The sequence below is a fragment of the Ylistrum balloti genome, unplaced genomic scaffold (assembly GCF_031769215.1).
Source record: "Ylistrum balloti isolate Yb309-2 unplaced genomic scaffold, AGI_CSIRO_Ybal_v1 Utg371360, whole genome shotgun sequence".
NCBI lineage: Eukaryota > Metazoa > Mollusca > Bivalvia > Pectinida > Pectinidae > Ylistrum > Ylistrum balloti.
In genome coordinates this window covers 834,522-906,610 of record NW_026782721.1, presented here as the reverse complement: position 1 = coordinate 906,610, position 72,089 = coordinate 834,522, and the positions used below count along the sequence as shown (strand labels likewise).

The 72,089-nt window shown below is 34.8% G+C and overlaps 2 protein-coding genes across 2 annotated transcripts in view; one reads left to right on the top strand and one right to left on the bottom strand.

Moving 5' to 3' along the window:
* Positions 1-21,093: 21,093 nt before the first annotated feature.
* Positions 21,094-64,124, bottom strand: LOC132562179 (ETS homologous factor-like). The gene is made up of 7 exons (XM_060226911.1): positions 63,961-64,124; positions 47,038-47,083; positions 42,197-42,368; positions 26,886-27,092; positions 24,317-24,616; positions 23,868-24,066; positions 21,094-22,930 (listed from the first exon to the last, which is right to left on the bottom strand). Exons 1-7 carry the CDS (start codon positions 64,005-64,007, stop codon positions 22,819-22,821), a joined length of 1,083 nt encoding a protein of 360 aa, XP_060082894.1. The 5' UTR covers positions 64,008-64,124; the 3' UTR covers positions 21,094-22,818.
* A 7,892-nt stretch (positions 64,125-72,016) lies between these two features.
* Positions 72,017-72,089, top strand: part of LOC132562205 (uncharacterized) — a 2,751-nt gene continuing 2,678 nt past the window's right edge. Inside the window, exon 1 of the mRNA XM_060226935.1 lies at positions 72,017-72,089. This exon is cut by the window's right edge and continues 2,678 nt beyond it. Within this exon, the coding sequence (XP_060082918.1) occupies positions 72,017-72,089 (73 nt within the window).

The window sequence follows — 72,089 nt, the reverse complement described above, 5'->3', positions numbered from 1 at the left end:
GATTATTACAGAAAGTATGACTGTATAATGGTGATTATTACAGAAAGTGTGGTTATATAATGGTGATTATTACAGAAAGTATGACTGTATAATGGTGATTATTACAGAAAGTGTGGCTGTATAATGGTGATTATTACAGAAAGTGTGGTTGGGGATTATTACAGAAAGTGTGGTGTATAATGGTGATTATTACAGAAAGTGGTTGTATAATGGTGATTATTACAGAAAGTATGGCTGTATAATGGTGATTATTACAGAAAGTGTGGCTGTATAATAATGGTGATTATTATTACAAAAGTATGGCACTGTATAATGGTGATTATTACAGAAAGTGTGGTTGTATAATGGTGATTATTACAGAAAGTATGGCTGTATAATGGTGATTATTACAGAAAGTGTGGTATAATGGTGATTAAAAAGTGTGGTGTATAATGGTGATTATTACAGAAAGTATGATGTATAATGGTGATTATTACATATTTTGATTATTACGAAAGTTTTGTATAATGGTGATTATTACAGAAAGTATGTTATACATGGTGATATTATCAGAAAGTGTTTGTAATTTAATGTTGTTAATGGATTATTACAGAAAGTGTGGTTATATAATGGTGAAACCTACAAAGATGTTAGTGAAAACGTGTTCCTGTTAACCACACACAAATTTTAACTATACTGAGAGGTTAAAAAAACCGCAAAAAAGCAGAAAGTTAATATTGAAAATTAAATCTTTGACGTACACCCTTGAAACGTGATAAATGTGTGCATTTGAATTAGGTCCCTATGATACCCTATCAAAATCACTGATGCATAACTAAACTGCGCACGCCGCTTGTACAAAAGAATAAGAGACAAAAGTACGATACCTCGAACCCAGTAGAAAGGATTGGTTCAAAATCTATGTGTGCGAATCTTCAGACACATCCGTCTTGATTTCCAAAATTTAAACATAAACAGTTCACCGTAAAAATGCCACGACTGTCCGGAGTTGACAGGGGTCGTGCCATTGTACTTCTTATACAAGGTACCCTGCAAATTCAGGTCGCTAATCAATTTGGAGTCCATCCATCGAACATTTGCCGTCTCATCCAAAGACTGCATACCACCGGAAGGGTTGCAGACCGTCCGCGAAGCGGTCGCCCTTGTGTGACGACGCGTCGACAGGATAGGGCAATGCGACTTTCGCACCTACATATTATATAATTATATTATATAATATTGATATAACAATACCATCATCACAGTAACATCACATACTGTGACACTCCAGGAGGGACAGTGTCAGTGATATTACATTATCATCATCACAGTAACAACACATACTGTGACACTCCAGGAGGGACTGTGTCAGTGATATTACATTATCATCATCACAGTAACAACACATACTGTGACACTCCAAGAGGGACTGTGTCAGTGATATTACATTATCATCATCACAGTAACAAACAAGCTGTGACACTCCAAGAGGGACTGTGTCAGTGATATTACATTATCATCATCACAGTAACAACACATACTGTGACACTCCAGAAGGGACAGTGTCAGTGATATTACATTATCATCATCACAGTAACAACACATACTGTGACATTCCAAGAGGGACTGTGTCAGTGATATTACATTATCATCATCACAGTAACAAACAAGCTGTGATATTCCAAGAGGGACTATGTCAGTGATATTACATTATCATCATCACAGTAACAACATACACTGTGACACTCCAAGAGGGACTGTGTCAGTGATATTACATTATCATCATCACAGTAACAACACATACTCGGACACTCCAAGAGGGACTGTGTCAGTGATATTACATTATCATCATCACAGTAACAAACAAGCTGTGACACTCCAAGAGGGACTGTGTTAGTGATATTACATTATCATCATCACAGTAACAACACATACTGTGACACTCCAAGAGGGACAGTGTCAGTAATATTACATTATCATCATCACAGTAACAACACATACTGTGACACTCCAGGAGGGACTGTGTCAGTGATATTACATTATTATCATCACAGTAACAACACATACTGTGACACTCCAGGAGGGACAGTGTCAGTGATATTACATTATCATCATCACAGCAACAACACATACTGTGACACTCCAGGAGGGACAGTGTCAGTGATATTACATTATCATCATCACAGTAACAACACATACTGTGACACTCCAGGAGGGACAGTGTCAGTGATATTACATTATCATCATCACAGTAACAACACATACTGTGACACTCAAGGAGGGAGAGTGTCAGTTATATTACATTATCATCATCACAGTAACAACACATACTGTGACACTCCAAGAGGGACTGTGTCAGTGATATTACATTATCATCATCACAGTAACAACACATACTGTGACACTCCAAGAGGGACTGTGTCAGTGATATTACATTATCATCATCACAGTAACAACACATACTGTGACACTCCCAGAGGGACAGTGTCAGTGATATTACATTATCATCATCACAGTAACAAACAAGCTGTGACACTCCAAGAGGGACTGTGTTAGTGATATTACATTATCATCATCACAGTAACAACACATACTGTGACACTCCAAGAGGGACAGTGTCAGTAATATTACATTATCATCATCACAGTAACAACACATACTGTGACACTCCAGGAGGGACTGTGTCAGTGATATTACATTATTATCATCACAGTAACAACACATACTGTGACACTCCAGGAGGGACAGTGTCAGTGATATTACATTATCATCATCACAGCAACAACACATACTGTGACACTCCAGGAGGGACAGTGTCAGTGATATTACATTATCATCATCACAGTAACAACACATACTGTGACACTCCAGGTGGGACAGTGTCAGTGATATTACATTATCATCATCACAGTAACAACACATACTGTGACACTCCAGGTGGGACAGTGTCAGTGATATTACATTATCATCATCACAGTAACAACACATACTGTGACACTCCAAGAGGGACTGTGTCAGTGATATTACATTATCATCATCACAGTAACAAACAAGCTGTGACACTCCAAGAGGGACTGTGTCAGTGATATTACATTATCATCATCACAGTAACAAACAAGCTGTGACACTCCAAGAGGGACTGTGTCAGTGATATTACATTATCATCATCACAGTAACAACACATACTGTGACACTCCAGGCGGGACAGTGTCAGTGATATTACATTATCATCATCACAGTAACAACACATACTGTGACACTCCAGGAGGGACAGTGTCAGTGATATTACATTATCATCATCACAGTAACAAACAAGCTGTGACACTCAAGGAGGGACTGTGTCAGTGATATTACATTATCATCATCACAGTAACAAACAAGCTGTGACACTCCAAGAGGGACTGTGTCAGTGATATTACATTATCATCATCACAGTAACAACACATACTGTGACACTCCAGAAGGGACAGTGTCAGTGATATTACATTATCATCATCACCGTAACAACACATACTGTGACATTCCAAGAGGGACTGTGTCAGTGATATTACATTATCATCATCACAGTAACAAACAAGCTGTGATATTCCAAGAGGGACTATGTCAGTGATATTACATTATCATCATCACAGTAACAACATACACTGTGACACTCCAAGAGGGACTGTGTCAGTGATATTACATTATCATCATCACAGTAACAACACATACTCGGACACTCCAAGAGGGACTGTGTCAGTGATATTACATTATCATCATCACAGTAACAACACATACTGTGACACTCCAGGAGGGACAGTGTCAGTGATATTACATTATCATCATCACAGTAACAACACATACTGTGACACTCCAAGAGGGACAGTGTCAGTGATATTACATTATCATCATCACAGTAACAAACAAGCTGTGACACTCCAAGAGGGACTGTGTTAGTGATATTACATTATCATCATCACAGTAACAACACATACTGTGACACTCCAAGAGGGACAGTGTCAGTAATATTACATTATCATCATCACAGTAACAACACATACTGTGACACTCCAGGAGGGACTGTGTCAGTGATATTACATTATTATCATCACAGTAACAACACATACTGTGACACTCCAGGAGGGACAGTGTCAGTGATATTACATTATCATCATCACAGCAACAACACATACTGTGACACTCCAGGAGGGACAGTGTCAGTGATATTACATTATCATCATCACAGTAACAACACATACTGTGACATTCCAGGAGGGACAGTGTCAGTGATATTACATTATCATCATCACAGTAACAACACATACTGTGACACTCAAGGAGGGAGAGTGTCAGTTATATTACATTATCATCATCACAGTAACAACACATACTGTGACACTCCAAGAGGGACTGTGTCAGTGATATTACATTATCATCATCACAGTAACAACACATACTGTGACACTCCAAGAGGGACTGTGTCAGTGATATTACATTATCATCATCACAGTAACAACACATACTGTGACACTCCCAGAGGGACAGTGTCAGTGATATTACATTATCATCATCACAGTAACAAACAAGCTGTGACACTCCAAGAGGGACTGTGTCAGTGATATTACATTATCATCATTACAGTAACAACACATACTGTGACACTCCAAGAGGGACTGTGTCAGTGATATTACATTATCATCATCACAGTAACAACACATACTGTGACACTCCAGAAGGGACAGTGTCAGTGATATTACATTATCATTATCACAGTAACAACACATACTGTGACACTCCAGGAGGGACAGTGTCAGTGATATTACATTATCATCATCACAGTAACAACACATACTGTGACACTCCAAGAGGGACTGTGTCAGTGATATTACATTATCATCATCACAGTAACAACACATACTGTGACACTCCAGGTGGGACAGTGTCAGTGATATTACATTATCATCATCACAGTAACAACACATACTGTGACACTCCAGGTGGGACAGTGTCAGTGATATTACATTATCATCATCACAGTAACAACACATACTGTGACACTCCAAGAGGGACTGTGTCAGTGATATTACATTATCATCATCACAGTAACAAACAAGCTGTGACACTCCAAGAGGGACTGTGTCAGTGATATTACATTATCATCATCACAGTAACAAACAAGCTGTGACACTCCAAGAGGGACTGTGTCAGTGATATTACATTATCATCATCACAGTAACAACACATACTGTGACACTCCAGGCGGGACAGTGTCAGTGATATTACATTATCATCATCACAGTAACAACACATACTGTGACACTCCAGGAGGGACAGTGTCAGTGATATTACATTATCATCATCACAGTAACAAACAAGCTGTGACACTCAAGGAGGGACAGTGTCAGTGATATTACATTATCATCATCACAGTAACAACACATACTGTGACACTCCAGGAGGGACAGTGTCAGTGATATTACATTATCATCATCACAGTAACAAACAAGCTGTGACACTCCAAGAGGGACTGTGTCAGTGATATTACATTATCATCATCACAGTAACAACACATACTGTGACACTCCAGGTGGGACAGTGTCAGTGATATTACATTATCATCATCACAGTAACAACACATACTGTGACACTCCAGGTGGAACAGTGTCAATGATATTACATTATCATCATCACAGTAACAACACATACTCGGACACTCCAAGAGGGACTGTGTCAGTGATATTACATTATCATCATCACAGTAACAACACATACTGTGACACTCCAGGTGGGACAGTGTCAGTGATATTACATTATCATCATCACAGTAACAACACATACTGTGACACTCCAGAAGGGACAGTGTCAGTGATATTACATTATCATCATCACAGTAACAACACATACTGTGACACTCCAGGAGGGACAGTGTCAGTTATATTATATTATCATCATCACAGTAACAACACATACTGTGACACTCCAAGAGGGACTGTGTCAGTGATATTACATTATCATCATCACAGTAACAACACATACTGTGACACTCCAAGAGGGACTGTGTCAGTGATATTACATTATCATCATCACAGTAACAACACATACTGTGACACTCAAGGAGGGACAGTGTCAGTGATATTACATTATCATCATCACAGTAACAACACATACTGTGACACTCCAGGAGGGACTGTGTCAGTGATATTACATTATCATCATCACAGTAACAACACATACTGTGACACTCAAGGAGGGACAGTGTCAGTGATATTACATTATCATCATCACAGTAACAACACATACTGTGACACTCCAAGAGGGACAGTGTCAGTGATATTACATTATCATCATCACAGTAACAAACAAGCTGTGACACTCCAAGAGGGACTGTGTCAGCGATATTACATTATCATCATCACAGTAACAACACATACTGTGACACTCCAAGAGGGACTGTGTCAGTGATATTACATTATCATCATCACAGTAACAACACATACTGTGACACTCAAGGAGGGACAGTGTCAGTGATATTACATTATCATCATCACAGTAACAACACATACTGTGACACTTCAAGAGGGACTGTGTCAGTGATATTACATTGTCATCATCACAGTAACAACACATACTGTGACACTCCAGGAGGGACTGTGTCAGTGATATTACATTATCATCATCACAGTAACAACACATACTGTGACACTCCAAGAGGGACAGTGTCAGTGATATTACATTATCATCATCACAGCAACAACACATACTGTGACACTCCAGGAGGGACAGTGTCAGTGATATTACATTATCATCATCACAGTAACAACACATACTGTGACACTCCAGGAGTGACAGTGTCAGTGATATTACATTATCATCATCACAGTAACAACACATACTGTGACACTCCAAGAGGGACTGTGTCAGTGATATTACATTATCATCATCACAGTAACAACACATACTGTGACACTCCAGGAGGGACAGTGTCAGTGATATTACATTATCATCATCACAGTAGCAACACATACTGTGACACTCCAGGAGGGACTGTGTCAATGATATTACATTATCATCTTCACAGTAACAATACATACTGTGACACTCCAAGAGGGACTGTGTCAGTGATATTACATTATCATCATCACAGTAACAACACATACTGTGACACTCCAGGAGGGACAGTGTCAGTGATATTACATTATCATCATCACAGTAGCAACACATACTGTGACACTCCAAGAGGGACTGTGTCAATGATATTACATTATCATCATCACAGTAACAATACATACTGTGACACTCTAGGAGGGACAGTGTCAGTGATATTACATTATCATCATCATAGTAACAACACATACTGTGACACTCCAGGAGGGACAGTGTCAGTGATATTACATTATCATCATCACAGCAACAACACATACTGTGACACTCCAGGAGGGACAGTGTCAGTGATATTACATTATCATCATCACAGTAACAAACATACTGTGACACTCCAGGAGGGACAGTGTCAGTGATATTACATTATCATCATCACAGTAACAATACATACTGTGACACTCCAGGAGGGACAGTGTCAGTGATATTACATTATCATCATCACAGTAACAAACATACTGTGACACTCCAGGAGGGACAGTGTCAGTGATATTACATTATCATCATCACAGTAACAACACATACTGTGACACTCCAGAAGGGACAGTGTCAGTGATATTACATTATCATCATCACAGTAACAACACATACTGTGACACTCCAAGAGGGACTGTGTCAGTGATATTACATTATCATCATCACAGTAACAACACATACTGTGACACTCCAGAAGGGACAGTGTCAGTGATATTACATTATTATCATCACAGTAACAACACATACTGTGACACTCCAGAAGGGACAGTGTCAGTGATTTTCCAATATGATCATCACACTAACAAAACATATTTCAGCTTCAACGAAAAATGGCTTTAAATACTGGCACAATTATCCTACGAGCCGTGATACGATATTGTAAATCTATGGCATCGCGGAAAAACCCAATTACACGATATGTCACTGGAAACTACCATTGATGCACCTACACTCACCTCAGCACCGATTGTTGTTAATTGTATGTCTCATTGACCTTTCACAGCAATGAATAGTTACTGTGTTGACCACGGCGTGTCACGATCCACTTGTTACTGTCGGACATAACGCGTGATCCAGATACTGCACCTAACAGGTACATTCTAGTGATGAATTGACGACTTTCATAACACTTAGATCTACATGCACGTTATCATTTTTTTCCGTTTGAAAATAATAAAGCCTCATCAGCTTAAACGGATCAAAACAAGAAAATACCGATATGTCATCATCATCAGAATCCAAATTCTAGTTAATAAAACTACTGGCTCCTTAAAATGTACCAGGAGGAAAAGACCATATACTTCGGAGGAGTTAGCGTCTTCTGCTTCATCGACGACATCCGCCATGTAAACATTGGTCAATCTATTGCACATTTAGAATAATTAATATATTTGTGACACTATGTACGTAAATACACGCACTCATGAACGAATTATTTCCTACTACACAAAGGTAAGCTCGCCTAACCTCCCATTGTGACAACGGGTTTTCAGTATGCAGCTGTACAATTAAGTGGTAGAATATATCAAACCTCTAAATCCATGGTTTCAAAATCAGAAAACTTTAATTAATGTCGAAGTGATGTATAGCACCATCACTTCATTGTGAGATTGAAAAGTATTCTTAAGCGAAATAGACTCGGTCAAAGGGAGATAATTTCTGTGTGATACTGATTTTATGCTAAACAGGAAACGTTTGATTTTGCACTGACTGGATTTCTATAATAAATCGAGGGCTGTTAACGTGATAAAGTGTGAAGTTCAATTGTTGATTAACTTGGAAACAAGTATCCCATGACCTCTCGTTTTTTATTATATTTATCTTCTATTTCTCTTTGTTAAATTGGTGTACTTTTCATTTGTTAAATTGGCTTACTTTTCATCGGGCTCATAGCTTAATTAATCAAAGCAGACAATCGAATCATTCAGGTTTTTTCATGAATCAAAGTACAATACAAATGTGTGTTATAACTGTCGAAAACAACAAAAATATACCAACATGTAAACATAATCAAAATCCAAACTTCAATTCAATATAACTCGGGCATAAAATGAACAAAAGTACGATTTACACGAAGACTTTGAGAAAAATGGAGAACACGACCAGGTGTTCTGGAATGGTAAGCTTTTTTGCTGCATCTATGTTTTGATACTGACGAATTCTGAGTTATCTCGGTCCTTCCTAGCACTTAGATCCTTAACATCGCCTACAAGTTAGGATGTAATAGCTGTAGGATACTGTTTAGTTTACTGTTTTATCCTATTTTTATTAGAAGGATGGAATTCACTTGTTTGTACAACCTAATGTATGGCATGGACTCTGGTGGTGGACTTAACAATTAACACTTGTATGTACAACCCCAAAAATGGTATCGAAGCTGGTGGTGGACTTACATTCCCAATATAGTTAATAGTTCAAGACATACACATGTACTTGATGTACCCTAAAACCATTTATCATAAGACAGTATACAAATAGGGGAATAGCAGGAATATTGGACCTCCTGTGGATATTTGATCTGTATTTTGGCCAATTCCAATCTGATAAAACGTAGCTTTTCGCTCCGTTATTCTCAGCTGTAATGGAGCTAGAATTCGGATCGTATTTTAATCGTGTATATAGCCCTAACTGACACTATTTGAATTAAACGTACCACGCATGTATCCGCTCATCTCGAGGACTTCAAGTCCACCAGAAGTGTGATTGACCTGTTAGTTCGAACACTCTGAATTGAGACTGAATCGTGCTTTTCATTGGTGCATCTTTCGTACTAGACTTGTCACTCCATGTGTTTACATACTGACAAGAGTTATCTCTCTTTCATTCCTGTATTTAGAAATACATTTCAGCGTTAGAATTATCTTTTTGTTCTTATATCGTTTTAATTTTAGAACTTACAACATGAAAGATCTCTAATCAAAAGCGCTATAAAAACATTGGGTCCATTTTAAGGGCTGTTACATATTTATCAGGTGACATCGCTCTCTGTCATCCTACTTGGTATGCTACATGGAATAAAATCGGGAATGGTTTCTGTAATTTTTGAATTTTTTGGATTGATTGACGACCTCTAAATGCTCACCGTAACAAACTCATTGATATCTTTAATTTGCCATACAATAAAAAATTGTACAAGATGGACAAGTTAATAACAAAACGTAATGAGGATTAAATACCGCCCTGCCATTTAATGAATTTTAAGAACTGCAGCATTTTTTCCTGGTTCTCCTCAGTAACGCTTGAGGCCAAATCAGAAAAGATTGTTAAAACAAGACACTAACGAACAGCGCTATTTAAATTAGATCAGACACTGTAGAGCCAAACAATTACTTAAACGGCATAATACAACTGTTTCATCCTTCCGGGACTCGTCAGTTACATCATATAGCTGTTTCGTCCTTCTAGGACTCGTCAGTTATGCTACATCATATAGCTGTTTCGTCCTTCTAGGACTCGTCAGTGATGCTATACCATACAGCTGTTTCGTCCTTCTAGGACTCGTCAGTGATGCTACATCATATAGCTGTTTCGTCCTTCTAGGACTCGTCAGTGATGCTACATCATACAGTTGTTTCGTCATTCTAGGACTCGTCAGTGACGCTACATCACACAGCTGTTTCTTTCTTCTAGAACTCGTCAGTTATGTTACTTCATACAACTGTTTCGTCCTTCTAGGACTCGGCAGTGATGCTACATCATACAGCTGTTTCGTCCTTCTAGGACTCGTCAGTGGTATAAGAGCCTAAATGTTAGTCAGTGGAGGCGACTGAAATTTCTAAAACAATCGAAAGAAATGTTGAAGTTTAGGTGGAGAAGTGCACTAGAAGGAGATATAGGAAACAATCGGTGAGAATAATGTAGATAACACGTAAATCACATAAGTTTCATGCTTTTTGTTGTTGAATCAAATAGAATACCAAGTATATCTCTATATTTTGTCAAACTTTATCCAAAACATCAAAGCTCCATAAAGGAAATACGTCAATATATTTATGTATAATTATGTATTTATGTAACGGAAACAAAACCCACAAACTATTTAGACCGAAATGCAAATGTTTATTATTGAAACAAAACTTCAAATGCAAGTTTCAGTGAAAAAAAAAGATAAGATGACGAAAGTGGATACGATCATTGAAAAGACCAATATGTCAGTTAGAAGATAGAAATCAACTTACTCACAACCAGGGGCGTAGCTTCCATAGAAAGAAAAAGCCCGGGGTTACGTATAAAAAATTCCGTGCATAGAATATGTCGGACAAAATTACAAAACTAAGGTTGAAAATAAACATCTAATATTTTGATAAATAAAAAAATGTAAATAGAAAATTGTTGATTAACTAGGCCTAGTGCATTGCTTTCCGGAACTTTATACACGTCATACTATTCTACTTTTACTATCATTTCAATTATAATGTTGTTAAAGTGCAAATTTTCAAAATGAAGAAGGCTTCTGGATTACAGACGTCGATCGACAAGTTTTTAGAATAAAATAAAGTCTAATTGAGTGACCACACTAAAAGTGACACATCAAAGACCGAAGGTACATATAACCAAGATACGGAAATTGTTATGGATATTTTCGCGAATCAAAAGAACAGAAAGTTAGCTTTTATCTAGTCTGGAGTTGAAGTTTGTTGTTAAATAAATAAAAAAAACTGTCCTCAGAAAACGAATCAAAACAATCTTTGAAATCATGAAATTCATTTTCCGTCGGGGTTTAAGACAAATGTCAATGATTGATTGACCTAAGCTGCAACATGAAGTGGTTTTGTCCTTAAAGTAGTAAAGTATCATCATTTTCAATGTTGGCATCTAAGAGGCAAACTAAAGAATATCGGTCACAACAAAGGCTTCAACTGAGCAATGCATATAATATCACAATTAGATTAAATTGCCAATGTCGAGAGCTTTATTCTGAACCTTGGACATAATAATTTGTGTTATGATGTGACATGTTGAGCTAAAGAATGCACAAGTAGTAAAAACCACTTAACAGGGATGATCGGGGCCACAGACCCTCGCACATCTATGTCTAAGTGTTAAACAAAGAGTAGCCGAATTGAATACAGCTAATTGTGTATATTTCTGTCTATAATACGTTTACCATCTCGTCACACTGTTTTCGACCTCAGTGTACATAAGATTATAGTACAGCCGAAAAAATTGGTCGATTCCTTACCATCTCGTCACACCGTTTTCGACCTCAGTGTACATAAGATTATAGTACAGCCGAAAAAATTGGTCCATTCCTTACCATCTCGTGTGGACTCAGTTTCAATAGAACTTAAAAAATAACAAACCCCGCAATAGCTTTATAAAAACTAAAAGGTCGGTAACTTCTCGATCAAATTATCTAGGTCACCGTATACCACTCGGAAGAATCCCAGTTCTTTCTCAAATTCGCCATGTCCATTTATGCATTTATTGCCTGTTTAGCCGATAACTGTCCATCTGGTCACTTTGCCTGTGAACAGAGGATCCCTCAAATCTCAATACATCTCATTGTACTTGGCGGTAATAAGGTTATTCGGGTAAATCTTGCTGTTCTTTTTTCTATTACTTCATTAATATTCAGTAAGAATTATTATTTCGGCGACCTGAAACAAATATTGAATTTTCCGGTGGCAACAAAACCTAACACAATCAGGTTCATAAGGTCATATCCTCCTCATATACCTTCATATATCTCTGTGGAACGAGGTGACCTTGACACCAAAATCATGTTGGTATTGTCAAGTCAGGCACATCAACGCCATATTTTGACAAATATATTATAAATATAATGCTTTAGTTAAAACATATAAGGCAGATAGTGTGTAAGAATGATACCTGTTGCCCTTATTAAATGATCCTTGTATCTTTTCTTGCCATTCCCTTTCACACTGTCTCACTTTCCGGCCTTCAGCTGAGCGTTCGCCCTTGTGAAGGGGCTTTGGGTTGTGTCCCTTGGTCAAGACAAACCAGTGCTTATAAAAATGGTAGTAACTACTTCCTGCTAAATATTCAGCATAGACTAATTTGCCTGTTGTAAGTATACTGTGACCGGAAGTGACGTCCATCTAGGGGTATTCCCCATTATACACCAGTGTTGTAGCACTATGAAGTTGGCGTCAGATCAACACTATCACAAACAAGCTTACACGAGCATATCGCAGCCTCCCAAAAACAAACGCACGCAACACCTCGCCTCACAAACATGCGGGTGTTGATAGAATTCCAATCAATATAAACTAAACAGGTTAACTTCATTATACAAGATGGTACACTGACGATGTCATTCACTTGTAGATAACAAACACTAAGTGACATCATTATACAAGATGGTACACTGACGATGTCATTCACTTGTAGATAACAAACACTAAGTGACATCATTATACAAGATGGTACACTGACGATGTCATTCACTTGTAGATAACAAACACTAAGTGACATCATTATACAAGATGGTACACTGACGATGTCATTCACTTGTAGATAACAAACACTAAGTGACATCATTATACAAGATGGTACACTGACGATGTCATTCACTTGTAGATAACAAACACTAAGTGACATCATTATACAAGATGGTACACTGACGATGTCATTCACTTGTAGATAACAAACACTAAGTGACATCATTATACAAGATGGTACACTGACGATGTCATTCACTTGTAGATAACAAACACTAAGTGACATCATTATACAAGATGGTACACTGACGATGTCATTCACTTGTAGATAACAAACACTAAGTGACATCATTATACAAGATGGTACACTGACGATGTCATTCACTTGTAGATAACAAACACTAAGTGACATCATTATACAAGATGGTACACTGACGATGTCATTCACTTGTAGATAACAAACACTAAGTGACATCATTATACAAGATGGTACACTGACGATGTCATTCACTTGTAGATAACAAACACTAAGTGACATCATTATACAAGATGATGCACTAAACATGCTATTCACGTGTGGGTCTTTTGTACGGGGTCTTCCCCGAATACCAACTCTGCCCATAACAACATGTTTACATAGGAGGTCAGTTGTGATGATAGTGAGTTATAGTCTGGTGCAGAATAGTTGTACAGGTAACTTGTACAGGTAAATCAAGTTCTGATAACTGTTCAGAAAACTCATCATAACTTTAAAATAAAGGAATCAAATTTCTTTGTTAAAACTGTTCCAATCCCAAGCTGTTCAATGGGAAATGTATAAAAGCCCAGTACATTTTGGAAAATTATCATATTTCAATCTGCACTTTGAAGCATCAATTTCTCATTGCTCGATTTATTACTTAACTTTTGTCACACATATATATTAGGTAATCTTTTTTTTTTTTTTTTTTTTAGCACTCAGAATAGTATCAGCATGACGTTCAGCGTGACGTTCTTCGAATGTCTACGTTCATTCAGAATGTTATAAGCGTGACGTTCTTTAAATGTCTACGTTCATTCTAATATATTAGCATTAATTAACTCAAACTTTAACAGGACCAATATACAAAGTAAATACTGAGACAGATAGACAGCCATAAAGTCAAAGACACAGACAACACAAGGAGACAGAGAGACAGAAATGTAGGCAGTCAGACACACAGACAGACACACCCTGACACACCGACAATCAGAGAAACAGACAGACAGACATGCACACAATCATAAACATAGACAGCCACACTAGCAAACACATAACAGTCAAATAAACATACAGCCACACAGACAGACATCCTGACACACACACCCTAACATACACAGACAGACACATAGACTGACATACTCACAGACACACAGATAAATCACATACGGCCTTCCATGAAAAATGAAACGATAAACATGCGGACGACAGACAGATTGCGTTATCATCGGTTACAAGTCACAAATATTAAGATACACAAAAGAACGGTATACATAACAGATCCTAATCATAGACATATATGATATATGATAATTAGTCTAATTTTTTAACTACACAACAGAAGCATAAGAGAATTAACAAGTGTTATATTACATGTTTTGGAACTTCTCAAATCACGTCACATCAACTCTTTTTTTTCTCTCTTCATCACAGTGCTCGTTTTATACTTTTAATTGTAATCCTGTTCTTTACAAATGAGTTGTTTATTCAATATATATGTTTAAACATAGCTTGACATTTAACTTGTAATAAAAGAATGCCTCTTTCATTGATCTAGTATCTTATTAAGTATATTTTGTGCATATTCAATAGGCAATGTTTTCTTTTTATTGGACTTTACATATAAAATTAGATTGCTAACTATTACTGATTGAACTTTCTTCTGCATTTGATTGATACTATATTTAATACTATTATGTTTTATATCATTTCTACATTTCCACATTGTCCATTTGAATGCAATTAGCGCACTATTAAATAAAATAGAAAAGATACCTTTTTCCAGATAGCCCAGAGCTAATATTTCTGGAGTCAAAAGTTCATTCCTAAAACTTGGGAACTTCACAAATATTTTATTTCTGCATTGAATAAGGACAGATTTTACAACGTTACACGAGAAGAAAAGATGTAAAATATCCTCTAATTCTGTCTTACAAAAATGACATTTTCCGTCTGAATTACTAAATTTACTTATTTTTACTTCAGTATAAATGACGTTGTGTATACATTTCCATTGCAATTCCTTCATCTGTGTTGTCGTAAATGTTAATTCTATGTTATCCCAAACCAGTTCCCAGTCAAATTGTTTTTGAAAAGTTTGTTCCCATTTCAATTTGCAATTCGGTGTCAGATTTTTATTCAGTGTATTCATGATGATTTTAGGTTTTAATTTTCTCATAGTGATATATTAGGTAATCTTGTACTTTTTCAGTTTAGTGTAAATTATCATAACTTTTGTCATATATATTAGTTAAGCTTGTACTTTTTCAGCTTAGTGTAAGGTGTGTTTAATTTGAGTGATATTATTACGTATCTTTGTGGTTTGATACAAGTAAAGGATGGCTAACCCTCAGATCAACGTTAAGTTCATCACCAACAGAAGAGGCGGACATAATGGATCCATCTACAGACAGATTCGAAGGAACGGCAACAGGACATTCTGGAGACTGAAGAAGGAATTGCATTCCCACCCCCAACATCTACACCATCATCCAGTCGCTTAAGGACATACAGAGCATGAATGACATCAGCCAGATTCCGAGAGATGCAAGAGGCACCATTCAACCCCGGAACAAGAAATACACCAACATTTACAGACGCCTGGCCACCTTTAAGGAACGTTATCAGACTGGAACGATCGACCTGATGAGCTATGCTGATTCAGCATCCGAGCTTTTCCAACCTGGATAGGGTGTTTTGTGTTTTCTAGTAGAGACTTTTCAAGTACTTGACTATCAAAAGTTGCAAATGGAAATAATATCTCGATAAAGTGGATAATGTATTGCCATAGATAACGAGTCAGTTTTAATTCAGCTTCATTTAGGAGTTTATTCTAAATAATAGTTTATTTTAGTGCTAAAATGCGCATATTGATTCCCTATTACATGTATGAATATGAATTCAATTTAATTGCTGACACCAATATGTCAATGTGACTTAATGAATTTTATTTATTAATTAAACATAATCTTACATGATAGCAATTAAGTAATGAATAATAATATCAAATATTAATATTTAATAACTATTTTGTAATACTTTTATATGTTAAACATTGCGTTACAATTAATGAATACAAATAGAAACTTTATCTATTTCATTCTTGATTTGTGGGTATCTTATTTACAAAATCAGTTGGCATTCTTATCTAAAATAGACTATAACTTCAGCTTCAAAGGATTCCCTATATAAACACGGCTGTATCCCCGAACGCATACATTTTAAAAACATGTCTTGGGTGATATGTTTACACAGTGATTATAGTCTGTTTCCTTGTGTAGGTAGTTATATTTACCTGTACAAGTTACCTGTATTTACCTGTGAGTGTACAGGCATCCTGATTTTAGGGTGGGAAATTACAGATGAGGACATATAGTGTATAATAGACTTATTTAAAGTGAAAAATTACAATTGTATGGATTATATATATAAACTTTAAACAAATTATTTAAGAAATGTTCAATTTACAAGATGAAGGATATAAATTGTGTACAATTTTGTTTTAATATTTTTTAATTTATGCACAATTATGCATGCATTCAATTTCATTTATTCAAATCACAATAACTGCTTGATATGATTATTTTGATTATTTTCTTTAAAAAGTGTTTGTATAGTAAATTTTATATTCAAATGATGTTTGCTAAATAAATTAATTGATCTAAAACTGTTCACCTCTCAAAGATCAATTAAAAAACTGATGAACTCAGTTAATAGGACCAAAGCTACAGATGACATGACACTTTGAGGTGAGTATCCAAGCTATTCATGCAGTTTATCTATATAAGCTCCCACATTTTTCACATTGGTATAATTTACTTTGCTATCATTCAACAAATCTTCTAGTGTTTCAATTCCCAATCATGGCTAACGCTCAGTTAAATTTTAAGTTCATTAGAAATAGACTTGGGGGTAACAACTTATCATATAATGGTTACTTGTACAGAATTAGATCATCTCGAGGAGAAAGGTAAATATCAAGGGCTGCTTCTTCCACTACACCCAATGGGTCTGGAGAAAGGCACTGATGACTGGACTACAGCTTCCATACCGGGACAACGAAGACATCAGGAGACTGGTTCGCCGTGCAGCAGTCCTACCTCTGGTACCTGAGCAGCAAGTTGAGGATGTCTGGTTTCACGCACTACAGGACATTGAGTACGCCGACCTACCAGCTGACGTGACACCATTCACGGACTATGTTGTTGACCAATGGGTGGATGGAGACCGACCAGTTTGGAACCACTACGACAACGATGGACCACGTACCACCAACCACCTAGAAGCCTGGCACGGGAAGCTGAAGAAGATTGTGCAACACGCCCATCCAAACATCTTCGAGATCATCCAGACATTCAAAGACATTCAGGCTACCAACGAAATTGCAAGACTCCAACGACGCGCCGGTGGAACCAGACGACCCCGACCCAAGAGGTACAGAAACATTGACACCCGCCTTGCCCTGCTGAAACAGAGACTGGAGAGCAACACCATAGACATCATTGCGTACGCTGATGCAGCATCTGAGCTTCTTCACTTGGGTTGAAATGTCTTGCCTAGACTTGCTCTGAGCAAAACGAATGACTTTGTACGTTGTGTCATTGTTGCAGATATTTATGTCAGTGCTATATATTCATCATTGAATTAGTGTTATCACTTATCAGTCTTTAGTGTCTCGTATATGCCGTTAGTGCTGTAACATCAATCAGTTTCTAATAGTGTGACATATAAGTGCAGTGTATTTATTAGTATTCATAGTCATGTTGCATATATTTGTCATTTCCTGGTGCTGTATATTTATAAGTTTTTGTAGTAGTGCTGCATATATTTAACATTTCCTAGTGCTGTATATATGTCTTTAGTTATGTGCTGATATGTTGTACATTGATCTTTCTTTAGATCAAAATATTGTACCTTTTAGATTTGATTTGAGTTTAAAGTTAATTGTAATATTATGATAGAATATATTCATACATGTTGAACTTGATATTTTAGTTGAAGTTACATGTTATTTAAAGGTAATTGTGCTATTATGATAGAATATATTCATAAATATTGGCATCTTTGTGTTCTTTCTTTATATTAAATGTATTTTAAATTTAATCAATTGTAATATTATCATAAGAAAAGTTAATAAATATTGAACTTCATATTGATATCTTAGTTTTCTTTCTGCAAGTTATCACAGGTTAATACAGGTAACACAGGTAGATCCACAGGTAAAATATCTCAGGTAAATATAATACATGTATGATATAGACTATAATTACCCTCCCTTTGATGTTTCTACCTATTGTTCTAGACATGTATGCGTTCAGGGAACACACCATAAACACATTCCTTTCAAGTTGGCAGAGTTGGTGTTCGGGGAAGGAGCCTTTTGTACATTCAACGAGATTGTAGGATCTAGACATTAATGGCTGACTTTTAGCCTCCGGTTTTGTCAAAACCTGCATGCCATCTTTTAACTCATTCGCATAGTGGCACGGTTCAAAATATACACATGTACATGTAATGCCGTTGTTCGTAAATTATCAGATGTATAAAAAAACGAATTATATTGAATTATGGGGCAAGCCCATCGTCCCATCTTCATTTTTTTCGATCACTTTGTCTTTTCTTCAGTCATCTCCTACGCTTCAAAATTTAGGCATTTAACATCACTGACGTGTCCTAAATGGAAGAAACAGCTGTATAATTCAGTTAAGTCTAAGAACTATAACTCTAAAAATAAATCAAATGTGATATTCACATAAGTGTGTTTTGTTAAGTATCAGCGGTTGCTTAAATACCAATCTTTCAACAAAAACAAAATCTAAACTGACGTCATGATCTGCACTGACTACCATCCATATTTATTATTCACAAGAGTTCCCAGTAAACATCACGTCTCCGATCTTACAGTTAGATATATGATTCTACTTACATCAGATAAAAGATGAATATATGTTATATCTACTGTATGGCTATTTATACGTGTAGAGTATGTGTTCAATGTTATATAAGTATGTAAGGTGACTTCCTCGTCAACCTGTGATTACCTGTACATTAAAGAATTACTGCAATGTTACATGTTTCGGTGAGTCTATACATTATAATGATAATATCAACAATTTAACAACAAAACTTGTTCATTCTTGGCTGTGCATGACTCATTATTTAAGAGACAAAAACATTTCATATCTGTTACTACTGATCTAGGTAATTGTTATCTTCCTATGTTTGGATTATCCTATCAAAAGCATAGTAGTCCAATTAACTTTTATAGCCATTTATGTCCTGGCTCTATCCTTGTTAGAATTTCGTTATATCGCCTATCATACACATCGTTGTCCAGATCATCTTTACAGCCCTTTACGTCCTGACTCTGTCCTTGTTGGAACTTCGTTATATCGCCTATCGTACACACAGTTGTCCAGTTCACATTTTACATCCATTTATATCCTGACTCCATCCTCATTAGAGCTTCGTTATATCGCCTGTCGTACACATGGTTGTTCAGTTAACTTCTACAGCCCTTTATATCCTGATTCTATCCGTGTTAGGACTTCGTTATATCGCCTATCATACACATAGTTGTTCAATAAAATTTAACAGTCCTTTATAACCTGACTCTGTCCTTGTTAGAACTTCGTTATATCGCCTATCATACACATAGTTGTTCAATAAAATTTTACAGTCCTTTATAACCTGACTCTGTCCTTGTTAGAACTTCGTTATATCGCCTGTCGTACACATAGTTGTGCAGTTAACTTCTACAGCCCTTTATATCATGACTCCATCCTTGTTAGAGCTTCGTTATATCGCCTGTCGTACACATGGTTGTGCAGTTAACTTTTACAGCCCTTTATATCATGACTCCATCCTTGTTAGAGCTTCGTTATATCGCCTGTCGTACACATGGTTGTGCAGTTAACTTCTACAGCCCTTTATAGCCTGACTCTGTCCTTGTTAGAGCTTCGTTATAGCGCCTGCCATACACATAGTTGTCCAATTAACTATTACAGCCCTTTATAGCCTGACTCTGTCCTTGTTAGAGCTTCGTTATAGCGCCTGTCATACACATAGTTGTCCAATTAACTATTACAGCCCTTTATAGCCTGACTCTGTCCTTGTTAGAGCTTCGTAATAGCGCCTGTCATACACATAGTTGTCCAATTAACTATTACAGCCCTTTATAGCCTGACTCTGTCCTTGTTAGAGCTTCGTTATAGCGCCTGTCATACACATAGTTGTCCAATTAACTATTACAGCCCTTTATGTACGGACTCTATCCTTGTTAGGACTTTCTTATATAGTACATTATACAAAAATACAAAGTCGCTTACGGTTTCGTTATATATCACACACATAGGAACATCTTGATAAAATGTATTTATTAAAAAAACAAATTATAATTAATATTTCATATAACGTTTGATTGATTTCGGCAAAAATCGATCGATTTAACGGTCGAAGTCTCTTCAGCATGAATCATTTGTAAAAATGACATTACGACAAATACACATAGACGGATATATCAGTGTTTTACACTATTTAATATTTACAACATATTAACCACTGATTACACTATAAAGTCGAGAATTCTATATCAGCCAGCAGGTCCCTAAAGCCAATCTTTGTCAAAGGTTGCTGCACCTTGTAATAGTGAAAAATAAGTACATATTACACACTATCGTATACCACCATACATCAGTAAACACTTGATTGACATATTCGGGTCAATAAAACCTGTCACTAACCGGAGTAAATGGATAGCAACAGCCAGCAGCGATGATATTACATACAAGAAGTTATCAACTTGTAACAAAATATCTATAACTAGGTCGATTAGTTGCATAAAACATAACAAATAAGACCACGTGTTGTCTACCAGGGTATCTTGTATCGTCTATTAGTTGTAATGTACTATCATTTTAGGTACAGTTCGTGGGACGCCGAGACTTCCAAACATGGCTGCCAGTACTTTTGTTTTATTGACTTTCTAAAACCTTTAAGGTCATAAACATTGTGGTGTTTTAGCATGAAAACTGATACAAACATATACTAATGAACATACATTTTCGATTTACATTGCAGTTATATACAAACATTTTTTCCAATAAACTCTCTTTATCACACATACATGTTGGGGCTAATAAAACAGACCAACATCTCTCAATCACATTCATTAAACTATCAAAGAGCTGCCACAACACTTAGTTTTACTTTTTACTCGTCTGTTATATGAAACAACCAACCTCAACACACTATGAGAAATGGAACATACAGGCACACATGGACTGCCAACTCTTTTCTGCTACAGAATTGGTCTAAACCCTCAATGTCACCATTCGTTTCCACCCTTCTCAGTCATGGAATATATATATATATACAAAGAATTAGTGGCCGACGAATTCCTTTCTCTTTCAAACTGACATAGAAAATGTTCTTATGGAAGGCGCTATTTTATTGTATAGAAAAATAGAGAAAAAACAACATTGAAATACCAACATTTCAACGTAATTATACTCCAAACTCAAATTCAACAAAACTAGAGCAAATATGAAGAAGAGAAAGAATTCCATGGAGACTCCTGAAGGAGAATAAGACCAGGTGTTCCGAAAGAGTATGCTTCACCGACAATTTCTGCCATCTGTCATATGCCATATAAATATTGGTCATTCGAAGTTATCGATGTCACGTTCTCAAATGAGAACAATGTATACAACAATGGAAGCAACAGACAAACTAACGAGCATCAAATTAGTCTTCTTTCATTATACTGCCTTCTTAACACAACGTCATCAAGTCGTTTCTAGCACTTGACTAAGTCTTGATCAAAGTTTATAATAACATTGTCTGTGAGGTGACGATTACATCGAGATCTGGGTTCGTTGTCAAGGCACTGGGAACTCTATCGTTACATCTACAAACATTAAAATGAAGGCTAATAGGTGTAAGAACTCATTCTATACTGCTGGTGGATAATGGCCAACAAACGTACCACGAAAGGAATGTAAGTAAATTTTGTCAACAAACGGATATTTATATGTCACTGATACAGGCACTTTTGAAACAAAGTTTTAATTCACAGTAGACCCATCACGTGTGTCGTTTCCAGCCATGCGACTTTGGACCAAACTTAAAGCACAACTTCTTCGGTAATCCTCTGTCTTTCGGGATGTCGTCAAAGTAGCCTTCCTTTCGGGAATATCTAAAAATACGAAATTTGACATATTAATGTTATTTGGACAACTGATATATTGATATCTGATCTTAGAGTGGAAGGAACACAGTAGGTAGCATTGGTTTGCTATAACCTGATATGTTTTCTTTTACAATGTTCTAGCTATATAGTGATAAATAGAACATTTTCAAACATACATGTTGTTTTCCGTTCAATTTCGTTATTGATATACCGTAACAATATTGTAAAATGATATGGTGTCTGCTGTAAAACTAGTGTATATATTGTTTTCATCTGTCCGATGATGACACAGAATATAGATCGTGTTCATCATTAGGTGCAGCAAACAATAAGCTTATATCTAAGTTTAATAAGCTTCTGTAAACTTTTTTCCTACAGAACTATTTAGAAAAGAGTTAAAACGAATACAAAAGGCATTTTATTGTTCGTTACTAGAAACTTCTTTTCGTGTCAGTATTTTATTTGTTATGTTTAATAGTCATGACCCAGTGAATTGACAAACTGGCATGGCTTCATGCAAATAACAATTTAGTAATCGAAGTTCATTGGCTGTTGGAACTGACCGTAAATTAAATATTATTTACTGAAGTAGCTGACCTTTCAACTTTTATGGATTAAGCTTTCAACTGCTTTTTCATGTAGCAAATGACAGACCAGGAAGTAGTGCGATAAGCAAGTCACGTGATCACCGACAAAGGTATACACAGTTACACGTGGATAAGGAAATGTATATGACCATACACGTAATGGCGGATCGATTGGTTATATAACTGGGTGTTTTGTTACACCTTCGATTACACAATATGTGTTATTTGATGTTAATAAGTCAAATAGTAAAGATAGCACTTACAAGCTACAGAGTTTAAAGGTGAATAATTATTGTTCCAGGAATAGAAAGCGAAAGTAAAATATCGGACATTAAGTGTTTAACATGTGTATTTACCTCAAAGATCTGCTCAACTTTTCGTATGTCATTGCTGTCTTGTTCTTTTTCATTGACCCCCATTCTTTAGCGACCTCTGTTGATTTTAGGACACGGAATATACCTTCCTCTTCATCCTCCCACTTAATGATCTTTGGACAATGTTGTGGATTCTGGAGAAGATCTCGAATAAACTCCCACAGGTGATAAACACTAGAGGCTAAAAAACAAGGACATTCAAGAAAATTAAATTATTGTCATTTTGAGAAATGTTTAGATTAATTGAGAGAAAAATATCAAATAATCTAAGCAATTATGAAACTTGTGTGTGTGTACGCAAATTAACCTTCATAGTTAATGATGAAAAACATACTATATATAAGAAATTAGTGTAAAATTAATTCTAAATCTATAATAACTGTTGTGTTTTAATCTAGTTTGGATATGTATTTACAGAAAAAGAAACTCACTCTGTCCTTTCTTCCTGCCTGGTCGTTTGCGTTTTTCTTTGTCTACAGATTTGATGGAGCTATCACTACTACAGTCTTCCTCTTCATACGTATCTACCAAATCCATCACATCTCGTTTGCCGTCTTCGTAACCATTGCTGCAATAGTATGGTTTAAACACAGAATCGTCCGGCAGGTTCTGGGGTTCAATCTTCACCTTTGGCATCATGGCATTCTGCATATGTGAGCGAACGTCCACTTTTCCTAATTCAATCATTGTTTCTGGAGTGCACGTCTCAAGTCCTGGTTCCACACTGCAGTCTACAATAAAATGCCCGTGAGTGTCTGTGTTTATCTTAATCAAGTGATTTACTGGATTTACTTCCTGCTTGCGTCACGTTGTACGCTTAAGGGTTTTTAGATACATGTGTTTGGCCGTGATAAGCTCGTTCGAGATCTGAGACACTTAATCACAAATATGTATATATATCTATGTCTTCTGCGTACTAAAAATTAATAATTAAAACCTAAATGTTGAAACAAATGAATCTATGAATGAACGAGTTTTCCCAAGGGTAGGCCCCTTTAGTGACGACATGTCCCTATCGTCCAGTAGACTAACAGTAAACCACCTGTACATGTCTGTTTCCTGGGAAAACAGTATAAATCAATGTACACGTACGGCCAACATGATTTTGTTTACAATTCGTTGCTAGGTTTTCACAATGCTTTTTTTCAATATTTTTATTCATAATCTTTTAAATTTATTTATTTATTAGAATTTATTTTTGCTTAGGGGTTTGTTTTGTTTTGTTTTTTATCATTATTGTTTTTGGCTATACCAATCATTACTTGTTTTCTGTCTTTCTTATCCTCTTTTCATGTGAAACGTTTCGGTTTTAGTAATTTTTCTATATTTTTTTTTTATCTGTCAAGATATTTTCATAAATTCGTTTTTTATTAATATGTTATTCTAATATGATGCAGCATTGCGATTCTGTAATGAAAATTTGGCTGTGACATAATGCTTGTAATTTTTTTTTAAAAGTTATTTGAGATTTCTATAATAAAAGCCCTTAATTGTTTGGGAGTTTCTTGAAAAATGCCTACATACAACATTTTTGTTTACATGTAAATCTATATCACCGCTAACACGATTGAAAAGTCATGCATTTCTAAATTGTTCTATTTATGGATGAAGTGGTTGTAAAACTCCATATAAAACAAATTTATGATTTTTTTTTTTGTTTCCGTATGTCTAATATATTTCTCCAGTGATGATCCTATCTTTAAGTTTCCGGACGATGAATTTATCTTTTATCTTCCCCTAGTAAACATTTCTATCTTTCTTAATCCTGACCATATCTGTACACATGAACAGTATATATTTCTCCTTCAAAATCATTAACATGATTCTTCAAACCAGGAACATATCCGTAGTTTTCCCTATCGTCTTTATCTCTATCACTTCTAAACATTTTATTTTTTCACAGTCATTTTCAATCTTGTATGAAATTTGATCTTTTCTCGTCATGAACGTAATGATCTTTATCTTTCCCAATTATGAACATATCCTCAAATGTCCCAATCATGAATATATTTCTATATGTCCCAATCATGAATATATTTCTCTATGTCCCAATCATGAATATATTTCTATATGTTCCAATCATGAATATATTTCTATATGTCCCAATTATGTATATATTTCCATATGTCCCAATCATGAATTATTTCTCTATGTCCCAATCATGAATATATTTCTCTATGTCCCAATCATGAATATATTTCTATATGTCCCAATCATGAATATATTTCTATATGTCCCAATCATGTATATATTTCCATATGTCCCAATCATGAATTATTTCTCTATGTCCCAATCATGAATATATTTCTCTATGTCCCAATCATGAATATATTTCTATATGTTCCAATCATGAATATATTTCTATATGTCCCAATTATGTATATATTTCCATATGTCCCAATCATGAATATATTTCTATATGTCCCAATCATGAATATATTTCTCTATGTCCCAATCATGAATATATTTCTATATGTTCCAATCATGAATATATTTCTATATGTCCCAATTATGTATATATTTCCATATGTCCCAATCATGAATATATTTCTCTATGTCCCAATCATGAATATATTTCTCTATGTCCCAATCATGAATATATTTCTTTATATCCCAATCATGAATATATTTCTACATGTTCCAATCATGAACGTATTTCTCTGAAATCAATTATAAAAGGAATGAACATGATAAAACTCCATATTTCAGTATAACAAATAAAGTCAATTTTGACAGTAGCTGACCGAGTTGGTAACCGACTTTATCTCATGACCTCCAGGTTCAGATCAGGAGTCTACGTATAAATTTTCCTTTTGTTCTTATTGGCCAGTTTTATCATTTTGATGTCGGTATTGTCTTCATAAATCATATCAACAACATGTATGTACCCCTCCACCTGTTCATCATGATAGAGAAAATTTCACTTTCCAAATTAATTTTCTTACAACAGTGATTCGTGGTGAGACTCCTTCCACCACCACCACCAAAGTGTTAACTCACCTGAGCTGTAATCAGACAAATCGCCTACGGAACCTGGACTGTGAGGGTAACAAGGTGGATCAGTATTGTCAACTGACGCCATAATTTCGTACTCGACAAGTCCTACTTCGCAATTATCGTCGTATTTATCATCGCCCTCTGACCACAACGGTAACGGTACCAAAAGATCCCCAGGCGATGAAAGCTCTTGAATATCGGTTTCGCATTCTGTAAAAAAAGTTTTGTTTTTGAAAATTAGTACACTTCCTCGATATTATTTTTACAAGGAAATATTTTAATCTTTATTTTATTTTCAATCTTTTACTTCCCAGCAAAATATTTCCTGTTATTAATTTTTTTTTCATGTTCTTTGTAAATCTTACCCTACAAAACAATGGAGGTAGGTTTGGTATTACACCTCTGATATCTGGTGTTTTAACAGATAGACCGACAAATATGAAAATTTAATATCAACAGTTTTAGGGCATTTCAACATCAGCTGGTATCAACATAAAAATGTTGACGAGTGAAACATACTACGGCTTTGATTGTAGCCGATTCCTATTGTACACAACCTCGAGGATCACACCAAAGGAATGCATGATTTTAATGTTGCTATAATGATAGACATAATATGTGCAAAATAATGAAATTGGACTATATCATGCCATTACTTGTAACTATTATTATTCAAGTTCTTCTTCATAATCACATACATCTAAATTTCACTTACATTATTACTATACTGTATTTCATTGTACAACACAATTATAATTATATAGTATTAACGTACACATAACTATCCATGGCTATTTTTCATATCTGGCATATTTCAAGCTGATTATAATTAGATTATATAATTCAATATCAACAAATTACTTTCAAAATAAAAACGTTTCTTAGATTTCTTTTTTAATCACATTCCTCCTCCAAACACACAAATTTTCGGGTGTCTAGGTAAAATAATTTGGTATTTGTTTCCAGTATTTCTTTCAACAAAAGCCAAAAAATTTTAACCACACTGCATTCCCAAAATAAATGGATGATGGTTTCCCTTTCATTTGTGCAAAAAGTACTGAAAATTAATCAATTTTGTGTCATCAGTTACCTCCCTTGGTGTTAGGTTAATCATTTCCCAAGTTACTTCACTTATATCAATATCTAGGATTTTCTTCCATTTTCTATGGCTATTCAATGGGTTTTCCGCAATTGTTTCGATGAGAGTATAATAATACTAAGATAATTGATTAATTTATATTGAGTAGTATTTATGTCTACAGTTACATTCTGTAGGATGATCTTCCAATTTCTTTTTTAAATAAATGATATTGAATTAAGATTTTTCGTCAATTTTACGAGGATTTCAGTATTACAAGATGTCAGAGGTGATTCAAGTCAACAACAGAAGATAGCAGGTTTTCAGATTAACACAGACAAAGGGAGGCAACTCGAGTACATGTAAATACACCAAATTATCATAAATTTAGTATTTCAGCTAAATAGTAAATCATAACTGATTTATAACAAAAACAGATTGGTATATATGAATATATCAAACGACAAGTTATAATTTACTTATCTATAAAATACATAAATGATATACAAACATACAACAAATTATAATACATTTATCTATAAAATACATAAACGATATATATACAGCATATTCTAATTAACTTATCAATAAAATATATAAATGATATAAACACATACAACATATTATAATTTAATTAACTATAAAATATATAAATGATATAAACACATACAACATATTATAATTTAATTATCTATAAAATATATAAACGATACACACACATACAACATACTAAATATTTATTGTTGGTAAAAATGTATTAATACAAACCTTTTTATCATAAAATTATATGAGTGATATAAATATATACAAATTGTTAAATAGTGTAATAAATTATCGATAGAATTCATTACATACTATTGTTTGTATACTCACATCCTATAATCATTTATCTGGTCCGATTTGAATTGATAAATAAAATACGAAATTTCAACTGCGCACCTTTATTCATGTTTATAATATAATATAATATAATATAATATAATATAATATAATATAATATAATATAATATAATATAATATAATATTTGAAGATGATAATATCACCGACTCGTGCCCTATCCGAGCCTCGAACTCACGATCTACACCCAATCGCCTAACCAAGTTCGACAACTATCTCACCAACTGTATCACCCTGTATACATCATTATAGCTAGAGATGGCCGTTGATCTTGTTACTTGAAACATCGTTGGACACAATTAAAGGTATTAAGAACAGTTTTATATTGTTTACACAGAATAGAATCCTACACCGGAAATTTCATACATAGATCCTGTGTGGTTGTTTATTTAATGGTCAATGTCACAGAGAAATAGTCCTTGCTTTATGACTTTGATTTTCTTCTCTCTGATATCGCTTTATTTTTTTTTACTTCAGTAATCGTCCATATTTAATGTACATGTATGTTTATTACAATATCATTAAAAAAAGGAGGGAAAAATCATTTACGGTGCGTACACTTTCTGAATGTAGGTAAGCGCAAATTATAATTGTGATTAAGCAGGTTTTCCCTATTCACTAATCCCGTTCCCAGAACATATTTATGTTTCGTAGAAAACGCACATCGATTAGTAAACCTGTGTGCAGTTTGTGAATGTGTTTGCACGTTTGGCTGCACAAATACACAGGCTCAGTTGTACAGGGACAATGAGACCAGGTACCATACAGACAGACGACATGCATACGATATCATTTTACCTTACAAATGTTGTGAGAAGGACGGGGCAATTCTTTGACGGGTATGTACCCGTACAAATACGACTACAACTCAACACATGCTTGACATTGTAGATAATTTTGACATTGGTTGTTTTGTTTACAAGTTTCTCATACTCCCTTTTTTTTGACAGGTATTTTTAATTTATAAATATTTTAAAATGAAATCTTGGTCAAAATGAAAACATGTTCATTGTTTGATACATACAAATTTGCTTATCTATTTTTTTTTCAAACATTTTATTGACTAAGACGAGACATACATAAGATTACAAATGTGTCCTCACACAGGAGGGCTCTCATACTTTCACACATCATTCAGACTTCTCATATTCCAGACTATGAAATACATGTACACACACCTACACACATACTGTTAGTCTTAAATGTTTATACTAACATTCCTTACATTTAACATTACGACTGCTAACAAGAAGCTAAATCTAAACATAACTGTACACCTCTCACCATTCTCACTGTTACCACATGTACACAATTCACATTTACAGGATTCCCCCACCCTTCCCCCAAGAAAAAAGGGTGACATGGTGTGCAAAAGGGTACCCCGGGGCATTGTCAGAGGGCCTTACCCAACTGAAACATCACTCTTGATATGTGTTTTGTTACTAATGATCTTACAATATATAAAAAAAAGTTTCTCATACTCCTATATATATATATATACATTGACAATATTTGATTCCCAATACACTGATTTACAATATAATGACGAGAACTTCTAGGAACGTCCAACACTTTTAACACTTACTTGTTTTTATAGCTTGTTTTGTATGGACTGTAAAAAAGGGGCTAGTTGTCCATAAATACGATTAATCGTACAATGAAGGTCAGGTACAATTCTGGAATACCTCGCGGGCTATAAATGGAATTTGAACAGGCGGAAAAGCATGCCAGGTTAACACTGTTGTGTCGACACATCGTATTGAATTCGCGTTGGGAGTATATGTACACTTTGTGCATGTTATTTCTGTATCATTTAATTTCATTACATTGAAAATAAAACAACAGGTCAGTTTTAAACCGGTTTGACTGGTGATGATAACAGCATTACCTTCTTGAGATCCTGTTCATTTACATTAAGTTATATAACATTATATCATGTTTACGTTATCTACTTCAGATCCTGTCGGATTCTCACTACGTTATATAACACTATTACACGGCTTTATGATGTAAAGATTATGAATGGAACATGTATGAGTACTGTCACATCCATATTCTTTCCATATTTATGTAAGTGTTACATGCACCTTAAAACGTTTAAATTGAGATAAAAATCATTTGCTTATTTAAACGAAGTAAGTATGTGTTGTCTTAGTATCAAAGTAAGGTATGTGTTGTCTCAGTATCAAAAGTTAGATATGTGTTCTCTCAGTATCAAAAGTTAGATATGTGTTGTCTCAGTATCAAACGTTGGATATGTGTTCTCTCAGTGTCAAAAGTTAGATATGTGTTGTCTCAGTATCAAAAGTTATATATGTGTTGTCTTAGTATCAATCGTTTTTATATGTGTTGTCTTAGTATCAAACGTTATATATGTGTTGTCTCAGTATCAAACGTTAGATATGTGTTGTCTCAGTATCAAAAGTTAGATATGTGTTGTCTCAGTATCAAAAGTTAGATATGTGTTGTCTCAGTATCAAAAGTTAGATATGTGTTGTCTCAGTATCAAATGTTAGATATGTGTTGTCTCAGTATCAAAAGTTAGACATGTGTTGTGTCCGTATCAAAAGTTAGATATGTGTTGTCTCAGTATCAAAAGTTAGATATGTGTTGTCTCAGTATCAAAAGTTAGATGTGGGTTGTCTCAGTATCAAAAGTTAGATATGTGTTGTCTCAGTATCAAAAGTTAGATATGTGTTGTCTCAGTATCAAAAGTTAGATATGTGTTGTCTCAGTATCAAAAGTTAGATATGTGTTGTCTCAGTATCAAAAGTTAGATATGTGTTGTCTCAGTATCAAAAGTTAGATATGTGTTGTCTCAGTATCAAAAGTTAGATATGTGTTGTCTCAGTATCAAAAGTTAGATATGTGTTGTCTCAGTATCAAAAGTTAGATATGTGTTGTCTCAGTATCAAAAGTTAGATATGTGTTGTCTCAGTATCAAAAGTTAGATATGTGTTGTCTCAGTATCAAACGTTAGATATGTGTTGTCTCAGTATCAAAAGTTAGATATGTGTTGTCTCAGTATCAAAAGTTAGATATGTGTTGTCTCAATATCAAAAGTTTCATTTTGTGTCTCGGTATCAGAAGTTAGATATGTGTTGTCTCTGTATCAAAATTTAGATATTTGTTGTCTCAGTATCAAAAGTTAGACATGTGTTGTCTCAGTATCAAAAGTTAGATATGTGTTGTCTCAGTATCAAAAGTTAGATATGTGTTGTCTCAGTATCAAAAGTTAGATATGTGTTGTCTCAGTATCAAAAGTTAGATATGTGTTGTCTCAGTATCAAAAGTTAGATATGTGTTGTCTCAGTATCAAAAGTTAGATATGTGTTGTCTCAGTATCAAAAGTTAGATATGTGTTGTCTCAGTATCAAAAGTTAGATATGTGTTGTCTCAGTATCAAAAGTTAGATATGTGTTGTCTCAGTATCAAAAGTTAGATATGTGTTGTCTCAGTATCAAAAGTTAGATATGTGTTGTCTCAGTATCAAAAGTTAGATATGTGTTGTCTCAGTATCAAAAGTTAGATATGTGTTGTCTCAGTATCAAAAGTTAGATATGTGTTGTCTCAGTATCAAAAGTTAGATATGTGTTGTCTCAGTATCAAAAGTTAGATATGTGTTGTCTCAGTATCAAAAGTTAGATATGTGTTGTCTCAGTATCAAAAGTTAGATGTGGGTTGTCTCAGTATCAAAAGTTAGATATGTGTTGTCTCAGTATCAAATGTTAGATATGTGTTGTCTCAGTATCAAAAGTTAGATGTGGGTTGTCTCAGTATCAAAAGTTAGATATGTGTTGTCTCAGTATCAAAAGTTAGATATGTGTTGTCTCAGTATCAAAAGTTAGATATGTGTTGTCTCAGTATCAAAAGTTAGATGTGGGTTGTCTCAGTATCAAAAGTTAGACATGTCTTGTCTCAGTATCAAACGTTAGATGTGGGTTGTCTCAGTATCAAAAGTTAGACATGTGTAGTCTCAGTATCAAAAGTTAGACATGTGTTGTGTCCGTATCAAAAGTTAGATATGTGTTGTCTCAGTATCAAAAGTTAGATATGTGTTGTCTCAGTATCAAAAGTTAGATATGTGTTGTCTCAGTATCAAAAGTTAGATATGTGTTGTCTCAGTATCAAAAGTTAGATATGTGTTGTCTCAGTATCAAAAGTTAGATATGTGTTGTCTCAGTATCAAAAGTTAGATATGTGTTGTCTCAGTATCAAAAGTTAGATATGTGTTGTCTCAGTATCAAAAGTTAGATATGTGTTGTCTCAGTATCAAAAGTTAGATATGTGTTGTCTCAGTATCAAAAGTTAGATATGTGTTGTCTCAGTATCAAAAGTTAGATATGTGTTGTCTCAGTATCAAAAGTTAGATATGTGTTGTCTCAGTATCAAAAGTTAGATATTAGATATGTGTTGTCTCAGTATCAAAAGTTAGATATGTGTTGTCTCAGTATCAAAAGTTAGATATGTGTTGTCTCAGTATCAAAAGTTAGATATGTGTTGTCTCAGTATCAAAAGTTAGATATGTGTTGTCTCAGTATCAAAAGTTAGATATGTGTTGTCTCAGTATCAAAAGTTAGATATGTGTTGTCTCAGTATCAAAAGTTAGATATGTGTTGTCTCAGTATCAAAAGTTAGATATGTGTTGTCTCAGTATCAAATGTTAGATATGTGTTGTCTCAGTATCAAAAGTTAGATGTCGGTTGTGTCCGTATCAAAAGTTAGATATGTGTTGTCTCAGTATCAAAAGTTAGATATGTGTTGTCTCAGTATCAAAAGTTAGACATGTGTTGTCTCAGTATCAAAAGTTAGACATGTGTAGTCTCAGTATCAAAAGTTAGACATGTGTTGTCTCAGTATCAAAAGTTAGATATGTGTTGTCTCAGTATCAAAAGTTAGATATGTGTTGTCTCAGTATCAAAAGTTAGATGTTGGTTGTCTCAGTATCAAAAGTTAGATATGTGTTGTCTCAGTATCAAAAGTTAGATATGTGTTGTCTCAGTATCAAAAGTTAGATATGTGTTGTCTCAGTATCAAAAGTTAGATATGTGTTGTCTCAGTATCAAAAGATAGATATGTGAAGTCTCAGTATCAAAAGTTAGATATGTGTTGTCTCAGTGTCAAAAGTTAGATATGTGTTGTCTCAGTATCAAAAGTTAGATATGTGTTGTCTCAGTATCAAAAGTTAGATATGTGTTGTCTCAGTATCAAAAGTTAGATATGTGTTGTCTCAGTATCAAAAGTTAGATATGTGTTGTCTCAGTATCAAAAGTTAGATATGTGTTGTCTCAGTATCAAAAGTTAGATATGTGTTGTCTCAGTATCAAAAGTTAGATATGTGTTGTCTCAGTATCAAAAGTTAGATATGTGTTGTCTCAGTATCAAAAGTTAGATATGTGTTGTCTCAGTATCAAAAGTTAGATATGTGTTGTCTCAGTATCAAAAGTTAGATATGTGTTGTCTCAGTATCAAAAGTTAGATATGTGTTGTCTCAGTATCAAAAGTTAGATATTTGTAGTCTCAGTATCAAAAGTTAGATATGTGTTGTCTCAGTATCAAAAGTTAGATATGTGTTGTCTCAGTATCAAAAGTTAGATATGTGTTGTCTCAGTATCAAAAGTTAGATATGTGTTGTCTCAGTATCAAAAGTGATATGTGTTGTCTCAGTATCAAAAGTTAGATATGTGTTGTCTCAGTATCAAAAGTTAGATATGTGTTGTCTCAGTATCAAAAGTTAGATATGTGTTGTCTCAGTATCAAAAGTTAGATATGTGTTGTCTCAGTATCAAAAGTTAGATATGTGTTGTCTCAGTATCAAAAGTTAGATATGTGTTGTCTCAGTATCAAAAGTTAGATATGTGTTGTCTCAGTATCAAAAGTTAGATATGTGTTGTCTCAGTATCAAAAGTTAGATATGTGTTGTCTCAGTATCAAAAGTTAGATATGTGTTGTCTCAGTATCAAAAGTTAGATATGTGTTGTCTCAGTATCAAAAGTTAGATATGTGTTGTCTCAGTATCAAAAGTTAGATATGTGAAGTCTCAGTATCAAAAGTTAGATATGTGTTGTCTCAGTATCAAAAGTTAGATATGTGTTGTCTCAGTATCAAAAGTTAGATATGTGTTGTCTCAGTATTATCAAAAGTTAGATATGTGTTGTCTCAGTATCAAAAGTTAGATATGTGTTGTCTCAGTATCAAAAGTTAGATATGTGTTGTCTCAGTATCAAAAGTTAGATGTGGGTTGTCTCAGTATCAAAAGTTAGATATGTGTTGTCTCAGTATCAAAAGTTAGATATGTGTTGTCTCATTATCAAAAGTTAGATATGTGTTGTCTCAGTATCAAAAGTTAGATATGTGTTGTCTCAGTATCAAAAGTTAGATATGTGAAGTCTCAGTATCAAAAGTTAGATATGTGTTGTCTCAGTATCAAAAGTTAGATATGTGTTGTCTCAGTATCAAAAGTTAGATATGTGTTGTCTCAGTATCAAAAGTTAGATATGTGTTGTCTCAGTATCAAAAGTTAGATATGTGTTGTCTCAGTATCAAAAGTTAGATATGTGTTGTCTCAGTATCAAAAGTTAGATATGTGTTGTCTCAGTATCAAAAGTTAGATATGTGTTGTCTCAGTATCAAAAGTTAGATATGTGTTGTCTCAGTATCAAAAGTTAGATATGTGTTGTCTCAGTATCAAAAGTTAGATATGTGTTGTCTCAGTATCAAAAGTTAGATATGTGTTGTCTCAGTATCAAAAGTTAGATATGTGTTGTCTCAGTATCAAAAGTTAGATATGTGTTGTCTCAGTATCAAAAGTTAGATATGTGTTGTCTCAGTATCAAAAGTTAGATATGTGTTGTCTCAGTATCAAAAGTTAGATATGTGTTGTCTCAGTATCAAAAGTTAGATATGTGTTGTCTCAGTATCAAAAGTTAGATATGTGTTGTCTCAGTATCAAAAGTTAGATATGTGAAGTCTCAGTATCAAAAGTTAGATATGTGTTGTCTCAGTATCAAAAGTTAGATATGTGTTGTCTCAGTATCAAAAGTTAGATGTGGGTTGTCTCAGTATCAAAAGTTAGATATGTGTTGTCTCAGTATCAAAAGTTAGATATGTGTTGTCTCAGTATCAAAAGTTAGATATGTGTTGTCTCAGTATCAAAAGTTAGACATGTGTAGTCTCAGTATCAAAAGTTAGACAGGTGTTGTCTCAGTATCAAAAGTTAGATATGTGTTGTCTCAGTATCAAATGTTAGATATGTGTTGTCTCAGTATCAAAAGTTAGATATGTGTTGTCTCAGTATCAAAAGTTAGATATGTGTTGTCTCAGTATCAAAAGTTAGATGTGTGTTGTCTCAGTATCAAAAGTTAGATATGTGTTGTCTCAGTATCAAACGTTAGATATGTGTTGTCTCAGTATCAAAAGTTAGATATGTGTTGTCTCAGTATCAAAAGTTAGATATGTGTTGTCTCAGTATCAAAAGTTAGATGTGTGTTGTCTCAGTATCAAAAGTTAGATATGTGTTGTCTCAGTATCAAAAGTTAGATATGTGTTGTCTCAGTATCAAAAGTTAGATATGTGTTGTCTCAGTATCAAAAGTTAGATATGTGTTGTCTCAGTATCAAAAGTTAGATGTGTGTTGTCTCAGTATCAAAAGTTAGATATGTGTTGTCTCAGTATCAAAAGTTAGATATGTGTTGTCTCAGTATCAAAAGTTAGATATGTGTTGTCTCAGTATCAAAAGTTAGATATGTGAAGTCTCAGTATCAAAAGTTAGATATGTGTTGTCTCAGTATCAAAAGTTAGATATGTGTTGTCTCAGTATCAAAAGTTAGATATGTGTTGTCTCAGTATCAAAAGTTAGATATGTGTTGTCTCAGTATCAAAAGTTAGATATGTGTTGTCTCAGTATCAAAAGTTAGATATGTGTTGTCTCAGTATCAAAAGTTAGATATGTGTTGTCTCAGTATCAAAAGTTAGATATGTGTTGTCTCAGTATCAAAAGTTAGATATGTGTTGTCTCAGTATCAAAAGTTAGATATGTGTTGTCTCAGTATCAAAAGTTAGATGTTGGTTGTCTCAGTATCAAAAGTTAGATATGTGTTGTCTCAGTATCAAAAGTTAGATATGTGAAGTCTCAGTATCAAACGTTAGATATGTGTTGTCTCAGTATCAAAAGTTAGATATGTGTTGTCTCAGTATCAAAAGTAAGATATGTGTTGTCTTAGTATCAAAAGTTAGATATGTGTTGCCTCAGTATCAAAAGTTAGATATGTGTTGTCTCAGTATCAAAAGTTAGATATGTGTTGTCTCAGTATCAAAAGTTAGATATGTGTTGTCTCAGTATCAAAAGTTAGATATGTGTTGTCTCAGTATCAAAAGTTAGATATGTGTTGTCTCAGTATCAAAAGTTAGATATGTGTTGTCTCAGTATCAAAAGTTAGATATGTGTTGTCTCAGTATCAAAAGTTAGATATGTGTTGTCTCAGTATCAAAAGTTAGATATGTGTTGTCTCAGTATCAAAAGTTAGATATGTGTTGTCTCAGTATCAAAAGTTAGATATGTGTTGTCTCAGTATCAAAAGTTAGATATGTGTTGTCTCAGTATCAAAAGTTAGATATGTGTTGTCTCAGTGTTAGATATGTGTTGTCTCAGTATCAAAAGTTAGATATGTGTTGTCTCATTATCAAAAGTTAGATATGTGTTGTCTCAGTATCAAAAGTTAGATATGTGTTGTCTCAGTATCAAAAGTTAGATATGTGTTGTCTCAGTATCAAAAGTTAGATATGTGTTGTCTCAGTATCAAAAGTTAGATATGTGTTGTCTCAGTATCAAAAGTTAGATATGTGTTGTCTCAGTATCAAAAGTTAGATATGTGTTGTCTCAGTATCAAAAGTTAGATATGTGTTGTCTCAGTATCAAAAGTTAGATGTGGGTTGTCTCAGTATCAAAAGTTAGATATGTGTTGTCTCAGTATCAAAAGTTAGATATGTGTTGTCTCAGTATCAAAAGTTAGATATGTGTTGTCTCAGTATCAAAAGTTAGATATGTGTTGTCTCAGTATCAAAAGTTAGATATGTGTTGTCTCAGTATCAAAAGTTAGATATGTGTTGTCTCAGTATCAAAAGTTAGATATGTGTTGTCTCAGTATCAAAAGTTAGATATGTGTTGTCTCAGTATCAAAAGTTAGATATGTGTTGTCTCAGTATCAAATGTTAGATATGTGTTGTCTCAGTATCAAAAGTTAGATATGTGTTGTCTCAGTATCAAAAGTTAGATGTGGGTTGTCTCAGTATCAAAAGTTAGACATGTCTTGTCTCAGTATCAAAAGTTAGATATGTGTTGTCTCAGTATCAAAAGTTAGATATGGATTGTCTCAGTATCAAAAGTTAGACATGTGTTGTGTCCGTATCAAAAGTTAGATATGTGTTGTCTCAGTATCAAAAGTTAGATATGTGTTGTCTCAGTATCAAAAGTTAGATATGTGTTGTCTCAGTATCAAAAGTTAGATATGTGAAGTCTCAGTATCAAACGTTAGATATGTGTTGTCTCAGTATCAAAAGTTAGATTTGTGTTTACGCAGTATCAAACGTTAGATATGTGTAGTCTCAGTATCAAAAGTTAGATATGTGTTGTCTCAGTATCAAAAGTTAGATATGTGTTGTCTCAATATCAAATGTCATATATGTGTTGTCTCAGCATCCAAAGTTGGATACGTGTTGTCTCAGTATCAAAAGTTAGATATGTGTTGTCGCAGTATCAAAAGTCATATATGTGTTGTCTCAGCATCCAAAGTTGGATATGTGTTGTCTCAGTATCAAAAGTTAGATATGTGTAGTCTCAGTATCAAACGTTAGATATGTGTTGTCTCAGTATCAAAAGTCATATATGTGTTGTCTCAGTATCAAAAGTTAGATATGTGTTGTCTCAGTATCAAACGTTAGATATGAGTTGTCTCAGTATCAAAAGTTAGATATGTGTTGTCTCAGTATCAAAAGTAATATATGTGTTGTCTCAGTATCAAAAGTTAGATATGTGTTCTCTCAGTATCAAAAGTTAGATATGTGTTGTCTCAGTATCTAAGGTTAGATATGTGTTGTCTCAGTATCAAAAGTTAGATGTGGGTTGTCTCAGTATCAAAAGTTAGATATGTGTTCTCTCAGTGTCAAAATTTGTATACGTGTTGTCTCAGTATCTAACGTTAGATATGTGTTGTCTTAGTATCAAAAGTCATATACGTGTTGTCTCAGTATTAAAAGTTAGACATGTGTTCTCTCAGTATCAAAATTTGTATACGTTTTGTCTTAGTATCTAACGTTAGATATGTGTTGTCTCAGTATCAAAAGTTAGATATGTGTTGTTTCAGTATCAAAATTTGTATACGTTTTGTCTCAGTATCAAACGTTAGATATGTGTTCTCTCAGTATCAAAAGTTAGATATGTGTTCTCTCAGTATCAAAATTTGTATACGTTTTGTCTCAGTATCTAACGTTAGATATGTGTTGTCTCAGTATCAAACGTTAGATATGTGTTGTCTCAGTATCAAAAGTTAGATATGTGTTGTCTCAGTATCAAAAGTAAGATATGTGTTGTCTCAGTATCAAAAGTTAGATATGTGTTGTCTCAGTATCAAAAGTTAGATATGTGTTGTCTCAGTATCAAAAGTTGGATATGTGTTGTCTCAGTGTCAAAAGTTGGATATGTGTTCTCTCAGTATCAAAAATTACCAGTGAATATCTTTGTTTCTATACGGATAATTAGGACAAAAATGAAACATTGAAATTATGCAGCAATGAAATACCTGCATTTCAAAATTGTTCTTCTGTTCGTAAAAGTAGACTAAAACAACACCAAACTGAACAAAACACATAGTAGTGAATAGCCCACCTCCAAGCAACGTATATGTAACACAAAGTTTAAGGTAAATAAACCATGACCATCAATCTATAGCGGATGCGTCCTTTCATGTTTCCTCAGTGATAGAAGTGAACCACAAACGTGGACCTCTAGGGGAGTTGGAAGGGATATAATAAAATACAGAAGCGGGGTGTAGTGACTAAATATAATATAGTACAGAGGAGTAGTGACTAAATATAATACAGTAGAGAGGAGTAGTGACTAAATATAATATAGTACAGAGGAGTAGTGACAAAATATAATACAGTAGAGAGGAGTAGTGGCTAAATATCATATAGTACAGATGTGTAATGACTAAATATGATATAGTACAGAGGTGTAGTGACTAAATATGATATAGTACAGAGGCGTAGGGACTAAATATGATATAGTACAGATGTGTAATGACTAAATATGATATAGTACAGAGGTGTAGTGACTAAATATGATATAGTACAGAGGTGTAGTGACTAATTATAATGTAGTAGACAGGTGTAGTGACTAAATATGATATAGTAGAGATGTGAAGTGATTAAATATAATGTAGTAGAGAAGTCTAGTGACTTAACATAATATAGTAGAGAGATGAAGTGACTAAATATAATATAGTAGGGAGGTCTGGTGACTAAATATAATATAGCAGAGAGGTGTAGGGACTAAATATGATAAAGTACAGATGTGTAGTGACTAAATATAATATAGTAGGGAGGTCTGGTGACTAAATATAATATAGTAGAGAGGAGTAGTGACTAAATATGATATAGTACAGATGTGTAATGACTAAATATGATATAGTACAGAGGTGTAGTGACTAAATATAATATAGTACAGAGGTGTAGTGCCTAAATATGATATAGTACAGAGGTGTAGTGACTAAATATGATATAGTAGAGAGGTATAGTGACTAAATATGATATAGTACAGAGGTGTAGTGACTAATTATAATGTAGTAGACAGGTGTAGTGACTAAATATGATATAGTAGAGAGGTGTAGTGACTAATTATAATGTAGTAGACAGGTGTAGTGACTAAATATGATATAGTACAGAGGTGTAGTGACTAAATATGATATAGTAGAGAGGTATAGTGACTAAATATGATATAGTACAGAGGTGTAGTGACTAATTATAATGTAGTAGACAGGTGTAGTGACTAAATATGATATAGTAGAGAGGTGTAGTGACTAAATATGATATAGTACAGAGGTGTAGTGACTAAATATAATATTGTACAGAGGTGTAGTGACTAAATATAATACAGTAGAGAGTCGTACGGAATAAATATGATATAGTAGAGAGATGAAGTGACTAAATATAATATAGTAGAGGGATGTGGTGACTAAATAAAATGTTGCAAAAAAGATGAAGTGACTAATTATAATTAGTAGACAGGTGTAGTGACTAAATATGATATAGTACAGAGGTGTAGTGACTAAATATGATATAGTGCAGAGGTGTAGTGACTAATTATAATGTAGTAGAGAAGTCTAGTGACTTAACATAATATAGTAGAGAGATGAAGTGACTAAATATAATATAGTAGGGAGGTCTGGTGACTAAATATAATATAGCAGAGAGGTGTAGGGACTAGATATGATAAAGTACAGATGTGTAGTGACTAAATATAATATAGTACAGAGGTGTAGTGACTAAATATGATATAGTAGGTAGGTGTAGTGACTAAGTATAATATAGTAGAGGGATGTAATCACTAAATATGATATATTATTGAGGTACCAAGTCAATTAGAGATACAATGATGTTAAAAAATACCAAATCAATTAGACATGAAGGGAGAACACAGTATTGTCACTGACACAGAAATGAAAGAACACAGACAAAATACAATGATGTTAAAAAATACACAGACAAAATACTAGTGTCACTGACATGACGTGATATAATATAAGAAATGTGAAAGAACACAGACAAAATACTAGTGTCACTGACATGACGTAATATAATATAAGAAATGTGAAAGAACACAGACAAAATACTAGATATAATATATAATATAAGAAATGTGAAAATACACAAACAAAATTCTACAATGTCACTGACATGACGTGATATATAGGAAATATGAAAATGCAGGCAAAATACTACATTGTCCCTTACATTACATGATATAATATAGATGTAAAAAAAACACAGTCAAAATGCTAGTGTCACTGACATGAAATGAACATAAAAAAATATAAAACAAAAAATATCACAGTCGTAAAAACGTGATAAAATTACACAAAGTAGACATATCATTACAACAATTGAATTTTGTCTCATTTTCAGGATTCTCAGGAACAAATAAACACAGGTACAGAGACACTATGCCAGTGCATCAATGTATACATGTTGTTACATGCAGCAAAGTTTTACTTTCGTTTTGACAACAAAAGATGAATGCAATCTTTCTACATATCATTACATAAAAACAAAAAGTCTACTAACCTCCACTTAAGCCATGTTGTTGAATATCCGTAGCGTTTGGATTTAGGAAATCTTCCTCTGCTAGCCCCCTAGGGTAAAGAGCTGACGTCGCTTCATCCATGTTCCTGACCGACAGGTCTAAAGGACCGAATTCATCCGTCCCTTCCAATGGCTCGGTAAGTACGTCGGCAAGCTGTGTGTGTTTACAACAGAACCAGGAAGTTAAAATGTGTATACCTTGGCCAGGTAGATTTAACCGGACAGGTAATATGTACATAAATAACTCATATCGGTATTGGTGTATGTGAATACCCAGATTTACCTTGTCAGTGTCACAGAACAGGGTACACTTACGGTAGTCACTATGCACATGTGTTTGTATACACCGTTATAGTTAATATATAGAAACTAAAACATACCAAATATACACTAATATGCATTTGTTATCTACAAACTTAACATATAGTACATTTTGTTTCTTTATTTTAAAACTTTTAAGTTCTAGTTAAGTCGACTACACAGTGTATATTGAAGACGCATGTTATTGTGGAATTTACAGTCAAATTCTGTTGTGTGTCTTGGCCTGGCTATGTGTGGTTAAAAATCAGATCTGATTATTAAAATAGTTTGGATTTGTTCTTTAGTGTCCATGTTACTTAATCAACACCGTCACATAGAAAAACAGGACAAAGACTTTGAACCTTATTTAATTATAAATAGATTTAGGAATTACTTAGAACTTGGCTTCCATATATGTAAAGAAACAACCAAGAGCCAATTTTCATTCACATTAAGGTTATATGTGTATTTTAACGTTGATAAAATGCTTTGTGTATTCGTTAAGATATAGGGAAAACCCCTTCCAAGTGGACGATGTTATCAATGTGCTGATGACATTACCTTTTAAAGGTTTCGTTATGATCACCTTTATTAGAAACAAGACAGTTACCTCACACAATATAAAACAAAAATTGTAAATCTATGTAACAATTATCCTACACTGCTTTATATACTGCTTCATATATTTCAGGTCGAAAAATACCTTATGATTTATTGTCGAGTTTTCAGGCCAATTTTACCGTAGGAACAAACAGTTGTTACAGATTTATATCATATTTCTTATCTCTATAGAAGGAGTAACCGGCAAATAACAATTTATCTGCAGAGGATCGAATTCCAATAGTGTTATATTGTATCCTGTTTTACAAGGAAGTACATCTGAGTTTGGTTTGTCCCCTGAAATTATATATAGCCATACATGTTTTTTAAAAAAAAGATTGAGTTTACTTAAGGTAAAATCCACATTAAATTCTGTTTATGACTGTCTAAAAGAACATACTGGCATATCAAAATTCAGTACATGTATCTACACGTTTATACCATCTGACCAAACCCGGAAACAGAATCAGAAAATACGACACATATAGAAATTAAGAAGAAAACTAGACTTAGAAGTGAGGTTTAGAAAGTGGTGTAATATATGTCACGTGACAATTAACCATTTAACAAAGTCACAAATTTATCTCCATTATTAGAACAATAAACATCAACACAGGCCACACATGAAGTCATAGAAACAACAGGATAATACGGACGTATCTATCTTAATTCAAACCCTAATTAGATGAAACGAGAGAAATAATAAGATTTACACAGATACTTATCAAAAACGGCAAAGAGAATAAGACCAGCTGTTCTGGAATGGTATAAGGTAAACATCCTCTGTTTAGTTAACGACAACTGTCTTCTAAATCTTTGTGAATGCAAGGAAACAAGGCCAGGTCCTCAAATAGAATAAGGTATACAACAACCGACAGGAACCAGCTTCATACTTCACAGGAAATAAGTCCCAATGACGTCATACTATTGAATTTAAAGAATATTTCAATGATAAGAATGATATAAAAATAATTGTTAGATAATTCCATAAAGAAAAAACTCTATCCATTATCAGAACCGTTCGGGAAATAATGACTATCACATTTACTGATGTCTTCAACTGATTTAAAGAATAATTTACAACAGGAATGTTTTAATAAATCCAACTTTTGTTATAATATCACATACGTTTAACTCAAAAAGGATCAGGTGTGACATTTGAACATTTGACCCTTTAACATTGACCGATGGCCGCTAAATTCTAGATACTATGGCGCGGGGCGAATATGAACGAAATATCTTGTACACTTTTTTATTTTTTTTTTTCCAATCGTGGTCAAGGATGACATCTTATATTTAACACTGACCATCAAATTTTAATAAGGTGTAGAAATAAATCGTGTTATGGCGTTCTTTTTTTTTTTTTTTTTTGTTTGGGGGGATAGTTTGATATACGTTTACGTATACACGACTGATGAATTGTGGCTTATTTCACCCGTCTTTATCAGAGAAAAACATAATTTATTACCAGTATGGGGTATGACATTGCATATCTTTGTTGTGGACGTAAAGAAATATTTACAATCTACAAATACATAGGTTTTGTCTTTTCATTTCACTATAGGTTTCACAGCAGAGTATTGTCACGTATAGATGTCGAATTGTATTAGAGGTTATCAGTATAAGGACCTGACTGTCTTGGAGACACTGGAATCTCTTCATAGTGAGGGACTCCAGGACCTACATATGTTATTAAACAGCGATACTTATGTCGTGTCAATTGATTTTTTTTTAATCACCAAAAAATGTTTCCCTTGTAAGCTTAAAAAAAATCCAATAGACATTGTTTATTGTGAGACGTCCCCTTATCAACATATATATGGTTCATTGTAAAATGTTGGTGCCCAGATGATAGAAATACTTTATTTTGAGTTGTCACCTTTCATTTCAGGTTTTGCTTTTTAGTAGGGTGATATCCATTTAATGATAGATATTATTAATCGTGAGAGTGAGATCTTGTCACATTAAAGTAGACCTTGTTTATTGTGATATGTTCCCTTAACAGACCTTGTTTATTGTGATATGTTCCCTTAACAGACCTTGTTTATTGCAATATGTTCCCTTAACAGACCTTGTTTATTGTGATATGTTCCCTTAACAGACCTTGTTTATTGCAATATGTTCCCTTAACAGACCTTGTTTATTGTGATATGTTCCCTTAACAGATCTTGTTTATGGTGATATGTTCCCTTAACAGACCTTGTTTATTGTAATATGTTCCCTTAACAGACCTTGTTTATTGTGATATGTTCCCTTAACAGACCTTGTTTATTGTGATATGTTCCCTTAACAGACCTTGTTCATTGTGATATGTTCCCTTAACAGACCTTGTTTATTGTGATATGTTCCCTTAACAGACCTTGTTTATTGTGATATGTTCCCTTAACAGATCTTGTTTATTGTGATATGTTCCCTTAACAGACCTTGTTTTTTGTAATATGTTCCCTTAACAGATCTTGTTTATTGTGATATGTTCCCTTAACAGACCTTGTTTATTGTGATATGTTCCCTTAACAGATCTTGTTTATTGTGATATGTTCCCTTAACAGACCTTGTTTATTGCAATATGTTCCCTTAACAGACCTTGTTAATTGTGATATGTTCCCTTAACAGACCTTGTTTATTGTGATATGTTCCCTTAACAGACCTTGTTTATTGTGATATGTTCCCTTAACAGACCTTGTTTATTGTGATATGTTCCCTTAACAGACCTTGTTTATTGCAATATGTTCCCTTAACAGACCTTGTTTATTGTGATATGTTCCCTTAACAAACCTTGTTTATTGCAATATGTTCCCTTAACAGACCTTGTTTATTGTGATATGTTCCCTTAACAGATCTTGTTTATTGTGGAATTATGTCTTATTGATATTATATATTATGTTTTGTGATAAGGTTTGATATATTATCATATTATTTTGATGATGAAGTTTTGTGAGATAATACCTTTGATGACGATACAATATATACAAAGAGTTATTGAATACTCGACTTCCCCTTGTCATGTTTTTTCATATTATATATTATAACCGTGTGATAAGGTTTATATATTCTCATTTATTTTCATAATTAACAATATTGTCCTTCGTTTTCATCACGTAGTAATCATACCTTCGACTTACTGAAGGATATCAATATACGTTATATTCGACTTACTGAAGGATATCAATATACATTATATTCGACTTACTGAAGGATATCAATATACATTATATTCGACTACTGAAGATATCAATATACATTATATGTTTATAATATCAATATACGTTATATTCGAAACTGAAGGATATCAATATACGTTATATTCGTTTAAATTCAATATACATTATATTTTACTGAAGGATTAACAATATTTCCTTACGTATCAATATAATTATATTCGTAGTAATCAATATACATTATATTCGACTTACTGAAGGATATCAATATACGTTATATTCGACTTACTGAAGGATATCAATATACATTATATTCGACTTACTGAAGGATATCAATATACATTATATTCGACTTACTGAAGGATATCAATATACATTATATTCGACTTACTGAAGGATATCAATATACGTTATATTCGACTTACTGAAGGATATCAATATACGTTATATTCGACTTACTGAAGGATATCAATATACATTATATTCGACTTACTGAAGGATATCAATATACGTTATATTCGACTTACTGAAGGATATCAATATAAATTATATTCGACATAACGAAGGATTTCAATATATATTATATTCGACTTACTGAAGGATATCAATATACATTATATTCGACTTACCAAAGGATTCCAATACGTATTATATTCGACTTACCGAAGGATTTCAATACATAATACATTCGACTTACCAAAGGATTCCAATACATATTATATTCGACATAACGAAGGATTTCAATATATATTATATTCGACTTACCGAAGGAAATATGTGTGCAGCAAGTATGCCATGGAAAACTTCAGACCTGTAACGATACGTATATTATAGATCATAACATTAAAATATAATAATATTACTTAACGTCTATTGATAAATCTCTAATGCCATCACCTGTATAATTTTATCATCTGTCTCCTATATCCCAGCATAAACTCTAATATGGCGGTTCCCGGTGTCCCTTGCAATCTAGCATTGTTATATATATATATATATAGATAGATGAAAATGGATATATGTTGTGCCAGGTAAAACAAACAAAAGAATAATATAAGGAAATACTGTTCACTTCTTATTTGATGTAGGATATAGTTTGGTAGGATATACCCTAATCGAGAAGTTATGAGACAGACAGACAGACATACAGTCTGTCTGTCTGTCTGTCTGTCTATACCCTAATCGAGTGGTTATGAGACAGACTGTCTATACCCTAATCGAGTAGTTATGAGTATAAAACACGACAACTAAGTTTGTAGTGTGAAATCGATTCACATAACTTTTGTGTTACATGTGTTATTGTTAAAATGGAGATCAAGTTCGATCTTATTTCAATTCGTTTTCGATTACTGAAGCGACATTTTCAAAGAAGAAAACATTAATGTAAATATCAAAATGTATTTAGTAACAAGTTATACAGGATCAGTCACGCCTTTTCCAAAATATTATATAACTTTTGCTTTCACAATAAAGAAACACTAACTAAAACAGCGAGAGTGAGTGAGGATTTCCATGTCACCTACGCAGTCACGATACCTGAAGTATCTACACGCTGTGACAGTAATATTGGGTAGGGAAGGTATGTAAATATGTTACAGATATCGTAGATACAGCGTGCTATATGATACATTTACGTGTGTTTATACGGATACTACAGTCAGTAAACAATTTCACACAGATCTACCGTCCTAAGCGTCAGGTGTTTTCTAGGTAAGGTCAATCGTACGTGTCACGATAATCCGGAGGTATGATATTCACTCTGTGGTTAGATGATACGCAGACGAGGCCACGATAATACATCCTGGTGACGGAAAGGGACACTTAATTGTTAAACTCATTCAGTCATACAAGAGGATCTCCTGTCATGTCCGCCTAGCCTGCGTCAATCAGAGTCATTTTAAAACAAAAACTATACATGATCAAATGAATAATGACGGATTCTACACCGCTCCCACCAAGGAGACAGAAATACATCGTTATCATATACACTGAATAACTTATAACTCAACATATCGTTCTATTCGATTTACTGTAAAGCTTGTGACATCATAAACTCATTATACCATACAACATAGCGTACAAATCAATATATCATACAACTCAATATACCACACAGCTCACTATATCATACAACTCAATATACCACACAGCCCACTATATCATACAACTCAATATACCACACAGCTCACTATATCATACAACTCAATATATCATACAACTCAATATACCACACAACTCAATATATCATACAACTCAATATACCACACAGCTCACTATATCATACAACTCAATATATCATACAACTCAATATACCACACAGATATCATACAACTCAATATATCATACAACTCAATATACCACACAGCTCACTATATCATACAACTCAATATATCATACAACTCAATATATCACACAGCTCACTATATCATACAACTCAATATACCACACAGATATCATACAACTCAATATACCACACAGCTCACTATATCATACAACTCAAAATATCATACAACTCAATATACCACACAGCTCACTATATCATACAACTCAATATACCACACAGCTCACTATATCATACAACTCAATATATCATACAACTCAATATACCACACAGCTTACTATATCATACAACTCAATATATCATACAACTCAATATACCACACAACTCAATATATCATACAACTCAATATACCACACAGCTCACTATATCATACAACTCAATATATCATACAACTCAATATACCACACAGCTCACTATACCACACAGCTCACTATATCATACAACTCAATATATCATACAACTCAATATACCACACAGCTTACTATATCATACAACTCAATATATCATACAACTCAATATACCACACAACTCAATATATCATACAACTCAATATACCACACAGCTCACTATATCATACAACTCAATATATCATACAACTCAATATACCACACAGCTCACTATACCACACAGCTCACTATATCATACAACTCAATATATCATACAACTCAATATACCACACAGCTCACTATACCATGCAACTCGATAAACCGTACAAATTATTGTACCATACAACTCAATAAACCGTACAACTTATAACATACAACTCAATAAACCGTACGACTTATAGAACCATACAACTCGATAAACCGTACAACTTATAACATACAACTCAATAAACTGTACAACTTATAACATACAACTCGATAAACCGTACCACTTATTGTACCATACAACTCGATAAACCGTACGACTTATAACATACAACTCAATAAACTATACAACTTATAACATACAACTCGATAAACCGTACCACTTATTGTACCATACAACTCGATAAACCGTACGACTTATTGTACCATACAACTCGATAAACCGTACAACTTATTGTACCATACAACTCGATAAACCGTACAACTTATAACATACAACCCAATCAACCGTACAACTTATAACATACAACTCGATAAACCGTACAACTTATTGTACCATACAACATGATAAACTGTTCATTATACTGTTTCACTCATTACACCACTCACCACAAACAAGTAATATCATCTGTTTCTCCGTAAAATTCCTTACATTGTTCCATTCAGTAAAACATACCAACTTATTGGTCATTCCAACAATTATTAAACGTTTCCGGTCATTACAGTGTACGGATCATAAAAATCCATTCCACTACAGGACATTAAACCATACCATCCAATATTCCGTGAAACCCATTATACGACCAAGTCATTTTGTCATGACCTCACAAACCATCAATTATGCAACCCAAAACACCGTGAAAATCAATCTACCGTACAGTAGTTTAATCGTCACACTTTTTAACTCATTGTAAGTATATAAATAGACAGTTCCCCATAATCTGTCTACTTATGGACTATTTCCTGAGATACGTCAGAAACATGTATAGTAGAATGTCGGCGCCGGTAACATACATGTATAACCGGAAATCCACACTAGTTTTGGGAGATCCGGAAACACCATAGTAACAGAAAATATATATTAAATGTACTAATACTTGTGAAGAGGCTTGTGTGATATAAAATGTAAACTGAACGAAAATTAGCGGTATATGAGAGTTAAATAGGATGTTTGATACGATATACAAATTAAAGGAATGATCAGCAGTAGTTTGGTAAGATTTGATAAAGGTTATGTATGTTATCTAAAAATAACCTTAGAAATAACCTATATCAACAAGAGAATTCTATAGCACACAGAAAGTAAGAGTTGTAGAAAAACAGATTTCAAATGTTTTCAACTTGTCAATGTTTGGTGCTGAATATTAATTAATCAAAGTGAAATATGAACCTACTATACATCATTACAGGTAAGCATAAAACATAATAACAGGTAAAAATAATACACCTTTACAGGTAAAATAAAGACACCTTTACAATAAAAAATCAAACACCTTAACAGGTAAAATTATACACATTTACAGGTAAAAATAATACAAATTTACAGGTAAAATAAAGACACCTTTACAATAAAAACCTTAACAGGTAAAATTATACACATCTACAGGTAAAAATAATACAAATTTACACGTGAAAGTGATACAGCTTTACAGGTAAAATGATACACCTTTACAGATAAAATGATACACCTTTACAGGTAAAATGATACAATTTAACAGGTAAAATGATAAAACTTTACAGGTAAAAGTAAGACACCTTTAAAGTTAAAAACCAAACACCTTAACAGGTAAAAATTATACACATCTGCATGTAAAAATAGTACACATTTACCGGTGAAAGTGATACAGCTATACAGGTAAAAATCATGCAAATTTACAGGTAAAAATGATACACATCTACAGATAAAAAACAACACCATTACATTAAAAATAATACATCCTTCCATGTTCTACAATAACACATCCTTCCATGTTACAATAACACATCCTTCCATGTTACAATATTACATTCTTCCATGTTAGATTAATACATCCTTCCATGTTACAATAACACATCCTTCCATGTTACAATAACACATCCTTCCATGTTACAATAACATCCTTCCATGTTACAATAACACATCCTTCCATGTTACAATAACACATCCTTCCATGTTACAATAACATCCTTCCATGTTACAATAATACATCCTTCATGTTACAATAACACATCCTTCATGTTACAATAATACATCCTTCCATGTTACAATAACACATCCTTCATGTTACAATAACACATCCTTCCATATTATAAAATAACACATCCTTCATGTTACAATAACACATCCTTCATGTTACAATAGCATATCCTTCATGTTACAATAACACATCCTTCCATGTTATACAATAACATCCTTCATGTTACAATAACACATCCTTCCATGTTACAATAACACATCCTTCCATGTTACAATAACACATCCTTCCATGTTACAATAACATATCCTTCCATATTACAATAACACATCCTTCCATGTTACAATAATACATCCTTCATGTTACAATAACACATCCTTCCATGTTACAATAACATATCCTTCCATGCTACAATAACACATCCTTCATGTTACAATAACACATCCTTCCATGTTACAATAATACATCCTTCCATGTTACAATAATATATCCTTCATGTTACAATAACGCATCCTTCCATGTTATAATAACACATCCTTCCATGTTACAATAACACATCCTTCCATGTTACAATAATACATCCTTCCATGTTACAATAACACATCCTTCCATGTTACAATAACACATCCTTCCATGTTACAATAATACATCCTTCCATGTTACAATAACACATCCTTCCATGTTACAATAATACATCCTTCCATGTTACAATAATTCATCCTTCCATGTTACAATAACACATCCTTCATGTTACAATAACACATCCTTCATGTTACAATAATTCATCCTTCATGTTACAATAACACATCCTTCATGTTACAATAACACATCCTTCATGTTACAATTACACATCCTTCATGTTACAATAACACATCCTTCATGTTACAATAACACATCCTTCATGTTACAATAGCATATCCTTTATGTTACAATAACACATCCTTCCATGTTACAATAACACATCCTTCATGTTACAATAACACATCCTTCCATGTTACAATAACATCCTTCCATGTTTTACAATAACATCTTTCATGTTACAATAACACATCCTTCCATGTTACAATAACACATCCTTCCATGTTACAATAACACATCCTTCCATGTTACAATAACACATCCTTCCATGTTACAATAACACATCCTTCCATGTTATACAATAACACATCCTTCATGTTACATTAATACATCCTTCCATGTTACAATAACACATCCTTCATGTTACAATAACACATCCTTCATGTTACAATATTACATCCTTCCATGTTACAATAACACATCCTTCATGTTACAATAACACATCCTTCCATGTTACAATAACACATCCTTCCATGTTATACAATAATACATCCTTCATGTTACATTAATACATCCTTCCATGTTACAATAACACATCCTTCCATGTTACAATAACACATCCTTCATGTTACAATAACACATTCTTCCATGTTATACAATAACATCTTTCATGTTACAATAACACATCCTTCCATGTTATACAATAACATCTTTCATGTTACAATAACACATCCTTCCATGTTACAATAACACATCCTTCCATGTTATACAATAACACATCCTTCATGTTACATTAATACATCCTTCCATGTTACAATAACACATCCTTCCATGTTACAATAACACATCCTTCATGTTACAATAACACATCCTTCCATGTTATACAAAAACATCTTTCATGTTACAATAACACATCCTTCCATGTTACAATAACACATCCTTCCATGTTATACAATAACACATCCTTCATGTTACATTAATACATCCTTCCATGTTACAATAACACATCCTTCATGTTACAATATTACATCCTTCCATGTTAGATTAATACATCCTTCATGTTACAATAACACATCCTTTCATGTTACAATAACACATCCTTCATGTTACAATATCACATCCTTCATGATACAATAACACATCCTTCCATGTTATACAATAACATATCCTTCCATGTTACAATAACACATCCTTCATGTTACAATAACACATCCTTCCATGTTACAATAACACATCCTTCATGTTACAATAACACATCCTTCCATGTTACAATAACACATCCTTCATGTTACAATAACACATCCTTCATGTTACAATAATACATCCTTCCATGTTACAATAACACATCCTTCATGTTACAATAACACATCCTTCATGTTACAATAGCATATCCTTCATGTTACAATAACATCCTTCCATGTTATACAATAACATCCTTCATGTTACAATAATACATCCTTCCATATTACAATAACACATCCTTCCATGTTACAATAATGCATCCTTCCATGTTACAATAACATATCCTTCATGTTACAATAACACATCCTTCCATGTTATACAATAATACATCCTTCATGTTACGTTAATACATCCTTCCATGTTACATTAATACATCCTTCCATGTTACAATAACACATCCTTCATGTTACAATAACACATCCTTCATGTTACAATATTACATCCTTCCATGTTACAATAACACATCCTTCATGTTACAATAACACATCCTTCCATGTTACAATAACACATCCTTCCATGTTATACAATAATACATCCTTCATGTTACATTAATACATCCTTCCATGTTACATTAATACATCCTTCCATGTTACAATAACACATCCTTCATGTTACAATAACACATCCTTCATGTTACAATATTACATCCTTCCATGTTACAATAACACATCCTTCATGTTACAATAACACATCCTTCCATGTTACAATAACACATCCTTCCATGTTATACAATAATACATCCTTCCATGTTACAATAACACATCCTTCCATGTTACAATAACACATCCTTCCATGTTACAATAACACATCCTTCATGTTACAATAACACATTCTTCCATGTTATACAATAACATCTTTCATGTTACAATAACACATCCTTCCATGTTACATTAATACATCCTTCCATGTTACAATAACACATCCTTCATGTTACATTAATACATCCTTCCATGTTACAATAACACATCCTTCCATGTTACAATAACACATCCTTCATGTTACAATAACACATCCTTCCATGTTATACAAAAACATCTTTCATGTTACAATAACACATCCTTCCATGTTACAATAACACATCCTTCCATGTTATACAATAACACATCCTTCATGTTACATTAATACATCCTTCCATGTTACAATAACACATCCTTCATGTTACAATATTACATCCTTCCATGTTAGATTAATACATCCTTCATGTTACAATAACACATCCTTTCATGTTACAATAACACATCCTTCATGTTACAATATCACATCCTTCATGATACAATAACACATCCTTCCATGTTATACAATAACAACATCATACATGTTAAATTAATACAACATTCCATGTTACAAATACAAACTTACATGTTACAATAACACATCCTTCCATGTTACAATAACACATCCTTCATGTTACAATAACACATCCTTCATGTTACAATAACACATCCTTCAATAACATGTTACAATAACACATCCTTCATGTTACATGTTACAATAACAATAACACATCCTTCATGTTACAATAACACATCCTTCATGTTACAATAACACATCCTTCATGTTACAATAGCATATCCTTCATGTTACAATAACATCCTTCCATGTTACAATAACACATCCTTCCATGTTACAATAACACATCCTTCATGTTACAATAACACATAACAACATCCTTCATGTTACATGTTACAATAACATATGTTACATCCTTCATGTTACAATAACACATCCTTCATGTTACAATAATACATTCTTCCATGTTACAATAACACATCCTTCAATGTTATACAATAACACATCCTTCCATGTTACAATAACACATCCGTCCCTGTTACAATAACACATCCTTCATGTTACAATAGCCTATCCTTCATGTTACAATAACACATCCTTCCATGTTACAATAACACATCCTTCCATGTTACAATACAATAACACATCCTTCCATGTTACAATAACACATCCTTCCATGTTACAATAACATCCTTCCAATAACACATCCTTCCATGTTACAATAACACATCCTTCCATGTTACAATAACACATCCTTCCATGTTACAATAACACATCCTTCCATGTTACAATTCCTTCATGTTACAATAACACATCCTTCAATAACACATCCTTCATGTTACAATAACATGTTACAATAACACACATCCTTCCATAACAATAACACATCCTTCCATGTTATACAATAAAATCTTTAATGTTACAATAACACATACTTCCATGTTAAAATAACACATCATTACATGTTATAAAAAAACACATCCTTCATGTTACATAATTCATGTTACATCACATTTCCATGTTACAATAACACATCCTTCATGTTACAATAACACATCCTTCCATGTTACAATAACACATCAATAACTCTTTCATGTTACAATAACACATCCTTCCATGTTACAATAACACATCCTTCATGTTACAATAACACATCCTTCATGTTACATTAACACATCCTTCCATGTTACAATAACCATCCTTCCATGTTACAATAATAACACAATAACACATTTCATGTTACAATAACACATCCTTCACACATCCATTCCATGTTACAATAACACATCCTTCCATGTTACACAATAACACATCCTTCATGTTACAATAACACCTTCCATGTTACAATAACACATCCTTCCATGTTACAATAACACATCCTTCCATGTTACAATAACACATCCTTCATGTTACAATAACACATCCTTCCATGTTACAATAATACATCCTTCTGTTACAATAACACATCCTTCAATAACACATGTTACAATAACAATAACACATCCTTCCATGTTATACAATAACACATCCTTCATGTTACAATAAAACATCCTTCCATGTTTAAATAATAACATCTTTCATGTTACAATAACACATCCTTCCATGTTACAATAACACATCCTTCATGTTACAATAACACATCCTTCATGTTACAATACCACATCCTTCATGTTACAATAACATCCTTCCATGTTACACACATCCTTCATCATGTTACAATAACACATCCTTCATGTTACAATAACACATCCTTCATGTTACAATAACACATCCTTCCAATAACACATCCTTCATGTTACAATAACACATAACACATCCTTCATGTTACAATAACACATCCTTCCATGTTACAATAACACATGTTACCTTCATGTTACAATAACACATCCTTCCATACAATAACACATCCTTCATGTTACAATAACACATCCTTCCATGTTACACATCCTTCAATAACATGTTACAATAACACATCCTTCATGTTACAATAACACAATAACACACATGTTACATTTCATGTTACAATAACACATCCTTCCACAATAACACATCCTTCCATGTTACAATAACACATCCTTCATGTTACATCCTTCATGTTACAATAACACATCCATTTCCATGTTACAATAACACATCCTTCCATGTTACACATATGTTACACATCCTTCATGTTACAATAACACATCCTTCATGTTACAATAACACATTTCCATGTTATACATCCTTCCATGTTAGATTAATACATCCTTCATGTTACAAAAAAACATCCTTTCATGTTACAATAACACATCCTTCTTGTTACAATATCACACATCCTTCCATGTTACAATAACATATCCTTCCATGTTACAATAACACATCCTTCATGTTACAATAACACATCCTTCCATGTTACAATAACACATCCTTCATGTTACAATAACACATCCTTCATGTTACAATAGCATATCCTTCATGTTACAATAACATCCTTCCATGTTATACAATAACATCCTTCATGTTACAATAATACATCCTTCCATATTACAATAACACATCCTTCCATGTTACAATAATGCATCCTTCCATGTTACAATAACATATCCTTCATGTTACAATAACACATCCTTCCATGTTATACAATAATACATCCTTCATGTTACATTAATACATCCTTCCATGTTACATTAATACATCCTTCCATGTTACAATAACACATCCTTCCATGTTACAATAACATCCTTCCATGTTTTACAATAACATCTTTCATGTTACAATAACACATCCTTCCATGTTACAATAACACATCCTTCCATGTTTTACAATAACATCTTTCATGTTACAATAACACATCCTTCCATGTTATACAATAACACATCCTTCATGTTATACAATAATACATCCTTCATGTTACATTAATACATCCTTCCATGTTACATTAATACATCCTTCCATGTTACAATAACACATCCTTCCATGTTACAATAACATCCTTCCATGTTTTACAATAACATCTTTCATGTTACAATAACACATCCTTCCATGTTACAATAACACATCCTTCCATGTTATACAATAATACATCCTTCATGTTACATTAATACATCCTTCCATGTTACAATAACACATCCTTCCATGTTACAATAACACATCCTTCATGTTACAATAACACATCCTTCCATGTTATACAATAACATCTTTCATGTTACAATAACACATCCTTCCATGTTATACAATAACATCTTTCATGTTACAATAACACATCCTTCCATGTTACAATAACACATCCTTCCATGTTATACAATAATACATCCTTCATGTTACATTAATACATCCTTCCATGTTACAATAACACATCCTTCCATGTTACAATAACACATCCTTCATGTTACAATAACACATCCTTCCATGTTATACAATAACATCTTTCATGTTACAATAACACATCCTTCCATGTTACAATAACACATCCTTCCATGTTATACAATAACACATCCTTCATGTTACATTAATACATCCTTCCATGTTACAATAACACATCCTTCATGTTACAATAACACATCCTTCCATGTTACAATAACACATCCTTCATGTTACAATAACACATCCTTCATGTTACAATAATACATCCTTCCATGTTACAATAACACATCCTTCATGTTACAATAACACATCCTTCATGTTACAATAACACATCCTTCATGTTACAATAATACATCCTTCCATGTTACAATAACACATCCTTCATGTTACAATAACACATCCTTCCATGTTACAATAATACATCCTTCCATGTTACAATAACACATCCTTCCATGTTACAATAACACATCCTTCATGTTACAATAACACATCCTTCATGTTACAATAACACATCCTTCATGTTACAATAACACATCCTTCCATGTGGGTAGTAGATGTACCTTAGTGACAGCAGTAACTCTTCAGGGTAGTAGATGTACCTAAGTGACAGAACTCTACAGGGTAGTAGATGTACCTAAGTGACAGCAGTAACTCTTCAGGGTAGTAGATATACGTAAGTGACAGCACTCGTCAGGGTAGTAGATGTACCTAAGTGACAGCAGTAAGTCTTCAGGGTAGTAGATGTACCTAAGTGACAGAACTCTTCAGGGTAGTAGATGTACCTAAGTGACAGCAGTAACTCTTCAGGGTAGTAGATGTACCTGAGTGACAGCAGTAACTCTTCAAGGTAGTAGATGTACCTAAGTGACAGCAGTAACTCTTCAGGGTAGTAGATGTATCTAAGTGACAGCAGTAACTCTTCAGGGTAGTAGATGTACCTAAGTGACAGAACTCTTCAGGGTAGTAGATGTACCTAAGTGATAGCAGTAACTCTTCAGGGTAGTAGATGTACCTAAGTGACAGAACTCTTCAGGATAGTAGATGTACCTAAGTGACAGCAGTAACTCTTCAGGGTAGTAGATGTACCTAAGTGACAGCAGTAACTCTTCAGAGTAGTAGATGTACGTAAGTGACAGCAGTAATTCTTCAGGGTAGTAGATGTACCTAAGTGACAGAACTCTTCAGGGTAGTAGATGTACCTAAGTGACAGAACTCTTCAGGATAGTAGATGTACCTAAGTGACAGAACTCTTCAGGGTAGTCGATGTACCTAAGTGACAGAACTCTTCAGGGTAGTAGATGTACCTAAGTGACAGAACTCTTCAGGGTAGTAGATGTACCTGAGTGACAGCAGTAACTCTTCAGGGTAGTAGATGTACCTAAGTGACAGAACTCTTCAGGGTAGTAGATGTACCTAAGTGACAGAACTCTTCAGGGTAGTAGATGTACCTAAATGACAGCAGTAACTCTTCAGGGTAGTAGATGTACCTGAGTGACAGCAGTAACTCTTCAGGGTAGTAGATGTACCTAAGTGACAGAACTCCTCAGGGTAGTAGATGTACCTGAGTGACAGCAGTAACTCTTCAGTGTAGTAGATGTACCTAAGTGACAGAACTCTTCAGGGTAGTAGATGTACCTGAGTGACAGCAGTAACTCTTCAGGGTAGTAGATGTACCTAAGTGACAGAACTCTACAGGGTAGTAGATGTACCTAAGTGACAGCAGTAACTCTTCAGGGTAGTAGATGTACCTAAGTGACAGCAGTAACTCTTCAGGGTAGTAGATGTACCTAAGTGACAGAACTCTACAGGGTAGTAGATGTACCTGAGTGACAGCAGTAACTCTTCAGGGTAGTAGATGTACCTAAGTGACAGAACTCTACAGGGTAGTAGATGTACCTAAGTGACAGCAGTAACTCTTCAGGGTAGTAGATGCACCTAAGTGACAGCAGTAACTCTTCAGGGTAGTAGATGTACCTAAGTGACAGAACTCTTCAGGGTAGTAGATGTACCTAAGTGACAGAACTCTACAGGGTAGTAGATGTACCTGAGTGACAGCAGTAACTCTTCAGGGTAGTAGATGTACCTAAGTGACAGAACTCTACAGGGTAGTAGATGTACCTAAGTGACAGAACTCTTCAGGGTAGTAGATGTACCTGAGTGACAGCAGTAACTCTTCATGGTAGTAGATGTACCTAAGTGACAGAATTCTACAGGGTAGTAGATGTACCTAAGTGACAGAACTCTACAGGGTAGTAGATGTACCTAAGTGACAGCAGTAACTCTTCAGGGTAGCCGATGCACCTAAGTGACAGAACTATTCAGGGTAGTAGATGTACCTAAGTGACAGCAGTAACTCTTCAGGGTAGTCGATGTACCTAAGTGACAGCAGTAACTCTTCAGGGTAGTCGATGTACCTGAGTGACAGCAGTAACTCTTCAGTGTAGTAGATGTACCTAAGTGAAAGCAGTAACCCTTCAGGGTAGTAGATGTACCTAAGTGACAGAACTCTCCAGGGTAGTAGATGTACCTAAGTGACAGCAGTAACTCTTCAGGGTAGTAGATGTACCTAAGTGACAGAACTCCTCAGGGTAGTAGATGTACCTAAGTGACAGAACTCTTCAGGGTAGTAGATGTACGTAAGTGACAGCAGTAATTCTTAGGGTAGTAGATGTACCTAAGTGACAGCAGTAACTCTTCAGGGTAGTAGATGTACCTAAGTGACAGAACTCTTCAGGGTTGTAGATGTACCTAAGTGACAGAACTCTTCAGGGTAGTAGATGTACCTAAGTGACAGAACTCTTCAGGGTAGTAGATGTACCTAAGTGACAGAACTCTACATGGTAGTAGATGTACCTAAGTGACAGCAGTAACTCTTCAGGGTAGTAGATGTACCTAAGTGACAGAACTCCTCAGGGTAGTAGATGTACCTGAGTGACAGCAGTAACTCTTCAGTGTAGTAGATGTACCTAAGTGACAGAACTCTTCAGGGTAGCAGATGTACCTAAGTGACAGAACTCTCCAGGGTAGCAGATTTACCTAAGTGACAGCAGTAACTCTTCAGGGTAGTAGATGCACCTAAGTGACAGCAGTAACTCTTCAGGGTAGTAGATGCACCTAAGTGACAGCAGTAACTCTTCAGGGTAGTAGATGCACCTAAGTGACAGCAGTAAGTCTTCAGGGTAGTAGATGTACCTGAGTGACAGCAGTAACTCTTCAGGGTAGTAGATGTACCTAAGTGACAGAACTCCTCAGGGTAGTAGATGTACCTAAGTGACAGCAGTAACTCTTCAGGGTAGTAGATGTACCTAAGTGACAGAACTCTACAGGGTAGTAGATGTACCTAAGTGACAGAACTCTTCAGGGTAGTAGATGCACCTAAGTGACAGCAGTAACTCCTCAGGGTAGTAGATGTACCTAAGTGACAGAACTCTTCAGGGTTGTAGATGCACCTAAGTGACAGCAGTAACTCCTCAGGGTAGTAGATGCACCTAAGTGACAGCAGTAACTCTTCAGGGTAATAGATGTACCTAAGTGACAGAACTCTTCAGGGTAATAGATGTACCTAAGTGACAGAACTCTCCAGGGTAGTCGATGTACCTAAGTGACAGAACTATTCAGGGTAGTAGATGTACCTAAGTGACAGAACTCTTCAGGGTAGTAGATGTACCTAAGTGACAGAACTCTTCAGGGTAGTAGATGTACCTAAGTGACAGAACTCTACAGGGTAGTAGATGTACCTAAGTGACAGAACTCTCCAGGGTAGTAGATGTACCTAAGTGACAGAACTCTTCAGGGTAGTCGATGTACCTAAGTGACAGAACTATTCAGGGTAGTAGATGTACCTAAGTGACAGAACTCTTCAGGGTAGTAGATGTACCTAAGTGACAGAACTCTCCAGGGTAGTAGATGTACCTAAGTGACAGAACTCTACAGGGTAGTAGATGTACCTAAGTGAAAGCAGTAACTCTTCAGTGTAATAGATGTACCTAAGTGACAGAACTCTTCAGGGTAATAGATGTACCTAAGTGACAGAACTCTCCAGGGTAGCAGATTTACCTAAGTGATAGCAGTAACTCTTCAGGGTAGTAGATGTACGTAAGTGACAGCAGTAATTCTTCAGGGTAGTAGATGTACCTAAGTGACAGAACTCTTCAGGGTAGTAGATGTACCTAAGTGACAGAACTATTCAGGGTAGTAGATGTACCTAAGTGACAGAACTCTTCAGGGTAGTCGATGTACCTAAGTGACAGAACTCTTCAGGGTAGTAGATGTACCTAAGTGACAGCAGTGACTCTTCAGGGTAGTAGATGTACCTATGTGACAGAACTCTTCAGGGTAGTAGATGTACCTAAGTGACAGAACTCTCCAGGGTAGCAGATGTACCTAAGTGACAGCAGTAACTCTTCAGGGTAGTAGATGTACGTAAGTGACAGCAGTAATTCTTCAGGGTAGTAGATGTACCTAAGTGACAGAACTCTTCAGGGTAGTAGATGTACCTTAGTGACAGCAGTAACTCTTCAGGGTAGTAGATGTACCTAAGTGACAGAACTCTACAGGGTAGTAGATGTACCTAAGTGATAGCAGTAACTCTTCAGGGTAGTAGATATACCTAAGTGACAGCACTCTTCAGGGTAGTAGATGTACCTAAGTGACAGCAGTAAGTCTTCAGGGTAGTAGATGTACCTAAGTGCCAGAACTCTTCAGGGTAGTAGATGTACGTAAGTGACAGCAGTAACTCTTCAGGGTAGTAGATGTACCTAAGTGACAGAACTTTTCAGGGTAGTAGGTGTACCTAAGTGACAGCAGTAACTCTTCAGGGTAGTAGATATACCTAAGTGACAGCACTCTTCATGGTAGTAGATGTACCTAAGTGACAGCAGTAACTCTTCAGGGTAGTAGATGTACCTAAGTGACAGCAGTAACTCTACAGGGTAGTAGATGTACCTAAGTGAAAGCAGTAACCCTTCAGGGTAGTAGATGTACCTAAGTGACAGCACTCTACAGGGTTGTAGATGTACCTAAGTGACAGAACTCTTCAGGGTAGTAGATGTACCTAAGTGACAGAACTCTTCAGGGTAGTAGATGTACCTAAGTGACAGAACTCTACATGGTAGTAGATGTACCTAAGTGACAGAACTCTTCAGGGTAGTAGATGTACTTAAGTGACAGCAGGTACTCTTCAAGTATTGGTTTCAGTGTAGATTGATTAAATGTTATCTTTCCGATTATATCTATGCACATTGCTTCACAAAGAAATCGTCTACACTGTCCAACCTTACAATGCCAGCGATATGATTGTTGTGTATTTATATCGACGTTGGTAGTACTTATGCAGTTATGTAATTTACCTGTTATCGATAAGCAATAGCGATCAATACACAAAACAATTGATTACCGAGGTCTGACCTACTGTTATCGTTTTGAATTGGTTGGATCTATCACGGGTCACCAGAAAGTTTATTCTCTGACGATAACAAAGACCCATATTCATATCAACACAATTGTTAAGTAAACTATAGGTAAAACGAAAGTAATGAAATCCATGAACATTGCAAAAATTGTGTATTGCTTGCAAGTCACATAACTTCTCAAATAAATCCAGTTCACAATCATCTTAAACAAGAACAAGCTGATTTCATGCTGTTTATTGAAAAATCTACCTGACAAGAGAAGGCTGGAGTTAATGCGCTACAATAAGCATATCAGCAAGGCCGTCTATTATCTCTTCATTTCGTACCGTGCCTTTTCCCGACCACTTAACGCCAGTAACCCAGCCCTTTAAACGTCCATCGACTCTTTCAAGTTTATTATGACAAACACCCCGTATCCTAAAATTCCGCATACATCTGAAATAGATATGCAACAAATGGACTTGAGCATTAAGCATTTAACAATGATATTATAGACTTACCGTCTATTTCTCCTCGGAGACTGATAGCATTTGTTTGTGTTATGCATAGTTAATTATAACATTAGATATCCGGTAACGTCTTCAGTGATTTCTCCACAGAACGCGTGTTTCAATAAACAACCTGTCTATCTTTCATTGTTACAACATCTCCCACTTATGTACATTGTACATGTATATGGTTACTTTCGTTGATAGGACGAGATGGATCGGAAGGGAAATCTCCACTTGGAATAATGACTAACTTCTCGGAACATTAAAACTTGTGACGACACTTTACAACGTCCTCATATATACACAAAACTTCAACGATGAACCGCGACAAAAAAAGAATTCATATTTAGAAACGCGGAAGTAAGCGACCGTTATCACAGGAGAACTGATATTAACACCATTGAGCGTTTAAGTCAGGACTGGGTTTTTACTCTCTGTGAACAAATAGTTAGACGAAGCGCGTGACTTGTTTCGTACTAGGAAGTAAATACACACTAAGATGTAAAGGTACCAGGTGTGTTTGTGTTCTGAACCTTAAATTAACCTGAAGGATCTGCACCCTTTCTATTTACCTGGGTTTTTTATACTGTCGCCTGCATTCGAGAAATCAAGGTGATGTGATGTTGTTTGTTAAATGACCATAACCCCCTTTCAATGTGTGTTAAGGTATGTGTGCCTATCAATCATTGATTTGTGTATATACGTTAAAATAACATTACATACATATACATATATGCTGTATTGTTTATCACCCCGTCAACAATAATATGTAATTTAGAGGCAGGGTCTCCTCATTACAATATACAAGAGACCCGTGGAATGCCATCCAGATCAGTGAAGGTATCGCGTCTTATCCCGGCACACAACCATGACAATACAGAAAGTTCCATTAACCACGAGTGGCAGCGGTGAATCTGTACATGGTGTTGCGTAGGTCAACGCACCAGCCGACTATCGCAACCCCCGAATCTGTCGAAACTCACATTACACCTTGCTTTCAATATAAAAATACACCTGATACAACTAGTTATGAGACTTGTTCTTGGTCCACCTGCACGTGTACATTATGGAGTACCCGACGATTAAGTTTCCTCTATGACGTTAAACTTTGCGAGCTTTTCATGAAGGGCCCAAAATACCATGAAAATTTTTCCATTAATGGAAGATACGAAATGACTCCGTAGAAAACCAGCCAGTAGAGGAAACTAGCTGTAATTCACTTTCAGAATGAATTAAATAAATTCGGTCTATCATGCTTAAAGGATTTAGCAGCTTGCATTGTTATATACAAAATATACGACATACATGATAGGTGTGTTATTGTAACGTCATATGAGACTGTCAGTGCCTCGATCTTCGTCTGCTGACATTATCATATTTCCTGCATACAAAATAGGAAGGCTTGCTCAATAACAAAAGGAAACTCAACGAAAACAAATATCTTATCTCTCCAAGGATGATCAGTATCATGATCATATTAAGATTGCGAATTAACAAGGTGACGACCTTCCATCGTTTATATTTGGATTCATCGACGTCACAGGAATCCATATATAGAGCGTTTTATTGTTCGCTCGTCTAGTAGTCGAACCAAACCTTCAACAAAATGAAGTTCTCTCGTTATCACAGTTTTTGTTTTAGAGAGAAGAAGTACGGTACAAATATTTAGGGACTGATTTCTGTTTTATTTGCGTTTACGTTGGTGTAAACGCAAATGGATGCATATATATCAGATGTTGCGTTTCTGTTCCCAGAACGGACGTGAACAATTTATTTCCCCTTGTGATTGGCATTTTTCCGTTGCTGAAGTAACATCAACTGACCCGAGTATTTGGGAAGCAATATCCTTTCTGCTTACTTTTGCTTTGTAGAGAGTATATTTCAATAGTTATGTAGTCTGTGCATTTCAAGCAATAACTGATCATTTTTCCATATTTTTTTCCGTACACACCGCTACTGTCTCAGTACTAGATTATCCCTAACACCACTACTGTCTCAGTACTAGATTGTCCCTAATATCACTAGTGTCTCAGTACTAGAGTGTCCCTAATATCACTACTGTCTCAGTACTAGATTGTCCCTCATACCACTACTGTCTCAGTACTAGATTATCCCTAATACCACTACTGTCTCAGTACTAGAATGTCCCTAATATCACTACTGTCTCAGTACTATATTGTCCCTAATACCACTACTGTCTCAGTACTATATTGTCCCTAATACCGCTACTGTCTCAGGACTAGAGTATCCCTAATACCAATACTGTCTCAGTACTAGAGTGTCCCTAATACCGCTACTGTCTCAGTACTAGATTGTCCCTCATACCACTACTGTCTCAGTACTAGATTATCCCTAATACCAATACTGTCCTAGTACTAGATTGTCCCTAATATCACTATTTCTCAGTACTAGAATGTCCCTAATACCACTACTGCCTCAGTACTATATTGTCCCTAATACCACTACTGTCTCAGTACTAGAGTATCCCTAATACCACTACTGTCTCAGTACTAGAGTGTCCCTAATACCACTACTGCCTCAGTACTAGAGTGTCCCTAATACCACTACTGTCTCAGTACTAGAGTGTCCCTAATACCACTACTGCCTCAGTACTATATTGTCCCTAATACCACTACTGTCTCAGTACTAGAGTGTCCCTAATACCACTACTGTCTCAGTACTAGAGTGTCCCTAATACCACTACTGCCTCAGTACTATATTGTCCCTAATACCACTACTGTCTCAGTACTAGAGTATCCCTAATACCAATACTGTCCTAGTACTATATTGTCCCTAATATCACTACTGTCTCAGTACTAGAGTATCCCTAATACCAATACTGTCCTAGTACTATATTGTCCCTAATATCACTACTGTCTAAGTACTAGAGTGTCCCTAATACCACTACTGTCTCAGTACTAGAGTGTCCCTAATACCGCTACTGTCTCAGTACTAGAGTATCCCTAATACCAATACTGTCTCAGTACTAGAGTGTCCCTAATACCACTACTGTCTCAGTACTAGAGTGTCCCTAATACCGCTACTGTCTCAGTACTAGATTATCCCTAATACCACTACTGTCTCAGCATTAGATTATCCCTAATACCACTACTGTCTCAGTACTAGATTATCCCTAATACCACTACTGTCCCAGCACTAGTGTCCCTAATATCACTACTGTCTCAGTACTAGATTGTCCCCAATATCACTAGTGTCTCAGTACTAGAGTGTCCCTAATATCACTACTGTCTCAGTACTAGATTGTCCCTAATATCACTACTGTCTCAGTACTAGATTATCCCTAATACCACTACTGTCTCAGTACTAGATTGTCCCTAACACCACTACTGTCTCAGTACTAGAGTGTCCCTAATATCACTACTGTCTCAGTACTAGATTGTCCCTAATACCACTACTGTCTCAGTACTAGATTATCCCTAATACCACTACTGTCTCAGTACTAGAATGTCCCTAATATCACTACTGTCTCAGTACTAGATTGTCCCTAATATCACTAGTGTCTCAGTACTAGAGTGTCCCTAATATCACTACTGTCTCAGTACTAGATTATCCCTAATACCACTACTGTCTCAGTACTAGATTATCCCTAACACCACTACTGTCTCAGTACTAGAGTGTCCCTAATACCACTACTGCCTCAGTACTAGAGTGTCCCTAATACCACTACTGTCTCAGTACTAGAGTGTCCCTAATACCACTACTGCCTCAGTACTATATTGTCCCTAATACCACTACTGTCTCAGTACTAGAGTGTCCCTAATACCACTACTGCCTCAGTACTAGAGTGTCCCTAATACCACTACTGTCTCAGTACTAGAGTGTCCCTAATACCACTACTGCCTCAGTACTATATTGTCCCTAATACCACTACTGTCTCAGTACTAGAATGTCCCTAATATCACTACTGTCTCAGTTCTAGATTGTCCCTAATATCACTAGTGTCTCAGTACTAGAGTGTCCCTAATATCACTACTGTCTCAGTACTAGATTATCCCTAATACCACTACTGTCTCAGTACTAGATTATCCCTAACACCACTACTGTCTCAGTACTATAGTGTCCCTAATACCATTACTGTCTCAGAACTAGACTGTCCCTTATGCCACTACTGTCTCGGTACTGGAGTGTCCTTATTTGTGTTATCTATATACCACTAATGCCTTTTTATATGTCATATAGACTATTTCTATTGCATCTGATCATGCTGAGTCTATTTTCTGTGTCGATGGTTTTCCACAAACATGTAAATTATCTCATATCCGACTTGCAATCCTCTAGACGATCCCACATGCAATGCATAGTGTACAAAATCTTTCTGTTTAGTTGAGTAAATCTAGCTTATATGAAAAAGGTTAAAAACTTCAGTTACTTCACAAATCCAAAGAAACAATGATACATATGAAAGTCATAAGATTTGACTTTTAATTAATGAAATTACATTTCAAGGAAGTATTTAACCCTGTACAATAATTATCGATACTTAGTTTTGTTTCCTTCTCCTTGATCTGTATTTAAGATGACTATACATTTAACACCTGAAACGTTGAGTCATTTCCTTTAGCGAGGAGACCAGCTTTGACACAAACAATATAGATTGTACGCGATATATGCGGAATTCAATAATAAACCAAAAAACATTGATTGTACCAGTAATAAAAAGCTTACAAGTTTAAACGCTTGTAGTGACAGGTATAAAGGGCTCGGAATACCCAGTAACGTAACAAGCACGCATTGTGGTCTGTTTGTATGTAAAGTATGATCATTTCTAGAACCCGAGCTCAAAAGGGGGATTTAATATAAAACAAAATCTAAAAGGATTAATTTTCAATTTATTATAATAAATATATAGAGAATATTCGTTGTTAATTGATGAATAATGGTTTCTCACGCTTCATCTGTGTCGAGTTAAATATGTCTATCTGTGTGCTTTCTTGTCGATACTCCACCGATTCATTCACAGTAGTTTCAAATCTAAGACACAAGTCCTTACATGATTGAGAATAAAATCAGAATAAAATCAATTCAGATTGGCCAGGATAAAAAAATACTCTAAAGTTTACTCCAATTATTAACAGCAAAAATGTCATCATCTCGACTTTACGCGTACTCAATGTATTCACGGAGACATCTATATTTTCACTGAAAATAATGCGATATGATTAATCAAAAATTAGGGGAAAATATATAAATCAATGATGATAATAATTTTATTTTTCCTATAAAGCCTTTACATAGCTAGTAATATATAATGAAATAAACATATGTAGGAAATGTTTTACTTTCTGTGAAAAAAAACTCAATTAAAATAAAACGTGAAATTTGTATCTCGGATGACTGGAGAATCATCTGTATCAGGTAAACGGTGTAACACGACATGTTGTTCCGTGTATCGGGTATAAAGTGTAACACGATCTGTAGTTCTGAGTATCGGGTATAAAGTGTAACACGACATGTTGTTCCGTGTATCGGGTATAAAGTGTAACACGATCTGTAGTTCTGTGTATCGGGTATAAAGTGTAACACGACCTGTAGTTCTGTGTATCGGGTATAAAGTGTAACACGACCTGTAGTTCTGTGTATCGGGTATAAAGTGTAACACGACATGTTGTTCTGTGTATCGGGTATAAAGTGTAACACGACCTGTAGTTCTGTGTATCGGGTATAAAGTGTAACACGACCTGTAGTTCTGTGTATCGGGTATAAAGTGTAACACGACCTGTAGTTCTGTGTATCGGGTATAAAGTGTAACACGATCTGTAGTTCTGTGTATCGGGTATAAAGTGTAACACGATCTGTAGTTCTGTGTATCGGGTATAAAGTGTAACACGACCTGTAGTTCTGTGTATCGGGTATAAAGTGTAACACGACCTGTAGTTCTGTGTATCGGGTATAAAGTGTAACACGACCTGTAGTTCTGTGTATCGGGTATAAAGTGTAACACGACCTGTAGTTCTGTGTATCGGGTATAAAGTGTAACACGACCTGTAGTTCTGTGTATCAGGTATAAAGTGTAACACGACCTGTAGTTTTGTGTATCGGGTAAACGGTTTAACACGACCTGTAGTTCTGTGTATCAGGTATAAAGTGTAACACGACCTGTAGTTCTGTGTATCGGGTAAACGGTTTAACACGACCTGTAGTTCTGTGTATCAGGTATAAAGTGTAACACGACCTGTAGTTCTGTGTATCGGGTATAAGGTGTAACACGACCTGTAGTTCTGTGTATCGGGTAAACGGTGTAACACGACATCTCGTTCAGTGTGGTAGGTATACCATGTGACACGTTCTCTAGGTCAGTGTGGTAGGTATACCATGTGACACGTCCTCTAGTTCAATGTGTTAGGTATACCATTTGACACGACCTCTAGTTCAGTATTTTAGGTATACCATGTGACACGTCCTCTAGGTCAGTGTGGTAGGTATACCATGTGACACGACCTCTAGTTCAGTGTGGTAGGTATACCATTTGACACGACCTCTAGTTCAGTGTGATAGGTATACCATGTGACACGACATCTCTTTCAGTGTGGTAGGTATACCATGTGACACATCCTTTAGTTCAGTGTGGTAGGTATACCATGTGACACATCCTCTATTTGAGTGTGGTAGGTATACCATGTGACACGACTTCTAGTTCAGTGTGGTAGGTATACCATGTGACACATCCTCTATTTGAGTGTGGTAGGTATACCATGTGACACGTCCTCTATGTCAGTGTTGTAGGTATACCATGTGACACGACTTCTAGTTCAGTGTGGTAGGTATACCATGTGACACGTTCTCTATGTCAGTGTGGTAGGTATACCATGTGACACGTCCTCTAGTTCAATGTTGTAGGTATACCATGTGACACGTCCTCTATGTCAGTGTGGTAGGTATACCATGTGACACGTCCTCTAGTTCAATGTTGTAGGTATACCATGTGACACGTCCTCTATGTCAGTGTTGTAGGTATACCATGTGACACGACCTCTATTTGAGTGTGGTAGGTACACCATGTGACACGACTTCTAGTTCAGTGTGGTAGGTATACCATGTGACACATCCTCTATTTGAGTGTGGTAGGTATACCATGTGACACGTCCTCTAGTTCAATGTTGTAGGTATACCATGTGACACGTCCTCTATGTCAGTGTGGTAGGTATACCATGTGACACGACCTCTATTTCAATGTGTTCCAATAATACAATTGATATCTCCCTCTAGATTTGTGTGTCAGCTATATATTGTACCTGACTAATCGTTATACAGTTTACCTTTCTTCCCCTTTGAGATATATTGATGTTTATATTGTATATATGTACATATCTGTACATTGTTTCCATGAATACGTATTTGCAGTATTTTTGATATTTATTTACTTTTTTTCTTTTTTTTTTTCATTCTATTTATTTTCTTGATAATCACATGTTATCTGTTGTAATTTTAGATTAGCATTTATCTGTCCCTGTAAACAGAATCTTGTTACATTGTACCGTGTGCCGTCACCTGTAAGTTTGTACACAGATAACATACATAATTTTTATTCACATGGGGCTAACACAAACAAACGAGATAGTTGTGGGAAAAAAATGTCACCTCTTATCTCAAAACAGTATGGAAAAAGGGAGATAAGTCCTGCATACTGTACACAATTATTTTATCATCTGCTCGAAACTGAAATGTCATTCACTACACGTATATATTGTACTTATCCATGTGTAATATTTTAGTTGTACAATCCTTTCAATTTCCAATTTTTTTGAAAACAACTGTTGCGATCACCGACAGGACACGTAAAAAAAGACTAATACTCACCACGGTATCAAAACCAAACAGGTATACATATAATCCTTACAAGGCGAAACCACAAAAAAGTCTAGAAAAAGGAGCAACCTTTTTGTGATTCCAGGTTTTCATCTCTTTCTGTTATTGCACTTTGTCGGGTTTTCATATTTTGTTTTGGCACTTTATCGTGATTCGCTTGCAATAAATCAAAAAGACAAAATGTCACGAATGTCAAGGAAAGACAACAGAGAACACAAGCACGAAGGGTCTAGATCAAATGGGACCAGACTCTCGGAGGGTCAGGATCCTAGGGAACAAACTCATGGAGGGACAAGATCACAGGGAACAAA

Bases quoted from the DNA above. Each gene is read 5' to 3' on its own strand.
- LOC132562179 (XM_060226911.1), bottom strand. From the start codon at position 64,007: ATGCATAACACAAACAAATGCTATCAGTCTCCGAGGAGAAATAGACG. The intron at 27,093-42,196 runs GTTAGTAGACTT...CTTTTTTTACAG, and splicing joins ACAACATGGCTTAAGTGGAG to AATGCGAAACCGATATTCAA. The intron at 24,067-24,316 runs GTGAGTTTCTTT...CTTGTTTTTTAG, and splicing joins AGGCAGGAAGAAAGGACAGA to CCTCTAGTGTTTATCACCTG.